The sequence below is a fragment of the Orcinus orca genome, chromosome 5 (assembly GCF_937001465.1).
Source record: "Orcinus orca chromosome 5, mOrcOrc1.1, whole genome shotgun sequence".
Lineage (NCBI taxonomy): Eukaryota > Metazoa > Chordata > Mammalia > Artiodactyla > Delphinidae > Orcinus > Orcinus orca.
The window spans coordinates 460,660-532,748 of NC_064563.1; positions in this window are offsets into that span (position 1 = coordinate 460,660).

The following is a 72,089-nucleotide window of genomic DNA, read 5'->3' on the forward strand; positions in this document are numbered from 1 at the left end:
ATAAGATATCACTAATACACGGAATGTAAACTTGGCTACACAGGAACTGGATTACAAAACAGAAGAGGGTCTCAAATTTAGAAAACCAACTTATGCTTGCTTAAGGGGAAAGGTGAGTTGGGGTGCTGCATAAACCCAGAGATTGAAATGAGCACAGATAAACTTCCTTAAGCCAAATATATAATAGACAAGAGCTACTCCTTGCTCAACGAAATGGACTCAACACCCCATATTAAACGTCTAAGAATGTACCTGACTAGGAAGTATCTTAAAACCTATGGATTGCTATGTCTCCAAAAGAGAATCAAGCGTGTGTACAGGGGCATAAACGCAGCAGTGATAGGATTGGAGAGGTTCGGTGAGCAAATGAAGACCCTTTGAAGTCATATTGCATGGTACCCATTCCATGGTTCTCAACTCTCCAGGTTTAAGGGATTCTTCCTTCAGCTAAAACATGCATCTGGAACCCAGAGTATCATCAACCGTGTGATCGGGAGACGTGTTCCAATATGTCTCAGTTCTCATCCCCTGGTACTTGGGTGCAACATTCCAGATGCTTTACTAACACTCTCCCGACTTGGAGAGTCAGTGCCTTTAACCTCCTGTTTGGCCCAGTTTTCAATTTCTGCGAAAGATGAACAGGAATAGGGAGAATCAATGAGAGACTAGCTGGAGGTGTCTGGACGGGCAAATTTAACTCTCATTTCCCCCCAGGAGGAAGAATTAACCAAAGGCTCAGCGTGCCATGCCGGAGCCAGATTAGGGCCTGAAGAAATCCTGCGGTGTTGCGGCCAGCTCACAAGAAAGCGAGTTGAGGAAAGGAGCTCAGGGGCACTGTAATCACAAACCTGCAGAGTTATAAATGACAGCTATCGTCCAAAAATATACTGAAGTAAGGCTGCCAAGAGGAATTGAAAGTGGGGCATAATTGCAGGAATCCGATTTCAGGAGGTAGACTGGAATTGCATTTAAAGCATAGGAAAAGAGGCAGAACGTCGACAATGATGGACTTGGCCAAAACGGGCGTATGCATTTTCCCCTGAATATATTCAGGAAAAGACGCATACGCGCTTTTTGGCCAACAAAGCAAGCTTGCAAAGGAAATCTGCACTACAATGCAGTCTCACTAGACCCCGGTCAAAAGGGCCATCTGATAAACGTGTAAAATCCAGAAAGGCAGGACAGGACATGGAGAACTGGGAGCCTTGTTATGCTGATGGGCGGGATGTAAATTGCCAACAGCCACTAGGGAGAAGTGTATGGTGTTTCCTGAAACATCTAAAAAACAAAGCAACAGAGCCTAGGGCACTTCCAATTATGGTCCTATAGCTTAGGGAAATTAAAATCAAAAAGACACAGCCACCCCTAAGTTTGGGACGGCTCTGTTTACAAGAACCTCGTTTATGGTACAAGTTCAATATCGCAGAAAGCGAAAAATCGATAAAGAAGTTGTGGTACTTACGTACAAAGCAATATCACTCAGCAATGAAATCTATGTCATCAGGCCCGTAGCAGCATAATGAGTGGATTCAGGTATGATGATTCTAAGTGAAATAAGTCACACAGAAAAAGAAACATCATAAGATATCAGTAATACACGGAATGTAAACTTGGCTACACAGGAACCTGATTACAAAACAGAAGAGGGTCTCAAATTTAGAAAACCAACTTATGCTTGCTTAAGGGGAAAGGTGAGTTGGGGTGCTGCATAAAACCAGTGATTGAAATGAGCACAGATAAATATCCTTAAGACAAATACGTAACAGACAAGAGCTACTCCTTGCTCAACGAAATGGACTCAACACCCCATATTAAATGCCTTAGAATGTACCTGACTAGAAAGTATCTTAAAACCTATGGATTGCTATGTCTCTGAAAGAGAATCAAGCGTGTGTACAGGGGCATAAACGCAGCAGTTATAGGATTGGAGAGGTTCGGTGAGCAAATGAAGACCCTTTGAAGTCATATTGCATGGTACCCATTCCACGGGTCTCAACTCTCCAGGTTTAAGGGATTCTTCCTTCAGCTAAAACATGCATGTGGAACCCAGAGTATGATCAGCCGTGTGATCGGGACACGTGTTCAAATATATCTCAGTTTTCCTCCCCTGGTACTCGGGTGCAACATTCCAGATGCTTTACTAACACTCTCCCAACTTGGAGAGTCAGTGCCTTTAACCTCCTATTTGGGCCAGTTTGCAATTTCTGCGGAAGATGAACAGGAATAGGGAGAACCAATGAGAGACTAGCTGGAGGTGTCTGGACGGGCAAATTTAACTCTCATTTCCCACCATGAAGAGGAATTAACCAAAGGTTCAGCGTGCCGTGCCAGAACCAGATTAGGGCCTGAAGCAATCCTGCGGTGTTGCGGCCAGCTCACAAGAAAGCGAGTTGAAGAAAGGAGCTCAGGGGCACTGTAATTCACAAACCTGCAGAGTTATAAATGACAGCTATTGTCCAAAAATATACTGAAGTAAGGCTGCCAAGAGGACTTGAAAGCGGCGCAGAATTGCACGAAACCGATTTCAGGAGGTAGACTGGAATTGCATTTAAAGCATAGGAAAAGAGGCAGAACGTCGACAATGATGCACTTGGCCAAAAAGGGCGTATGCGTTTTTTCCTGAATATATTCAGGAAAAAACGCATACGCCCTTTTTGGCCAACCAAGCAAGCTTGCAAAGGAAATCTGCACTACAATGAAGTCTCACTTCCCCCCGGTCAAAAGGGCCATCTGAAAAAAGTGTAAAATCCAGAAAGTCAGGACAGGCCATGGAGCACTGGGAGCCTTGTTATGCTGATGGGTGGGATGTAAATTGCCAACAGCCACTTGGGAGAAGTGTATGGTGTTTCCTGAAACATCTAAAAAACAAAGCAACAGAGCCTAGGGCACTTCCACTTATGGTCCTATAGCTTAGGAAAATTAAAATCAAAAAGACACAGCCACCCCAAAATTTGGGACGGCTCTGTTTACAAGAACCTCATTTACGGTACAAGTTCAATATCACAGAAAGTGAAAAATGGATAAAGAATTTGGTACTTACGTACAATGCAATATCACTCAGCAAAGAAATCTATGCCATCAGGCACGTAGCAGCATAATGAGTGGATTCAGGTATGATGATTCTAACTGAAATAAGTCACACAGAAAAAGAAACATCATAAGATATTACTAATACACGGAATGTAAACTTGGCTACACAGGAACTGGATTACAAAACAGAACAGTGTCTCAAATTTAGAAAACCAACTTATGCTTGCTTAAGGGGAAAGGTGAGTTGGGGTGCTGCATAAAACCAGAGATTGAAATGAGCACAGATAAAGTTCCTTAAGCCAAATATGGAATAGAAAAGAGCTACTCCTTGCTCAACGAAATGGACTCAACACCCCATATTAAACGCCTAAGGATGTAACTGACTAGTAAGTATCTTAAAACCTATCCATTGCTATGTCTCTGAAAGAGAATCAAGCGTGAGTACAGGGGCATAAACGCAGCAGTGATAGGATTGGAGAAGTTTCGTGACCAAATGAAGACCCTTTGAAGTCATATTGCATGGTACCCATTCCACGGGTCTCAACTCTCCAGGTTTAAGGGATTCTACTTTCAGCTAAACATGCATGTGGAACCCAGACTATGATCAACCGTGTGATCGTGAGTCATGTTCAAATATGTCTCAGTTCTCATCCCCTGGTACTCGGGTGCAACATTCCAGACGCTTTACTAAAACTCTCCCAACTTGGAGAGTCAGTGCCTTTAACCTCCTGTTTGGCCCAGTTTGCAAATTCCGCGGAAGATGAACACGAGTAGGGAGAACCAATGAGAGACTAGCTGGAGGTGTCTGGACGGGCAAATTTAACTCTCATTTCCCACCAGGAAGAGGAATTAACCAAAGGCTCAGCGTGCCATGCCAGAACAAGATTAGGGCCTGAAGCAATCCTGCGGTATTGCGGCCAGCTCACAAGAAAACGAGTTGAAGAAAGGAGCTCCTGGGCACTGTAATTCACAAACCTGCAGAGTTATAAATGACAGCAATCATCCAAAAATATACTGAAGAATGGCTGCCAAGAGGATTTGAAAGCGGGGCAGAATTGCAGGAAACCGATCAGGAGGTAGACTGGCATTGCATTTAAAGCATAGGAAAAGAGGCAGAACGTCGACAATGATGCACTTGGTCAAAAAGGGTGTATGCGTTTTTTCCTGAATATATTCAGGAAAAAACGCATACGCCCTTTTTGGCCAACCAAGCAAGCTTGCAAAGGAAATCTGCACTACAATGAAGTCTCACTTCCCCCAGGTCAAAAGGGCTATCTGAAAAAAGTGTAGAATCCAGAAAGGCAGGACAGGCCATGGAGAACTGGGAGCCTTGTTATGCTGATGGGCGGCATGTATATTGCCAACAGCCACTCTGGAGAAGTGTATGGTGTTTCCTGAAACATATAAAAAAAAAGCAACAGAGCGTAGGGCACTTCCACTTATGGTCCTATAGCTTAGGGAAATTAAAATCAAAAAGACACAGCCACCCCAAAGTTTGGGACGGCTCTGTTTACAAGAACCTCGTTTTCGGTACATGTTCAATATCGCAGAAAGCGAAAAATGGATAAAGAAGTTGTGGTACTTACGTACAATGCAATATCACTCAGCAATGAAATCTATGTCATCAGGCCCGTAGCAGCATAATGAGTGGATTCAGGTATGATGATTCTAACTGAAATAAGTCACACAGAAAAAGAAACATCATAAGATATCACTAATACAGGGAATGTAAACTTGGCTACACAGGAACTGAATTACAAAACGGAACAGGGTCTCAAATTTAGAAAATCAACTTATGCTTGCTTAGGGGAAAGGTGAGTTGGGGTACTGCATAAAACCAGAGATTGAAATGAGCACAGATAAAGTTCGTTAAGCCAAACATGTAATAGACAAGAGCTACTGCTTGCTCAACGAAATGGACTCAACACCCCATATTAAACACCTAAGAATGTAGCTGACTAGTAAGTATCTTAAAACCTATGGATTGCTATGTCTCCAAAAGAGAATCAAGCATGTGTACAGGGGCATAAATGCAGCCGTGATAGGATTTGATGGGTTCGGTGAGCAAATGAAGACCCTTTGAAGTCATATTGCATGGAACCCATTCCACGGGTCTCAACACTCCAGGTTTAAGGGTTTCTTCCTTCAGCTAAAACATGCTTGCGGAACCCACAGTATGATCAACCGTATGATCGGGAGACGTGTTCCAATATGTCTCAGTTTTCCTCCCCTGGTACTCGGGTGCAACATTCCCAACACTTTACTAACACTCTCCCGAGTTGGAGAGTCAGTGCCTTTAACCTGCTGTTTGGCCCAGTTTGAAATTTCTGCGGAAGATGAACAGGAATAAGGACAACCGATGAGAGACTAGCTGGAGGTGTCTGGACGGGCAAATTTAACTCTCATTTCCCACCAGGAAGAGGAATTAACCAAAGGCTCAGCGTGCCATGCCAGAACAAGATTAGGGCCTGAAGCAATCCTGCGGTATTGCGGCCAGCTCACAAGAAAACGAGTTGAAGAAAGGAGCTCAGGGGCACTGTAATTTACAAACCTGCAGAGTTATAAATGACAGCAATCATCCAAAAATATACTGAAGAATGGCTGCCAAGAGGATTTGAAAGCGGGGCAGAATTGCAGGAAACCGATCAGGAGGTAGACTGGCATTGCATTTAAAGCATAGGAAAAGAGGCAGAACGTCGACAATGATGCACTTGGTGAAAAAGGGCGTATGCGTTTTTTCCTGAATATATTCAGGAAAAAACGCATACGCCCTTTTTGGCCAACCAAGCAAGCTTGCAAAGGAAATCTGCACTACAATGAAGTCTCACTTCCCCCAGGTCAAAAGGGCTATCTGAAAAAAGTGTAGAATCCAGAAAGGCAGGACAGGCCATGGAGTACTGGGAGCCTTGTTATGCTGATGGGCGGGATGTAAATTGCCAACAGCCACTCTGGAGAAGTGTATGGTGTTTCCTGAAACATATAAAAAAAAGCAACAGAGCGTAGGGCACTTCCACTTATGGTCCTATAGCTTAGGGAAATTAAAATCAAAAAGACACAGCCACCCCAAAGTTTGGGACGGCTCTGTTTACAAGAACCTCGTTTACGGTACAAGTTCAATTTTGCAGAAAGTGAAAAATGGATAAAGAAGTTGTGGTACTTATGTACAATGCAGTATCACTCAGCAATGAAATCTATGTCATCAGGCCCGTAGCAGCATAAGGAGTGGATTCAGGTATGATGATTCTAACTGAAATAAGTCACACAGAAAAAGAAACATCATAAGATATCACTAATACACGGAATGTAAACTTGGCTACACAGGAACTGGATTACAAAACAGAACAAGGTCTCAAATTTAGAAAACCAACTTATGCTTGCTTAAGGGGAAAGGTGAGTTGGGGTGCTGCATAAAACCAGAGATTGGAATGAGCACAGATAAAGTTCCTTAAGCCAAATATGGAATAGACAAGAGCTACTCCTTGCTCAACGAAATGGACTCAACACCCCATATTAAACGCCTAAGAATGTACCAGACTAGTAAGTATCTTAAAACCTATGTATTGCTATCTCTCCGAAAGAGACTCAAGCGTGTTTACAGGGGCATAAACGCAGCAGTGATAGGATTGGAGAGGTTCGGTGAGCAAATGAAGACCCTTTGAAGTCATATTGCATGGTACCCATTCCACGGGTCTCAACTCTCCAGGTTTAAGGGATTCTTCCTTCAGCTAAAACATGCATGTGGAACCCAGAGTATGATCAACCGTGTGATCGGGAGACGTGTTCCAATATGTCTCAGTTCTCGTCCCCTGGTACTCGGGTGCAACATTCCAGACGCTTTACTAACACTCTCCCGACTTGGAGAGTCAGTGCCTTTAACCTCCTGTTTGGCCCAGTTTGCAAATTCTGCGGAAGATGAACAGGAATAGGGAGAACCAATGAGAGACTAGCTGGAGGTGTCTGGACGGGCAAATTTAACTCTCATTTCCCACCAGGAAGAGGAATTAACCGAAGGCTCAGCGTGCCATGCCGGAATCAGATTAGGGCCTGAAGCAATCCTGCGGTGTTGCGGTCAGCTCACAAGAAAGCGAGTTGAAGAAAGGAGCTCAGGGCCACTGTAATTCACAAACCAGCAGAGTTATAAATGACAGCTATCGTCCAAAAATATACTGAAGTAAGCCTGCCAAGAGGACTTGAAAGTGGGGCAGAATTGCAGGAAAGCGATTTCTGGAGGTAGACTGGAATTGCATTTAAAGCATAGGAAAAGAGGCAGAACGTCCACAATGATGTACTTGGCCAAAAAGACGTATGCGTTTTTTCCTGAATATATTCAGGAAAAAACGCATACGCCCTTTTTGGCCAACCAAGCAAGCTTGCAAAGGAAATCTGCACTACAATGAAGTCTCAGTTCCCCCTGGTCAAAAGGGCCATCTGAAAAAAGTGTAAAATCCAGAAAGGCAGGACAGGCCATGGAGAACTGGGAGCCTTGTTATGCTGATGGGCGGGATGTAAATTGCCAACAGCCAGTCGGGAGAAGTGTATGGTGTTTCCTGAAACATCTAAAAAACAAAGCAACAGAGCCTAGGGCACTTCCACTTATAGTCCTATAGCTTAGGGAAATTAAAATCAAAAAGACACAGCCACCCCAAAATTTGGGATGGCTCTGTTTACAGGAACCTCTTCTGCAGCACAAGTTAAATATGCCAGAGAGCAAATAATGGATAAAGAAGTTGCCGTAATTACGAACAACAGAATACCTCTCAGCAATGAAAACTATGTCACCAAGCCCGTGCGAGCATAATGAGTGGATTGAGGCATGGTGATTCTAAGTGAAAAATGTCACACAGAAAAAGAAACATCATAAGGTACCACTAATACATGGAATGAGAACTTGGCTACACATGAACTGAATTACAAAACAGAACAGGGTCTCATGTTTAGAAAACCAACTTATGCTTGCTTAAGGGGGAACGTGAGTTGGGGTGCTGCATAAAACCAGAGTTTGAAATTAGCACAGATACCGTTCCATAAGCTAAATATGTAATAGACAAGACCTAACCCTTACTCAAGGAAATGGACTGAACAATGAGGTATCACCTCACACCTGGTACAATGGGCATCATCACAAATTCTATAAACAAAAAATGCTGGAAAGGGTGTGGAGAAAAGGAACCCTCTTCCACTATTGTTGGGAATATAAATTGATACAGTCACTATGGAGAACAATATGGAGTTTCTTAAGAAACTAACAGTAGAATTACCATATGATACAGCAATCCCTGTTCTGGACATATACCCAGACAAAACCATAAATCAAAAAGAGACATTCACTGCAATGTTCATTGCCTCACTCTTTACAATATCGAGGTAATGGAAGCAACCTAAATGCCCACAGACAGACGAATGCATAAAGCTGTGGTACATATATAAAATGGAATATTACTAAGCCATTAAAAGGAATGAAATTGGGTCATTTGTAGAGACGTCGATGGATCTAGAGAGTGTCATACAGAGTGAAGTAAGTCAGAAAGAGAAAAACAAATCTTGTATATTCATGCATATATGTGGAACCTAGAAAAACTGTACAGGTTAACCATTTTGCAAGGCATAAATAGAGCAACAGATGTAGACAACAAACGTATGGACAACAAGGGGGGAAAGCTGTTGGGGGGGTGGTGGTGGGAGGAGTTGAGAGACTGGGATTGGCATGTATACATTTATATGTATAAAATAGATAACCAATAAGAACCTGCTGTATAAAAATATAAAATAAAATTCAAAATTAAAAAGAAATAAAATTTAAAAAATAAAACAGAAAAAACAATTATTCCCTTCACATACATGTATTTATATGAATAAATTATTTCCATGCTTATATCTGTAAATACAAAATAGAGGAATAAAATCTACCTTGAACCAAAAACGAAAAAGAGAAAAAAAACACAGAACCCACCAGTTCCACAGAGGAAAACCGTATCAGGGCACTTGCTCCAGTTGTAAACAATTCTGAAGTTGGTCAGTGGTGGGGAATCGTCTCCCATTCAGCCAGCAGCCCCCACGCAACAAGCGTCCTCATTGCAAAGCTGGGGCACCGTGCCGAGGCATCTGTGAGTAAACGTGAGCTGAGCCCCAGGCCAGTTGCTGCTGAACTATTCCCACCCGTCCCAGGTAAAACACCTGAATATATACAAGGACTTGAAAGCCTAGAGGAAGGGCCATAGAGCCACACGAGTGACAGCATGCTGGCCGACTTGGTGCCTGCAGGCCAGCCAGGATGGTCCTGGCCCTGGGTGCTCTTCTGGAAGATTTCCATTTCCCTGCCTGAGATACCCGTCCTGTCCCTGCCCCCACTGCTTTTTTCCTTTCTCACCTCTGCCCAGGGAGAAATTCCAGCAGCAGGTATAGGTGACACATCCTCTTCTTTAGCAGGTGGCAGCCTGGCAACTGCTGCAGAAAGTCCAGCAGAGCCCCACTCACACTGGGCCACCCACAAAGCCGTGGCCTCTCACTCCCTCCCACCAGCCCAGCCCCGAGACTGCTGACAGGGCAGAGAAAATGGCGTCAGGCATGGCTGCAGGGGCTCTTGCTGCCTGGAGTGGTATTTATATTGATCTCAACCCAGGCACACCTGGGGAGGGCTGGCCGGCACGGTAAGGCTGCCCAGGTCAGCCAATCATCACCCCTCAGGGGCTCACAGTTGCAGAAAATGGAACTTGCTGAACCGGCCAGGTCCAAGGAACAGGTGTGGGCTCCTGAGAGTCAGGATAGACAAGGGGCTGCAGCTTTGGCTTGTTTTCTAATCATTTTATCTGGCCCATGAGTGGGAGACAACTTCAAGAAAACCCTCTCCTAATGAGAGGAACCCAGGAGTCAGGGAGAGGAGGGGTGGGTGGTGGTTGGAGACAGAGGCCTGGTGCCCCGGGTGCAGTGGAAGTCTCTGGAAGACCAGGTGGAGGGAGGCCGCACAGAGTGATGCCCAGGGTCACAGACCTGTCGCAGCTGCTGTTTGTTAGTTCAAGTCCTGCTCTGAGGTGTTCTGTGTCAGCTCTGAGCGACAGGTGAGCTGGGGATGCTCTGCAATGAGGGCTATGTGCACGGTTCCTGTGTGCCCAGCCCTGCCACGGTACCTGCAAGGGTAGCTCTGTATCCTGGGAGGGGCCTGACCACGAGAGCCCCGTGAGCTGGGGTGGGGGTGGGGTACCTGCCCAGGTGAGCTCAATATTCTGGGATTGGTCTGACCACGGGAGCCCCATGGGCGCTGGGGACCTGGTAAAGGATGTCAGGACAGTCAGTGAAGCCACCGAGGATATACCTCCAACTGCTCCTAATTCTTACACCCTGCTGGTCATTCTACCAACCACCAGGACATGGTATTCTGTATTAGTCTTCAATGATGCCTTCTTTTGTATTCCATTAGTCCCAGAGTCACAAGAAATTTTGGCTTGTGAGTGGCAGGACTCAACATACAACTAAAACAATACTTCTGGGCCGTCTTGCCCCAAGGGTGCAAAAATTCCCACACCATCTTTGGGGAAAGCTTAGCTAAAGACCTAAAAGTTCTACCTCTGGAAAAGGAAACTCTCCTTCAGTACGCAGACGACATTCTGATCGCCAGCCCTACTAAGGAGGCCTCTGAACTACCAAGCCAATAAAGGATAGAAGTTGTCCAAGAAAAAGCTCAAATATCACAGACTGCGGTGACCTGCCTGGGCTTCATTCTCACAGAATGTCGGAGAAGCCCATCCCAGGAAAGGAAAGAAACCATTTTCAGCCTTACCCCTTTCTAAAACTAGAAGACAGCTTAGGGGTTCCTGGGGAGGCCAGGGTTTGCTGCTTCTGGATCCCTAACTACAGTCTACTAGCTGGGCCTCTATATGAAACACTGAAAGGAAAAGTTGATGATCCTTTTGAATAGAATCCAGAAGTGGCCTTTCAAGAATGGAAAGAGCAGTCAATTCAGACCCTTGCCCTGGAACTCCCTAATTTAGCTAAACCCTTTGACCTTTACATTCCCGGTGAAAGGTGAATCGCCATTGGAGAATTAGTGCAAAAACTGGGACCACTTGAAATGGAACAATGCAAGAATGCCATCCAGGTAGGATAAACTATGGTCACCAAGGGGCTTGGCCCACTGCCACATCTGGCCAAGATACTGGCGGTATCTAAAAACCTGGAAATCAGCAGCCCCAAAGGCCACCTCCCTCCTAAGGGAAAAGGACCCCACGTGGTGATCCTAACCACCAACCATGCTCTGAAGTTGCAGGGTTCGCTCTGTGGGCACACCAACCTCGAGTGAGGAGGCCTTCCAACTCCAACATCCAGAGAGATAAACGGGAGCAACAGGGCACCATGACGACTCATGTGAACATCACTTGACCTGGAGTTTCTCTCATAAAACAACAAGAGTGTGTCCCAAAAGAGTAGACTACTGCTTGCAGGACTTACTGCACCCAGAGGGGAGCTAATAATCTTGGCGGGGGAACCGTATATCACACTGTCACCATAGAAAAGCCTACAGACACCGTGATGATGGTGGCCAATGAGACTGGCTGGACTCCTGTTTACTTCAAAAGGCTGTTGAGGTGGGCTGCCCTGGTGGCACAGTGGTTGAGAGTCTGCCTGCCAATGCAGGGGACGCGGGTTCGAGCCTTGGTCTGGGAGGATCCTCCATGCCGCGGAGCAACTAGGCCCGTGAGCCACAACTGCTGAGCCTGCGCGTCTGGAGCCTGTGCTCCACAACAAGAGAGGCCGCGATAGTGAGAGGCCTGCGCACCGCGATGAGGAGTGGCCCCCGCTTGCCGCAAATAGGGAAAGCCCTCACACAGAAATGACCTAGCATAGCCAACAAATAAATAAATACAAAAAAACCCCCAAAATGGTCCTTTAATTTACTGTTCAAAAAAAAAAAAGGCTGTTGACTCAGTGGCCATCATGGTCCTTGATCAGCACTGACCCTGGACTGTCTGGGAGTTGAGCGGGCAGGGCTCTGACACCTGGTGCTGTTTGTACGTTAATTCAGGGGCCTAATTGAAGAAAGCGCAGACTACTGGTCAGAGCATCTAGGCTGGCAGAAACGCTCAGCCTAAGGTGGCCGAACAAATGTGGGGCGGGGTGACACCGGTCCCCACAGCGTCTCTGCACATCTCTTTCCTGGACCCTTAAAGGTCATTAGAATCTATAACATTTCCAATGCTGGTGCTCAGGTGGACGAGCAGGGAGGCAGGGGGCCTGGGGACAATCAACGTCATCTGGAGGCTGCTGGGAAGAAGCTCTGACCCTCGCCCCCGGGTATGAGGGCTCCCAACTCAGCACTCAGCAGTTACAGAAGAAGGGTCTGCACCCTCAGCACTCCAAGAATGAGGAACGGGACAAAAGGCAGAGGAGGGGTTTGTCCCCAGCAAAGCCCATTAAAAATCCCTGGGAGATAAAAATAGAATCTGGGCAATAAAGTCAAGTCTAACCGTTTTTATCCTTTGTGCTTTGTCTAATTTCATGTGCTCCTAGGGTCCCGCATGCAGAGGTTCCACACCCGGCACTTCAGACCAGATTTCCTAGTGCAGAATGGCTGGGACGACACCTCAGCTCCTGGGGCCCAGTGCAGACTCCGCGATATAGAGCCTGAGCTGCAGCCAACCCGGCCCTCGAGAGCTCCGCCCCCTCCCTCCCACTGACTCTGACAGGATCTCTACACAGCAGCCCAGCCCACAGCCCACGGGGTAGTGCATGCTCTCACCTCTCCATTCTCTGATCAAAATATAAAGTTACCTTTGCTTGTGAACCAAACTCAGTCTCGATCTGTTGGCCCCAATGACACTGGGCAGGGGGACACTTGTTGGGGTCCACTCTGGAGGATCAGTAACAGAAATTGAGACTATTGTAACCTCAATGAACAGATGTGTGAGCCAAACTGTAGTTAACATAGAACAGTGTATAAGGCTCGGGTAAAATAAGATGTTTCTAACACTTCCATTTGATATTTCCATCACTTTATTATAAGCAAGTTCAGTGAAAAGGTTTGTCTTATTTGTCAGGTCAATATTAGAGAAACGAAGTGATTTCTTTCCAAGGATGTACATCTAATAATCTTGGTTAAAGCTTCAATCTTGTTTTAAATGCTTTTCCATTGAAAATGATACCTCTCTTTCAGCTCCCCCATTTCTGAGAAGTATAAAATCTTATAATTTATTATTACCAAAGGGGAAAGGTGGGAGGAGGGATAAATTAACAGTTTGGGATTAACACATACACACTGCCATGTATAAAATAGATCATCAACAAGGAACTACTGTATAGCACAGGGAACTACACTCAACATTTTGCAATAAGCTATAAGGGGAAATAATCTGAAAAAGAATAGATATTTTTATTGACATCATCTATCAATGACAGTTAAAGTGTAACCTAAGGGAAGCTGGTGGTGAGTGCTTCTGACCCTGAAGACTTCAATCATCTAAAGTTTGGACTCTGCCTACTTCCCAAGGCCCTTAATGAACATATGTGTAGCCGTAGCTTAAAAAATTCTCCAGTTTGGGTTTCGGGGAGACACTGATTTTGAAAAAGCCCTGGTGTTCTCCTTACATGAATGGGACTCTTCCTACTGCTAAAACATGTCTGTCACACCCAGAGGATGATATACCGTCTGATCGGGAAGAGTTTGGAAAAAGCATCTCATCTCCTCATCTCCTGGTGCTCGGGTTCACCCCTCCAGCGTCTTTACTAACAGTCTCCCCACTTGGAGATGTCAGCACTGTCAACATCCTGTTGTGTACAGTTTGGAATTTGTCCAGAGGATGAAGCAGAAGGATGAGGAACAATGAGAGACAAGTCCTAGGTGTTCAGACAGGCACATGTCACTCTAATTTCCAATCAGGAAGATGAACTGACCAAAGGCTAGGATTGCCCATGGAAACAGTATAGGGCTTGAGGAAATCCCGCTGCTTTGTGGCCAGTTCCCATAAACACAAGTTGAACAATGGAACTCAGGGGCAGTAAAATTCATGAAACTGCAGAGTTGAAAATATCCATCACTGAAAAATGTCTTGAGGAAAGTCAGAGAAAAGGACTTGTAAGCAAGGGAGAATGGCAGGAAAGGGATTTGAGGAGGTAGAAAGGACTCGCCATTAAGCACAAGAAAAGGAGCTGAACATTGCCAACATTGCAGTTGGCCAAAAAGGGTGTATGCGTTTTTTTCTGTATATATTCAAGAAAAGGGCATACACTTTTTTAGCCAACCAAACAGGTGGGCACTGGAAGTCAATACTACAAAAGATATCACTTCGCATCAGTCAGAAGAGCCATCCTCATAAAGCGTAAACAACAGAAATGCAGGACAGGGCAAGGAGAAGAGGGAGCCCTGTGAGACTTATAGTGGAAATGTATATTGCCAACGGCCATTCTGGAGAAGTGTATTGTGTTTACTAAAGCATCTAAAAAATGAGCTACAGAGCATAGGGCACTTGCACTCATGGGCGTATATCTTGGGAAAAACAAAAATTGAGAGGACACAGGCACCCCAATGTTTACCCCCTCTCTGTTTAAAAGATCCTCGACTAGGATATAACTTAAATGTCTCTGGAGGGAAAAAATGGATAGAGATGTGGTACTTAGGTAGAGTGGAATATTATTCAGCCTGGAAATCAATGAAATATGGCCAGTTGTAACAACTCCGGAGGAGTTACGTATGATCTTTCTAAGTGACATAATTCAAAAAGAAAAAGACACATATCATAAGATATCACTTAAAGGTGGAATCCAAAATGGCTACACATGAAATAAATTACAAAACAAAAACATAGTCAAATATGTAGAAAAGACGCATAAGGCTGCTAAACGGGAAAGGTGGGGAGGGGTGAGGCATCATCCAGGAGGTTGAAATTAGCAAAGATACCATTCCAAATACCAAACTGATAATCAACAAGGCCTACACGGTAGCTAAAAGAACTGCACTCAGCACACTCAAGTCACCGGAAAAGAATATATACGACTGGTAAGAATCTGAAAAAGAATTTACTGATGTCTCTCTGTACGTGAATCAAGTGGATGTACAGCAGCAAGAAACAGAGCTTTGAAAATCAGCTGTAACCAATATAGTAATAAATTGAAAAAAATAAACGACAGAGAGACAGAGAAAACCTCTTACAACTTTTCCTCAGGGACGGTGATGCAACATGGATTGAACACATCTAGACCCACAGCAGGATGAGACATAAGGCTGCAAACTGTTTGCACTAAGAGAAATGTGAGGTTGGGTGAGGAAATGCACACCCTTTAAAGTAATACTACCTGGTACCCATTCAATGGGTCCCAAATCTGCAGGTTCAAGGGATCTACCTACAGCTAAAACATGCATGGAAAACCCAGAGGACTGTACACCATGTGATCGGGAGATGTGTCTAAAATGCAGCTCATTTATCCTCTCCTGGTGCACCTGTTCACCATTCCAGCCACGTTACTTAGAATCTCCCCACTTGGAGAATCAGCACATTTCAACTCCTGTTTCACACATTTTGCAAATTGTGAGGAGGATGAATGGGAAGAGGGGGAACCAATGAGAGAATAGTTGTAGGGGTTTGGACGGGCACATATCACTCTAATTTCCCATTAAGAATAAGAATTGAAAAAAGGCTCAGCCCGCCTCGCCGGAGCCAAAATAGGGCCTGAAGCAATCCTGCGGGTTTGAGGCCAGCTCACAAAAGAGCAACTTAAAAAATGGAGCTCAGGGTCACTGCAATTCACAAACCTGCAGAGTTATAAATGAAAACTAACGTCCAAAAATATGTTGAGGTAAGGCAAAGAAGAGGATCTGAATGCAAGACAGAATTGCAAGAAACAGATTTCAAGAGATAGATTGGACTCGTCTTTAAAGCACATGAAAAGCGGCAGAATTTCGACAATGATGCAGTTGGCCCAAAAGGGCGTATGCGTTTTTTCCTGATTATATCCAGGAAAAAACGCATACGCACTTTATGGGCAACGAAGCAAGCAAGCAATGCAAATGTGCACAACAAAGAAGTCTCATTTCCCACCGGTCAAAAGGGCCATCCTAAAAATTTGTAAAAACCAGAAATGCAGGACAGGCCATGGAGAACAGGGAGCCTTTATACGCTGATGGGCAGTGTGTGAACTGCCGAGAGCCACTCTGGAGTAGTGTATGGTGGTTCCTAAATCATCTAAAAAACAGAGCTACAGAGCATAGGACACTTCCAATCATGGGAGTATATCTAGGGAAGTCTAAAAATCAACAAGACACAAGCACACCACAGTTTAGGGCTACTCTGTTTACAAGAACCTCAACTTCAGTACACCTTAAATATCCCAGGAAAGAGAACAATGGATAAAGAAGATGTGGTACTTATGTACAATGGAATATCTCTTCACCATGAAATCAAGGTAATAAGGCTAGTAGAAGGATAAAGAGTGGATTTAGGTCCGATAATACTACTTGAAATAAGTCAAACAGAAAAAGAAACATATCATAAGATATCACTTATAGAGGGAGGGTAAATATGGCTGCACAAGAAATGAATTACAGAACAGAACAGTGTCTCACATTTAGAAAACACACTTATGTCAGCTTAAGGGGAAAGGAGAGGTGGGGTGATGCATAAAACCAGAGTTTGAAATTAGCACAGATACCGTTCAATAAACCAAATAGATATGAGACAAGATCTACACCTTGCTCAATGAACTGGCCTCAACACACCCTATACACCGCAGAGAAATATATCTGAGTAATAAGAATCTTAAAACCCATGTATTGATATATCTCCATAAGGGAATCAAGTGTGTGCAGAGCGGCACAAACACAGCAGTGAAAATGAGCTAAACCCCATTATAGAAATAAATTTTAAAAACAAAACGCAGAAACAATGAAAGAGAGAAAAATTCTTACAAAATTTGCTCAGGGGCTGTGATGCAACCTGGATTGACCACATATAAACCCACAGCTGGATAAGACATAAGGCTGGACACTTGGGGCTGAGAGGATTGGTGAGCTTTGGTGAGCAACTGCCAAAAGTTTAATGCAATACTTCATGCTACTCATTCCAAGGGTCCCAAAACTCCAGGTTGAAGGGAATCTTCCTACAGCTAAACCATGCTTGGGAAACCCAGCGACTGGTATACCATATGATCGGGAAAGGTTTCTAAAACACACATCATTTTTCCTCTACTGGGGCTCCAGATCGACATTCCAGCCGCTTTACTAACAATATCCCCACATGGAGAGTCAATGCCTTTAAGTTCTGGTATCGCACAGTCTGCAGTTAGTGCGGAGGATGAATGGGAATAGGGGGAACCAGTGAGAAACTAGCTGTAACAGTGTCAATGGGCACATGTCACTCTAATTTCACATCAGTAAGAAGAATAAACCAAAGGCACAGCAAGGTGCCCCAGAAGAAGAATAGGGCCTGAAGGAATCCTGTGGTTATGAGGCAAGATAACAAAAATAAGAGCTGAAAAATGGAGCTAAGGGCCACTGCAATTCAAAAACCTGCAGAGTTATAAAGGCCAACTATTTTCAAAAAATATATTGAGATAAGGCTATGAAGAGGCATTGAAAGCAAGGCACAATTGCAGGAAACCGATTTCAAGAGGTAGACTGGAATTGCATTTAAAGCATAGGAAAAGAGGCAGAAGGTCGACAATGATGCACTTGGCCAAAAAGGGCGTATGCGTTTTTTCCTGAATATATTCAGGAAAAAACGCATACGCCCTTTTTGGCCAACCAAGCAAGCTTGCAAAGGAAATCTGCACTACAATGAAGTCTCACTTCCCCCCGTAAAAAGGGCCATCTGAAAAAAGTGTAAAATCCAGAAAGGCAGGACAGGCCATGGAGAACTGGGAGCCTTGTTATGCTGATGGGCGGGATGTAAATTGCCAACAGCCACTCAGGAGAAGTGTATGGTGTTTCCTGAAACATCTAAAAAACAAAGCAACAGAGCCTAGGGCACTTCCACTTATGGTCCTATAGCTTAGGGAAATTAAAATCAAAAAGACACAGCCACCCCAAAGTTTGGGATGGCTCTGTTTACAAGAAACTCGTTTACGGTACAAGTTCAATATCGCATAAAGCGAAAAATGGATAAAGAAGTTGTGGTACTTACGTACAATGCAATATCACTCAGCAATGACATCTATGTCATCAGGCCCATAGCAGCATAATGAGTGGATTCAGGTATGATGATTCTAACTGAAATAAGTCACACAGAAAAAGAAACATCATAAGATATCACTAATACACGGAATGTAAACTTGGCTACACAGGAACTGAATTTCAAAACAGAACATGGTCCCAAATTTAGAAAATCAACTTATGCTTGCTTAAGGGGAAAGGTGAGTTGGGGTGCTGCATAAAACCAGAGATTGAAATGAGCACAGATAAAGTTCCTTAAGCCAAATATGTAATAGACACGAGCTACTCCTTGCTCAACGAAATGGATTCAAAACCCCATATTAAACGCCTAAGAATGTACCTGACTAGTAATATCTTAAAATCTATGGATTGCTATGTCTCCGAAAGAGAGTCAAGCATGTGTAGAGGGGCATAAACGCAGCAGTGATAGGATTGGAGAGGTTCGGTGAGCAAATGAAGACCCTTTGAAGTCATATTGAATGGTACCCATTCCACGGGTCTCAACTCTCCAGGTTTAAGGGATTCTTCCTTCAGCTAAAACATGCATGTGGAACCCAGAGTATGATCAACCGTGTGACCGGGAGACTTGTTCAAATATGTCTCAGTTTTCCTCCCCTGGTACTCGGGTGCAACATTCCAGATGCTTTACTAACACTCTCCCGACTTGGAGAGTCAGTGCCTTTAACCTCCTGTTTGGCCCAGTTTGCAATTTCTGCGGAAGATGAACAGGAATAGGGAGAACCAATGAGAGACTAGCTGGAGGTGTCTGGACGGGAAAATTTAACTCTCATTTCCCACCAGGAAGAGGAATTAACCAAAGGCTCAGCGTGCCGTGCCTGAACCAGATTAGGGCCTGAAGCAATCCTGCGGTGTTGCGGCCAGCTCACAAGAAAGCGAGTTGAAGAAAGGAGCTCATGGGCACTGTAATTCACAAACCTGCAGAGTTATAAATGACAGCTATCGTCCGAAAATATACTGAAGTAAGGCTGCCAAGCGGACTTGAAAGCGGGGCAGAATTGCAGGAAAGCGATTTCAGGAGGTAGACTGGAATTGCATTTAAAACATAGGAAAAGAGGCAGAACGTTGACAATGATGCACTTGGCCAAAAAGGGCGTATGCGTTTTTTCCTGAATATATTCAGGAAAAAGTGCATGCGACCTTTTTGGCCAACCAAGCAAGCTTGCAAAGGAAATCTTCACTACAATGAAGTCTCACTTCCCCCCAGTCAAAACGGCCATCTGAAAAAAGTGTAAAATCCAGAAAGGCAGGACAGGCCATAGAGAACTGGGAGCCTTGTTATGCTGATGGGCGGGATGTAACTTGCCAACAGCCACTCGGGAGAAGTGTATGGTGTTTCCTGGAACATCTAAAACAAAGCAACAGAGCCTAGGGCACTTCCACTTATGGTCCTGCAGCCTAGGGAAATTAAAATCAAAAAGACACAGCCACCCCAAAGTTTGGGACGGCTCTGTTTACAAGAACCTCGTTTACGGTACAAGTTCAATATCACAGAAAGTGAAAAATGGATAAAGAAGTTGTGGTACTTACGTACAATGCAATATCACTCAGCAATGAAATCTATGTCATCAGGCCCGTAGCAGCATAGAGTGGATTCAGGTATGATGATTCTAACTGAAATAAGTCACACAGAATAAGAAACATCATAAGATATCACTAATACACGGAATGTAAACTTGGCTACACAGGAACTGGATTACAAAACAGAACAGAGTCTCAAATTTAGAAAACCAACTTATGCTTGCTTCAGGGGAAAGGTGAGTTGGGGTGCTGCATAAAACCAGAGATTGAAATGAGCACAGATAAAGTTCCTTAAGCCAAATATGTAATAGACAAGAGCTACTCCTTGCTCAACAAAATGGACTCAAAACCCGATATTAAACGCCTAATAATGTACCTGACTAGTAAGTATCTTATAACCTATGGATTGCTATGTCTCTGAAAGTGAATCAATCGTGAGTACAGGGGCAAAAACGCAGCAGTGATAGGATTGGAGAGTTTTGGTGAGCAAATGAAGACCCTTTGAAGTCATATTGCATGGTACCCATTCCACAGGTCTCAACTCTCCAGGTTTAAGGGATTCTTCCTTCAGCTAAAACATGCATGTGGAACCCAGAGTATGATCAACCGTGTGATCGGGAGACGTGTTGAAATATGTCTCAGTTCTCGTCCCCTGGTACTCGGGTGCAACATTCCAGATGCTTTACTAACACTCTCCCGACTTGGAGAGTCATTGCCTTTAACCTCCTGTTTGGCCCAGTTTGCAAATTCCGCGGAAGATGAACAGGAATAGGGAGAACCAATGAGAGACTAGCTGGAGGTGTCTGGAGGGGAAAATTTAACTCTCATTTCCAACCAGGAAGAGGAATTAACCAAAGGCTCAGCGTGCCATGCCGGAACCAGATTAGGGCCTGAAGCAATCCTGCGGTGTTGCGGCCAGCTCACAAGAAAGCGAGTTGAAGAAAGGAGCTCAGGGGCACTGTAATTCACAAACCTGCAGAGTTATAAATGACAGCTATCATCCAAAAATATACTGAAGTAAGGCTGCCAAGAGGACTTGAAAGCCGGGCAGAATTGCAGGAAACCGATTTCAGGAGGTAGACAGGAATTGCATTTAAAGCATAGGAAAAGAGGCAGAAGGTCGACAATGATGCACTTGGCCAAAAAGGGCGTATGCGTTTTTTCCTGAATATATTCAGGAAAAAACGCATACGCCCTTTTTGGCCAACCAAGCAAGCTTGCAAAGGAAATCTGCACTACAATGAAGTCTCACTTCCCCCCTGTCAAAAGGGCCATCTGAAAAAAGTGTAAAATCCAGAAAGGCAGGACAGGCCATGGAGAACTGGGAGCCTTGTTATGCTGATGGGCGGGATGTAAATTGCCAACAGCCACTCGGGAGAAGTGTATGGTGTTTCCTGAAACATCTAAAAAACAAAGCAACAGAGCCTAGGGCACTTCCACTTATGGTCCTATAGCTTAGGGAAATTAAAATCAAAAAGACACAGCCACCCCAAAGTTTGGGATGGCTCTGTTTACAAGAAACTCGTTTACGGTACAAGTTCAATATCGCATAAAACGAAAAATGGATAAAGAAGTTGTGGTACTTACGTACAATGCAATATCACTCAGCAATGACATCTATGTCATCAGGCCCACAGCAGCATAATGAGTGGATTCAGGTATGATGATTCTAACTGAAATAAGTCACACAGAAAAAGAAACATCATAAGATATCACTAATACACGGAATGTAAACTTGGCTACACAGGAACTGGATTACAAAACAGAAGAGAGTCTCAAATTTAGAAAACCAACTTATGCTTGCTTAAGGGGAAAGGTGAGTTGGGGTGCTGCATAAAACCAGAGATTGAAATGAGCACAGATAAAGTTCCTTAAGCCAAATATGTAATAGACAAGAGCTACTCCTCGCTCAACGAAATGGACTCAACACCCCATATTAAACGCCTAATAATGTACCTGATTAGTAAGTATCTTAAAACCTATGGATTGCTATGTCTCTGAAAGTGAATCAATCGTGAGTACAGGGGCAAAAACGCAGCAGTGATAGGATTGGAGAGTTTTGGTGAGCAAATGAAGACCCTTTGAAGTCATATTGCATGGTACCCATTCCACGGGTCTCAACTCTCCAGGTTTAAGGGATTCTTCCTTCAGCTAAAACATGCATGTGGAACCCAGAGTATGATCAACCGTGTGATCGGGAGACGTGTTGAAATATGTCTCAGTTCTCGTCCCCTGGTACTCGGGTGCAACATTCCAGATGCTTTACTAACACTCTCCCGACTTGGAGAGTCAGTGCCTTTAACCTCCTGTTTGGCCCAGTTTGCAATTTCTGCGGAAGATGAACAGGAATAGGGAGAACCAATGAGAGACTAGCTGGAGGTGTCTGGACGGGCAAATTTAACTCTCATTTCCCACCAGAAAGAGGAATTAACCAAAGGCTCAGCGTGCCGTGCCTGAACCAGATTAGGGCCTGAAGCAATCCTGTGGTGTTGCGGCCAGCTCACAAGAAAGCGAGTTGAAGAAAGGAGCTCAGGGGCACTGTAATTCACAAACCTGCAGAGTTATAAATGACAGCTATCGTCCAAAACTATACTGAAGCAAGGCTGCCAACAGGACTTGAAAGCGGGGCAGAATTGCAGGAAACCGATTTCAGGAGGTAGACTGGAATTGCATTTAAAACATAGGAAAAAGGCAGAACGTTGACAATGATGCACTTGGCCAAAAAGGGCGTATGCGTTTTTTCCTGAATATATTCAGGAAAAAGTGCATACGCCCTTTTTGGCCAACCAAGCAATCTTGCAAAGGAAATCTTCACTACAATGAAGTCTCACTTCCCCCCAGTCAAAAGGGCCATCTGAAAAAAGTGTAAAATCCAGAAAGGCAGGACAGGCCATAGAGAACTGGGAGCCTTGTTATGCTGATGGGCGGGATGTAACTTGCCAACAGCCACTCGGGAGAAGTGTATGGTGTTTCCTGGAACATCTAAAACAAAGCAACAGAGCCTAGGGCACTTCCACTTATGGTCCTGCAGCTTAGGGAAATTAAAATCAAAAAGACACAGCCACCCCAATGTTTGGGACGGCTCTGTTTACAAGAACCTCGTTTACGGTACAAGTTCAATATCACAGAAAGTGAAAAATGGATAAAGAAGTTGTGGTACTTACGTACAATGCAATATCACTCAGCAATGAAATCTATGTCATCAGGCCCGTAGCAGCATAGAGTGGATTCAGGTATGATGATTCTACCTGAAATAAGTCACACAGAATAAGAAACATCATAAGATATCACTAATACACGGAATGTAAACTTGGCTACACAGGAACTGGATTACAAAATAGAACAGAGTCTCAAATTTAGAAAACCAACTTATGCTTGCTTAAGGGGAAAGGTGAGTTGGGGTGCTGCATAAAACCAGAGATTGAAATGAGCACAGATAAAGTTCCTTAAGCCAAATATGTAATAGACAAGAGCTACTCCTTGCTCAACGAAATGGACTCAAAACCCCATATTAAACGCCTAATAATGTACCTGACTAGTAAGTATCTTAAAACCTATGGATTGCTATGTCTCTGAAAGTGAATCAATCGTGAGTACAGGGGCAAAAACGCAGCAGTGATAGGATTGGAGAGTTTTGGTGAGCAAATGAAGACCCTTTGAAGTCATATTACATGGTACCCATTCCACGGGTCTCAACTCTCCAGGTTTAAGGGATTCTTCCTTCAGCTAAAACATGCATGTGGAACCCAGAGTATGATCAACCGTGTGATCGGGAGACGTGTTGAAATATGTCTCAGTTCTCGTCCCCTGGTACTCGGGTGCAACATTCCAGACACTTTATTAACACTCTCCCGACTTGGAGAGTCAGTGCCTTTAACCTCCTGTTTGGCCCAGTTTGCAATTTCTGTGGAAGATGAACAGGAATAGGGAGAACCAACGAGAGACTAGCTGGAGGTGTCTGGACGGGCAAATTTAACTCTCATTTCCCACCATGAAGAGGAATTAACCAAAGGTTCAGCGTGCCGTGCCAGAACCAGATTAGGGCCTGAAGCAATCCTGCGGTGTTGCGGCCAGCTCACAAGAAAGCGAGTTGAAGAAAGGAGCTCAGGGGCACTGTAATTCACAAACCTGCAGAGTTATAAATGACAGCTATTGTCCAAAAATATACTGAAGTAAGGCTGCCAAGAGGACTTGAAAGCGGCGCAGAATTGCACGAAACCGATTTCAGGAGGTAGACTGGAATTGCATTTAAAGCATAGGAAAAGAGGCAGAACGTCGACAATGATGCACTTGGCCAAAAAGGGCGTATGCGTTTTTTCCTGAATATATTCAGGAAAAAACGCATACGCCCTTTTTGGCCAACCAAGCAAGCTTGCAAAGGAAATCTGCACTACAATGAAGTCTCACTTCCCCCCGGTCAAAAGGGCCATCTGAAAAAAGTGTAAAATCCAGAAAGTCAGGACAGGCCATGGAGCACTGGGAGCCTTGTTATGCTGATGGGTGGGATGTAAATTGCCAACAGCCACTTGGGAGAAGTGTATGGTGTTTCCTGAAACATCTAAAAAACAAAGCAACAGAGCCTAGGGCACTTCCACTTATGGTCCTATAGCTTAGGAAAATTAAAATCAAAAAGACACAGCCACCCCAAAATTTGGGACGGCTCTGTTTACAAGAACCTCATTTACGGTACAAGTTCAATATCACAGAAAGTGAAAAATGGATAAAGAATTTGGTACTTACGTACAATGCAATATCACTCAGCAAAGAAATCTATGTCATCAGGCCCGTAGCAGCATAGAGTGGATTCAGGTATGATGATTCTAACTGAAATAAGTCACACAGAAAAAGAAACATCATAAGATATCACTAATACACGGAATGTAAACTTGGCTACACAGGAACTGGATTACAAAATAGAACAGAGTCTCAAATTTAGAAAACCAACTTATGCTTGCTTAAGGGGAAAGGTGAGTTGGGGTGCTGCATAAAACCAGAGATTGAAATGAGCACAGATAAAGTTCCTTAAGCCAAATATGTAATAGACAAGAGCTACTCCTTGCTCAACGAAATGGACTCAAAACCCCATATTAAACGCCTAATAATGTACCTGACTAGTAAGTATCTTAAAACCTATGGATTGCTATGTCTCTGAAAGTGAATCAATCGTGAGTACAGGGGCAAAAACGCAGCAGTGATAGGATTGGAGAGTTTTGGTGAGCAAATGAAGACCCTTTGAAGTCATATTACATGGTACCCATTCCACGGGTCTCAACTCTCCAGGTTTAAGGGATTCTTCCTTCAGCTAAAACATGCATGTGGAACCCAGAGTATGATCAACCGTGTGATCGGGAGACGTGTTGAAATATGTCTCAGTTCTCGTCCCCTGGTACTCGGGTGCAACATTCCAGACACTTTATTAACACTCTCCCGACTTGGAGAGTCAGTGCCTTTAACCTCCTGTTTGGCCCAGTTTGCAATTTCTGTGGAAGATGAACAGGAATAGGGAGAACCAACGAGAGACTAGCTGGAGGTGTCTGGACGGGCAAATTTAACTCTCATTTCCCACCATGAAGAGGAATTAACCAAAGGTTCAGCGTGCCGTGCCAGAACCAGATTAGGGCCTGAAGCAATCCTGCGGTGTTGCGGCCAGCTCACAAGAAAGCGAGTTGAAGAAAGGAGCTCAGGGGCACTGTAATTCACAAACCTGCAGAGTTATAAATGACAGCTATTGTCCAAAAATATACTGAAGTAAGGCTGCCAAGAGGACTTGAAAGCGGCGCAGAATTGCACGAAACCGATTTCAGGAGGTAGACTGGAATTGCATTTAAAGCATAGGAAAAGAGGCAGAACGTCGACAATGATGCACTTGGCCAAAAAGGGCGTATGCGTTTTTTCCTGAATATATTCAGGAAAAAACGCATACGCCCTTTTTGGCCAACCAAGCAAGCTTGCAAAGGAAATCTGCACTACAATGAAGTCTCACTTCCCCCCGGTCAAAAGGGCCATCTGAAAAAAGTGTAAAATCCAGAAAGTCAGGACAGGCCATGGAGCACTGGGAGCCTTGTTATGCTGATGGGTGGGATGTAAATTGCCAACAGCCACTTGGGAGAAGTGTATGGTGTTTCCTGAAACATCTAAAAAACAAAGCAACAGAGCCTAGGGCACTTCCACTTATGGTCCTATAGCTTAGGAAAATTAAAATCAAAAAGACACAGCCACCCCAAAATTTGGGACGGCTCTGTTTACAAGAACCTCATTTACGGTACAAGTTCAATATCACAGAAAGTGAAAAATGGATAAAGAATTTGGTACTTACGTACAATGCAATATCACTCAGCAAAGAAATCTATGCCATCAGGCACGTAGCAGCATAATGAGTGGATTCAGGTATGATGATTCTAACTGAAATAAGTCACACAGAAAAAGAAACATCATAAGATATTACTAATACACGGAATGTAAACTTGGCTACACAGGAACTGGATTACAAAACAGAACAGTGTCTCAAATTTAGAAAACCAACTTATGCTTGCTTAAGGGGAAAGGTGAGTTGGGGTGCTGCATAAAACCAGAGATTGAAATGAGCACAGATAAAGTTCCTTAAGCCAAATATGGAATAGAAAAGAGCTACTCCTTGCTCAACGAAATGGACTCAACACCCCATATTAAACGCCTAAGGATGTAACTGACTAGTAAGTATCTTAAAACCTATCCATTGCTATGTCTCTGAAAGAGAATCAAGCGTGAGTACAGGGGCATAAACGCAGCAGTGATAGGATTGGAGAAGTTTCGTGACCAAATAAAGACCCTTTGAAGTCATATTGCATGGTACCCATTCCACGGGTCTCAACTCTCCAGGTTTAAGGGATTCTACTTTCAGCTAAACATGCATGTGGAACCCAGACTATGATCAACCGTGTGATCGTGAGTCATGTTCAAATATGTCTCAGTTCTCATCCCCTGGTACTCGGGTGCAACATTCCAGACGCTTTACTAAAACTCTCCCAACTTGGAGAGTCAGTGCCTTTAACCTCCTGTTTGGCCCAGTTTGCAAATTCCGCGGAAGATGAACACGAGTAGGGAGAACCAATGAGAGACTAGCTGGAGGTGTCTGGACGGGCAAATTTAACTCTCATTTCCCACCAGGAAGAGGAATTAACCAAAGGCTCAGCGTGCCATGCCAGAACAAGATTAGGGCCTGAAGCAATCCTGCGGTATTGCGGCCAGCTCACAAGAAAACGAGTTGAAGAAAGGAGCTCCTGGGCACTGTAATTCACAAACCTGCAGAGTTATAAATGACAGCAATCATCCAAAAATATACTGAAGAATGGCTGCCAAGAGGATTTGAAAGCGGGGCAGAATTGCAGGAAACCGATCAGGAGGTAGACTGGCATTGCATTTAAAGCATAGGAAAAGAGGCAGAACGTCGACAATGATGCACTTGGTCAAAAAGGGTGTATGCGTTTTTTCCTGAATATATTCAGGAAAAAACGCATACGCCCTTTTTGGCCAACCAAGCAAGCTTGCAAAGGAAATCTGCACTACAATGAAGTCTCACTTCCCCCAGGTCAAAAGGGCTATCTGAAAAAAGTGTAGAATCCAGAAAGGCAGGACAGGCCATGGAGAACTGGGAGCCTTGTTATGCTGATGGGCGGCATGTATATTGCCAACAGCCACTCTGGAGAAGTGTATGGTGTTTCCTGAAACATATAAAAAAAAAGCAACAGAGCGTAGGGCACTTCCACTTATGGTCCTATAGCTTAGGGAAATTAAAATCAAAAAGACACAGCCACCCCAAAGTTTGGGACGGCTCTGTTTACAAGAACCTCGTTTTCGGTACATGTTCAATATCGCAGAAAGCGAAAAATGGATAAAGAAGTTGTGGTACTTACGTACAATGCAATATCACTCAGCAATGAAATCTATGTCATCAGGCCCGTAGCAGCATAATGAGTGGATTCAGGTATGATGATTCTAACTGAAATAAGTCACACAGAAAAAGAAACATCATAAGATATCACTAATACAGGGAATGTAAACTTGGCTACACAGGAACTGAATTACAAAACGGAACAGGGTCTCAAATTTAGAAAATCAACTTATGCTTGCTTAGGGGAAAGGTGAGTTGGGGTACTGCATAAAACCAGAGATTGAAATGAGCACAGATAAAGTTCGTTAAGCCAAACATGTAATAGACAAGAGCTACTGCTTGCTCAACGAAATGGACTCAACACCCCATATTAAACACCTAAGAATGTAGCTGACTAGTAAGTATCTTAAAACCTATGGATTGCTATGTCTCCAAAAGAGAATCAAGCATGTGTACAGGGGCATAAATGCAGCCGTGATAGGATTTGATGGGTTCGGTGAGCAAATGAAGACCCTTTGAAGTCATATTGCATGGAACCCATTCCACGGGTCTCAACACTCCAGGTTTAAGGGTTTCTTCCTTCAGCTAAAACATGCTTGCGGAACCCACAGTATGATCAACCGTATGATCGGGAGACGTGTTCCAATATGTCTCAGTTTTCCTCCCCTGGTACTCGGGTGCAACATTCCCAACACTTTACTAACACTCTCCCGAGTTGGAGAGTCAGTGCCTTTAACCTGCTGTTTGGCCCAGTTTGAAATTTCTGCGGAAGATGAACAGGAATAAGGACAACCGATGAGAGACTAGCTGGAGGTGTCTGGACGGGCAAATTTAACTCTCATTTCCCACCAGGAAGAGGAATTAACCAAAGGCTCAGCGTGCCATGCCAGAACAAGATTAGGGCCTGAAGCAATCCTGCGGTATTGCGGCCAGCTCACAAGAAAACGAGTTGAAGAAAGGAGCTCAGGGGCACTGTAATTTACAAACCTGCAGAGTTATAAATGACAGCAATCATCCAAAAATATACTGAAGAATGGCTGCCAAGAGGATTTGAAAGCGGGGCAGAATTGCAGGAAACCGATCAGGAGGTAGACTGGCATTGCATTTAAAGCATAGGAAAAGAGGCAGAACGTCGACAATGATGCACTTGGTGAAAAAGGGCGTATGCGTTTTTTCCTGAATATATTCAGGAAAAAACGCATACGCCCTTTTTGGCCAACCAAGCAACCTTGCAAAGGAAATCTGCACTACAATGAAGTCTCACTTCCCCCAGGTCAAAAGGGCTATCTGAAAAAAGTGTAGAATCCAGAAAGGCAGGACAGGCCATGGAGTACTGGGAGCCTTGTTATGCTGATGGGCGGGATGTAAATTGCCAACAGCCACTCTGGAGAAGTGTATGGTGTTTCCTGAAACATATAAAAAAAAGCAACAGAGCGTAGGGCACTTCCACTTATGGTCCTATAGCTTAGGGAAATTAAAATCAAAAAGACACAGCCACCCCAAAGTTTGGGACGGCTCTGTTTACAAGAACCTCGTTTACGGTACAAGTTCAATTTTGCAGAAAGTGAAAAATGGATAAAGAAGTTGTGGTACTTATGTACAATGCAGTATCACTCAGCAATGAAATCTATGTCATCAGGCCCGTAGCAGCATAAGGAGTGGATTCAGGTATGATGATTCTAACTGAAATAAGTCACACAGAAAAAGAAACATCATAAGATATCACTAATACACGGAATGTAAACTTGGCTACACAGGAACTGGATTACAAAACAGAACAAGGTCTCAAATTTAGAAAACCAACTTATGCTTGCTTAAGGGGAAAGGTGAGTTGGGGTGCTGCATAAAACCAGAGATTGGAATGAGCACAGATAAAGTTCCTTAAGCCAAATATGGAATAGACAAGAGCTACTCCTTGCTCAACGAAATGGACTCAACACCCCATATTAAACGCCTAAGAATGTACCAGACTAGTAAGTATCTTAAAACCTATGTATTGCTATCTCTCCGAAAGAGACTCAAGCGTGTTTACAGGGGCATAAACGCAGCAGTGATAGGATTGGAGAGGTTCGGTGAGCAAATGAAGACCCTTTGAAGTCATATTGCATGGTACCCATTCCACGGGTCTCAACTCTCCAGGTTTAAGGGATTCTTCCTTCAGCTAAAACATGCATGTGGAACCCAGAGTATGATCAACCGTGTGATCGGGAGACGTGTTCCAATATGTCTCAGTTCTCGTCCCCTGGTACTCGGGTGCAACATTCCAGACGCTTTACTAACACTCTCCCGACTTGGAGAGTCAGTGCCTTTAACCTCCTGTTTGGCCCAGTTTGCAAATTCTGCGGAAGATGAACAGGAATAGGGAGAACCAATGAGAGACTAGCTGGAGGTGTCTGGACGGGCAAATTTAACTCTCATTTCCCACCAGGAAGAGGAATTAACCGAAGGCTCAGCGTGCCATGCCGGAATCAGATTAGGGCCTGAAGCAATCCTGCGGTGTTGCGGTCAGCTCACAAGAAAGCGAGTTGAAGAAAGGAGCTCAGGGCCACTGTAATTCACAAACCAGCAGAGTTATAAATGACAGCTATCGTCCAAAAATATACTGAAGTAAGCCTGCCAAGAGGACTTGAAAGTGGGGCAGAATTGCAGGAAAGCGATTTCTGGAGGTAGACTGGAATTGCATTTAAAGCATAGGAAAAGAGGCAGAACGTCCACAATGATGTACTTGGCCAAAAAGACGTATGCGTTTTTTCCTGAATATATTCAGGAAAAAACGCATACGCCCTTTTTGGCCAACCAAGCAAGCTTGCAAAGGAAATCTGCACTACAATGAAGTCTCAGTTCCCCCTGGTCAAAAGGGCCATCTGAAAAAAGTGTAAAATCCAGAAAGGCAGGACAGGCCATGGAGAACTGGGAGCCTTGTTATGCTGATGGGCGGGATGTAAATTGCCAACAGCCAGTCGGGAGAAGTGTATGGTGTTTCCTGAAACATCTAAAAAACAAAGCAACAGAGCCTAGGGCACTTCCACTTATAGTCCTATAGCTTAGGGAAATTAAAATCAAAAAGACACAGCCACCCCAAAATTTGGGATGGCTCTGTTTACAGGAACCTCTTCTGCAGCACAAGTTAAATATGCCAGAGAGCAAATAATGGATAAAGAAGTTGCCGTAATTACGAACAACAGAATACCTCTCAGCAATGAAAACTATGTCACCAAGCCCGTGCGAGCATAATGAGTGGATTGAGGCATGGTGATTCTAAGTGAAAAATGTCACACAGAAAAAGAAACATCATAAGGTACCACTAATACATGGAATGAGAACTTGGCTACACATGAACTGAATTACAAAACAGAACAGGGTCTCATGTTTAGAAAACCAACTTATGCTTGCTTAAGGGGGAACGTGAGTTGGGGTGCTGCATAAAACCAGAGTTTGAAATTAGCACAGATACCGTTCCATAAGCTAAATATGTAATAGACAAGACCTAACCCTTACTCAAGGAAATGGACTGAACAATGAGGTATCACCTCACACCTGGTACAATGGGCATCATCACAAATTCTATAAACAAAAAATGCTGGAAAGGGTGTGGAGAAAAGGAACCCTCTTCCACTATTGTTGGGAATATAAATTGATACAGTCACTATGGAGAACAATATGGAGTTTCTTAAGAAACTAACAGTAGAATTACCATATGATACAGCAATCCCTGTTCTGGACATATACCCAGACAAAACCATAAATCAAAAAGAGACATTCACCGCAATGTTCATTGCCTCACTCTTTACAATATCGAGGTAATGGAAGCAACCTAAATGCCCACAGACAGACGAATGCATAAAGCTGTGGTACATATATAAAATGGAATATTACTAAGCCATTAAAAGGAATGAAATTGGGTCATTTGTAGAGACGTCGATGGATCTAGAGAGTGTCATACAGAGTGAAGTAAGTCAGAAAGAGAAAAACAAATCTTGTATATTCATGCATATATGTGGAACCTAGAAAAACTGTACAGGTTAACCATTTTGCAAGGCATAAATAGAGCAACAGATGTAGACAACAAACGTATGGACAACAAGGGGGGAAAGCTGTTGGGGGGGTGGTGGTGGGAGGAGTTGAGAGACTGGGATTGGCATGTATACATTTATATGTATAAAATAGATAACCAATAAGAACCTGCTGTATAAAAATATAAAATAAAATTCAAAATTAAAAAGAAATAAAATTTAAAAAATAAAACAGAAAAAACAATTATTCCCTTCACATACATGTATTTATATGAATAAATTATTTCCATGCTTATATCTGTAAATACAAAATAGAGGAATAAAATCTACCTTGAACCAAAAACGAAAAAGAGAAAAAAAACACAGAACCCACCAGTTCCACAGAGGAAAACCGTATCAGGGCACTTGCTCCAGTTGTAAACAATTCTGAAGTTGGTCAGTGGTGGGGAATCGTCTCCCATTCAGCCAGCAGCCCCCACGCAACAAGCGTCCTCATTGCAAAGCTGGGGCACCGTGCCGAGGCATCTGTGAGTAAACGTGAGCTGAGCCCCAGGCCAGTTGCTGCTGAACTATTCCCACCCGTCCCAGGTAAAACACCTGAATATATACAAGGACTTGAAAGCCTAGAGGAAGGGCCATAGAGCCACACGAGTGACAGCATGCTGGCCGACTTGGTGCCTGCAGGCCAGCCAGGATGGTCCTGGCCCTGGGTGCTCTTCTGGAAGATTTCCATTTCCCTGCCTGAGATACCCGTCCTGTCCCTGCCCCCACTGCTTTTTTCCTTTCTCACCTCTGCCCAGGGAGAAATTCCAGCAGCAGGTATAGGTGACACATCCTCTTCTTTAGCAGGTGGCAGCCTGGCAACTGCTGCAGAAAGTCCAGCAGAGCCCCACTCACACTGGGCCACCCACAAAGCCGTGGCCTCTCACTCCCTCCCACCAGCCCAGCCCCGAGACTGCTGACAGGGCAGAGAAAATGGCGTCAGGCATGGCTGCAGGGGCTCTTGCTGCCTGGAGTGGTATTTATATTGATCTCAACCCAGGCACACCTGGGGAGGGCTGGCCGGCACGGTAAGGCTGCCCAGGTCAGCCAATCATCACCCCTCAGGGGCTCACAGTTGCAGAAAATGGAACTTGCTGAACCGGCCAGGTCCAAGGAACAGGTGTGGGCTCCTGAGAGTCAGGATAGACAAGGGGCTGCAGCTTTGGCTTGTTTTCTAATCATTTTATCTGGCCCATGAGTGGGAGACAACTTCAAGAAAACCCTCTCCTAATGAGAGGAACCCAGGAGTCAGGGAGAGGAGGGGTGGGTGGTGGTTGGAGACAGAGGCCTGGTGCCCCGGGTGCAGTGGAAGTCTCTGGAAGACCAGGTGGAGGGAGGCCGCACAGAGTGATGCCCAGGGTCACAGACCTGTCGCAGCTGCTGTTTGTTAGTTCAAGTCCTGCTCTGAGGTGTTCTGTGTCAGCTCTGAGCGACAGGTGAGCTGGGGATGCTCTGCAATGAGGGCTATGTGCACGGTTCCTGTGTGCCCAGCCCTGCCACGGTACCTGCAAGGGTAGCTCTGTATCCTGGGAGGGGCCTGACCACGAGAGCCCCGTGAGCTGGGGTGGGGGTGGGGTACCTGCCCAGGTGAGCTCAATATTCTGGGATTGGTCTGACCACGGGAGCCCCATGGGCGCTGGGGACCTGGTAAAGGATGTCAGGACAGTCAGTGAAGCCACCGAGGATATACCTCCAACTGCTCCTAATTCTTACACCCTGCTGGTCATTCTACCAACCACCAGGACATGGTATTCTGTATTAGTCTTCAATGATGCCTTCTTTTGTATTCCATTAGTCCCAGAGTCACAAGAAATTTTGGCTTGTGAGTGGCAGGACTCAACATACAACTAAAACAATACTTCTGGGCCGTCTTGCCCCAAGGGTGCAAAAATTCCCACACCATCTTTGGGGAAAGCTTAGCTAAAGACCTAAAAGTTCTACCTCTGGAAAAGGAAACTCTCCTTCAGTACGCAGACGACATTCTGATCGCCAGCCCTACTAAGGAGGCCTCTGAACTACCAAGCCAATAAAGGATAGAAGTTGTCCAAGAAAAAGCTCAAATATCACAGACTGCGGTGACCTGCCTGGGCTTCATTCTCACAGAATGTCGGAGAAGCCCATCCCAGGAAAGGAAAGAAACCATTTTCAGCCTTACCCCTTTCTAAAACTAGAAGACAGCTTAGGGGTTCCTGGGGAGGCCAGGGTTTGCTGCTTCTGGATCCCTAACTACAGTCTACTAGCTGGGCCTCTATATGAAACACTGAAAGGAAAAGTTGATGATCCTTTTGAATAGAATCCAGAAGTGGCCTTTCAAGAATGGAAAGAGCAGTCAATTCAGACCCTTGCCCTGGAACTCCCTAATTTAGCTAAACCCTTTGACCTTTACATTCCCGGTGAAAGGTGAATCGCCATTGGAGAATTAGTGCAAAAACTGGGACCACTTGAAATGGAACAATGCAAGAATGCCATCCAGGTAGGATAAACTACGGTCACCAAGGGGCTTGGCCCACTGCCACATCTGGCCAAGATACTGGCGGTATCTAAAAACCTGGAAATCAGCAGCCCCAAAGGCCACCTCCCTCCTAAGGGAAAAGGACCCCACGTGGTGATCCTAACCACCAACCATGCTCTGAAGTTGCAGGGTTCGCTCTGTGGGCACACCAACCTCGAGTGAGGAGGCCTTCCAACTCCAACATCCAGAGAGATAAACGGGAGCAACAGGGCACCATGACGACTCATGTGAACATCACTTGACCTGGAGTTTCTCTCATAAAACAACAAGAGTGTGTCCCAAAAGAGTAGACTACTGCTTGCAGGACTTACTGCACCCAGAGGGGAGCTAATAATCTTGGCGGGGGAACCGTATATCACACTGTCACCATAGAAAAGCCTACAGACACCGTGATGATGGTGGCCAATGAGACTGGCTGGACTCCTGTTTACTTCAAAAGGCTGTTGAGGTGGGCTGCCCTGGTGGCACAGTGGTTGAGAGTCTGCCTGCCAATGCAGGGGACGCGGGTTCGAGCCTTGGTCTGGGAGGATCCTCCATGCCGCGGAGCAACTAGGCCCGTGAGCCACAACTGCTGAGCCTGCGCGTCTGGAGCCTGTGCTCCACAACAAGAGAGGCCGCGATAGTGAGAGGCCTGCGCACCGCGATGAGGAGTGGCCCCCGCTTGCCGCAAATAGGGAAAGCCCTCACACAGAAATGACCTAGCATAGCCAACAAATAAATAAATACAAAAAAACCCCCAAAATGGTCCTTTAATTTACTGTTCAAAAAAAAAAAAGGCTGTTGACTCAGTGGCCATCATGGTCCTTGATCAGCACTGACCCTGGACTGTCTGGGAGTTGAGCGGGCAGGGCTCTGACACCTGGTGCTGTTTGTACGTTAATTCAGGGGCCTAATTGAAGAAAGCGCAGACTACTGGTCAGAGCATCTAGGCTGGCAGAAACGCTCAGCCTAAGGTGGCCGAACAAATGTGGGGCGGGGTGACACCGGTCCCCACAGCGTCTCTGCACATCTCTTTCCTGGACCCTTAAAGGTCATTAGAATCTATAACATTTCCAATGCTGGTGCTCAGGTGGACGAGCAGGGAGGCAGGGGGCCTGGGGACAATCAACGTCATCTGGAGGCTGCTGGGAAGAAGCTCTGACCCTCGCCCCCGGGTATGAGGGCTCCCAACTCAGCACTCAGCAGTTACAGAAGAAGGGTCTGCACCCTCAGCACTCCAAGAATGAGGAACGGGACAAAAGGCAGAGGAGGGGTTTGTCCCCAGCAAAGCCCATTAAAAATCCCTGGGAGATAAAAATAGAATCTGGGCAATAAAGTCAAGTCTAACCGTTTTTATCCTTTGTGCTTTGTCTAATTTCATGTGCTCCTAGGGTCCCGCATGCAGAGGTTCCACACCCGGCACTTCAGACCAGATTTCCTAGTGCAGAATGGCTGGGACGACACCTCAGCTCCTGGGGCCCAGTGCAGACTCCGCGATATAGAGCCTGAGCTGCAGCCAACCCGGCCCTCGAGAGCTCCGCCCCCTCCCTCCCACTGACTCTGACAGGATCTCTACACAGCAGCCCAGCCCACAGCCCACGGGGTAGTGCATGCTCTCACCTCTCCATTCTCTGATCAAAATATAAAGTTACCTTTGCTTGTGAACCAAACTCAGTCTCGATCTGTTGGCCCCAATGACACTGGGCAGGGGGACACTTGTTGGGGTCCACTCTGGAGGATCAGTAACAGAAATTGAGGCTATTGTAACCTCAATGAACAGATGTGTGAGCCAAACTGTAGTTAACATAGAACAGTGTATAAGGCTCGGGTAAAATAAGATGTTTCTAACACTTCCATTTGATATTTCCATCACTTTATTATAAGCAAGTTCAGTGAAAAGGTTTGTCTTATTTGTCAGGTCAATATTAGAGAAACGAAGTGATTTCTTTCCAAGGATGTACATCTAATAATCTTGGTTAAAGCTTCAATCTTGTTTTAAATGCTTTTCCATTGAAAATGATACCTCTCTTTCAGCTCCCCCATTTCTGAGAAGTATAAAATCTTATAATTTATTATTACCAAAGGGGAAAGGTGGGAGGAGGGATAAATTAACAGTTTGGGATTAACACATACACACTGCCATGTATAAAATAGATCATCAACAAGGAACTACTGTATAGCACAGGGAACTACACTCAACATTTTGCAATAAGCTATAAGGGGAAATAATCTGAAAAAGAATAGATATTTTTATTGACATCATCTATCAATGACAGTTAAAGTGTAACCTAAGGGAAGCTGGTGGTGAGTGCTTCTGACCCTGAAGACTTCAATCATCTAAAGTTTGGACTCTGCCTACTTCCCAAGGCCCTTAATGAACATATGTGTAGCCGTAGCTTAAAAAATTCTCCAGTTTGGGTTTCGGGGAGACACTGATTTTGAAAAAGCCCTGGTGTTCTCCTTACATGAATGGGACTCTTCCTACTGCTAAAACATGTCTGTCACACCCAGAGGATGATATACCGTCTGATCGGGAAGAGTTTGGAAAAAGCATCTCATCTCCTCATCTCCTGGTGCTCGGGTTCACCCCTCCAGCGTCTTTACTAACAGTCTCCCCACTTGGAGATGTCAGCACTGTCAACATCCTGTTGTGTACAGTTTGGAATTTGTCCAGAGGATGAAGCAGAAGGATGAGGAACAATGAGAGACAAGTCCTAGGTGTTCAGACAGGCACATGTCACTCTAATTTCCAATCAGGAAGACGAACTGACCAAAGGCTAGGATTGCCCATGGAAACAGTATAGGGCTTGAGGAAATCCCGCTGCTTTGTGGCCAGTTCCCATAAACACAAGTTGAACAATGGAACTCAGGGGCAGTAAAATTCATGAAACTGCAGAGTTGAAAATATCCATCACTGAAAAATGTCTTGAGGAAAGTCAGAGAAAAGGACTTGTAAGCAAGGGAGAATGGCAGGAAAGGGATTTGAGGAGGTAGAAAGGACTCGCCATTAAGCACAAGAAAAGGAGCTGAACATTGCCAACATTGCAGTTGGCCAAAAAGGGTGTATGCGTTTTTTTCTGTATATATTCAAGAAAAGGGCATACACTTTTTTAGCCAACCAAACAGGTGGGCACTGGAAGTCAATACTACAAAAGATATCACTTCGCATCAGTCAGAAGAGCCATCCTCATAAAGCGTAAACAACAGAAATGCAGGACAGGGCAAGGAGAAGAGGGAGCCCTGTGAGACTTATAGTGGAAATGTATATTGCCAACGGCCATTCTGGAGAAGTGTATTGTGTTTACTAAAGCATCTAAAAAATGAGCTACAGAGCATAGGGCACTTGCACTCATGGGCGTATATCTTGGGAAAAACAAAAATTGAGAGGACACAGGCACCCCAATGTTTACCCCCTCTCTGTTTAAAAGATCCTCGACTAGGATATAACTTAAATGTCTCTGGAGGGAAAAAATGGATAGAGATGTGGTACTTAGGTAGAGTGGAATATTATTCAGCCTGGAAATCAATGAAATATGGCCAGTTGTAACAACTCCGGAGGAGTTACGTATGATCTTTCTAAGTGACATAATTCAAAAAGAAAAAGACACATATCATAAGATATCACTTAAAGGTGGAATCCAAAATGGCTACACATGAAATAAATTACAAAACAAAAACATAGTCAAATATGTAGAAAAGACGCATAAGGCTGCTAAACGGGAAAGGTGGGGAGGGGTGAGGCATCATCCAGGAGGTTGAAATTAGCAAAGATACCATTCCAAATACCAAACTGATAATCAACAAGGCCTACACGGTAGCTAAAAGAACTGCACTCAGCACACTCAAGTCACCGGAAAAGAATATATACGACTGGTAAGAATCTGAAAAAGAATTTACTGATGTCTCTCTGTACGTGAATCAAGTGGATGTACAGCAGCAAGAAACAGAGCTTTGAAAATCAGCTGTAACCAATATAGTAATAAATTGAAAAAAATAAACGACAGAGAGACAGAGAAAACCTCTTACAACTTTTCCTCAGGGACGGTGATGCAACATGGATTGAACACATCTAGACCCACAGCAGGATGAGACATAAGGCTGCAAACTGTTTGCACTAAGAGAAATGTGAGGTTGGGTGAGGAAATGCACACCCTTTAAAGTAATACTACCTGGTACCCATTCAATGGGTCCCAAATCTGCAGGTTCAAGGGATCTACCTACAGCTAAAACATGCATGGAAAACCCAGAGGACTGTACACCATGTGATCGGGAGATGTGTCTAAAATGCAGCTCATTTATCCTCTCCTGGTGCACCTGTTCACCATTCCAGCCACGTTACTTAGAATCTCCCCACTTGGAGAATCAGCACATTTCAACTTCTGTTTCACACATTTTGCAAATTGTGAGGAGGATGAATGGGAAGAGGGGGAACCAATGAGAGAATAGTTGTAGGGGTTTGGACGGGCACATATCACTCTAATTTCCCATTAAGAATAAGAATTGAAAAAAGGCTCAGCCCGCCTCGCCGGAGCCAAAATAGGGCCTGAAGCAATCCTGCGGGTTTGAGGCCAGCTCACAAAAGAGCAACTTAAAAAATGGAGCTCAGGGTCACTGCAATTCACAAACCTGCAGAGTTATAAATGAAAACTAACGTCCAAAAATATGTTGAGGTAAGGCAAAGAAGAGGATCTGAATGCAAGACAGAATTGCAAGAAACAGATTTCAAGAGATAGATTGGACTCGTCTTTAAAGCACATGAAAAGCGGCAGAATTTCGACAATGATGCAGTTGGCCCAAAAGGGCGTATGCGTTTTTTCCTGATTATATCCAGGAAAAAACGCATACGCACTTTATGGGCAACGAAGCAAGCAAGCAATGCAAATGTGCACAACAAAGAAGTCTCATTTCCCACCGGTCAAAAGGGCCATCCTAAAAATTTGTAAAAACCAGAAATGCAGGACAGGCCATGGAGAACAGGGAGCCTTTATACGCTGATGGGCAGTGTGTGAACTGCCGAGAGCCACTCTGGAGTAGTGTATGGTGGTTCCTAAATCATCTAAAAAACAGAGCTACAGAGCATAGGACACTTCCAATCATGGGAGTATATCTAGGGAAGTCTAAAAATCAACAAGACACAAGCACACCACAGTTTAGGGCTACTCTGTTTACAAGAACCTCAACTTCAGTACACCTTAAATATCCCAGGAAAGAGAACAATGGATAAAGAAGATGTGGTACTTATGTACAATGGAATATCTCTTCACCATGAAATCAAGGTAATAAGGCTAGTAGAAGGATAAAGAGTGGATTTAGGTCCGATAATACTACTTGAAATAAGTCAAACAGAAAAAGAAACATATCATAAGATATCACTTATAGAGGGAGGGTAAATATGGCTGCACAAGAAATGAATTACAGAACAGAACAGTGTCTCACATTTAGAAAACACACTTATGTCAGCTTAAGGGGAAAGGAGAGGTGGGGTGATGCATAAAACCAGAGTTTGAAATTAGCACAGATACCGTTCAATAAACCAAATAGATATGAGACAAGATCTACACCTTGCTCAATGAACTGGCCTCAACACACCCTATACACCGCAGAGAAATATATCTGAGTAATAAGAATCTTAAAACCCATGTATTGATATATCTCCATAAGGGAATCAAGTGTGTGCAGAGCGGCACAAACACAGCAGTGAAAATGAGCTAAACCCCATTATAGAAATAAATTTTAAAAACAAAACGCAGAAACAATGAAAGAGAGAAAAATTCTTACAAAATTTGCTCAGGGGCTGTGATGCAACCTGGATTGACCACATATAAACCCACAGCTGGATAAGACATAAGGCTGGACACTTGGGGCTGAGAGGATTGGTGAGCTTTGGTGAGCAACTGCCAAAAGTTTAATGCAATACTTCATGCTACTCATTCCAAGGGTCCCAAAACTCCAGGTTGAAGGGAATCTTCCTACAGCTAAACCATGCTTGGGAAACCCAGCGACTGGTATACCATATGATCGGGAAAGGTTTCTAAAACACACATCATTTTTCCTCTACTGGGGCTCCAGATCGACATTCCAGCCGCTTTACTAACAATATCCCCACATGGAGAGTCAATGCCTTTAAGTTCTGGTATCGCACAGTCTGCAGTTAGTGCGGAGGATGAATGGGAATAGGGGGAACCAGTGAGAAACTAGCTGTAACAGTGTCAATGGGCACATGTCACTCTAATTTCACATCAGTAAGAAGAATAAACCAAAGGCACAGCAAGGTGCCCCAGAAGAAGAATAGGGCCTGAAGGAATCCTGTGGTTATGAGGCAAGATAACAAAAATAAGAGCTGAAAAATGGAGCTAAGGGCCACTGCAATTCAAAAACCTGCAGAGTTATAAAGGCCAACTATTTTCAAAAAATATATTGAGATAAGGCTATGAAGAGGCATTGAAAGCAAGGCACAATTGCAGGAAACCGATTTCAAGAGGTAGACTGGAATTGCATTTAAAGCATAGGAAAAGAGGCAGAAGGTCGACAATGATGCACTTGGCCAAAAAGGGCGTATGTGTTTTTTCCTGAATATATTCAGGAAAAAACGCATACGCCCTTTTTGGCCAACCAAGCAAGCTTGCAAAGGAAATCTGCACTACAATGAAGTCTCACTTCCCCCCCGTCAAAAGGGCCATCTGAAAAAAGTGTAAAATCCAGAAAGGCAGGACAGGCCATGGAGAACTGGGAGCCTTGTTATGCTGATGGGCGGGATGTAACTTGCCAACAGCCACTCGGGAGAAGTGTATGGTGTTTCCTGAAACATCTAAAAAACAAAGCAACAGAGCCTAGGGCACTTCCACTTATGGTCCTGCAGCTTAGGGAAATTAAAATCAAAAAGACACAGCCACCCCAAAGTTTGGGATGGCTCTGTTTACAAGAAACTCGTTTACGGTACAAGTTCAATATCGCATAAAGCGAAAAATGGATAAAGAAGTTGTGGTACTTACGTACAATGCAATATCACTCAGCAATGACATCTATGTCATCAGGCCCATAGCAGCATAATGAGTGGATTCAGGTATGATGATTCTAACTGAAATAAGTCACACAGAAAAAGAAACATCATAAGATATCACTAATACACGGAATGTAAACTTGGCTACACAGGAACTGAATTTCAAAACAGAACATGGTCCCAAATTTAGAAAATCAACTTATGCTTGCTTAAGGGGAAAGGTGAGTTGAGGTGCTGCATAAAACCAGAGATTGAAATGAGCACAGATAAAGTTCCTTAAGCCAAATATGTAATAGACAAGAGCTACTGCTTGCTCAACGAAATGGACTCAAAACCCCATATTAAACGCCTAATAATGTACCTGACTAGTAAGTATCTTAAAACCTATGGATTGCTATGTCTCTGAAAGTGAATCAATCGTGAGTACAGGGGCAAAAACGCAGCAGTGATAGGATTGGAGAGTTTTGGTGAGCAAATGAAGACCCTTTGAAGTCATATTGCATGGTACCCATTCCACGGGTCTCAACTCTCCAGGTTTAAGGGATTCTTCCTTCAGCTAAAACATGCATGTGGAACCCAGAGTATGATCAACCGTGTGATCGGGAGACGTGTTGAAATATGTCTCAGTTCTCGTCCCCTGGTACTCGGGTGCAACATTCCAGATGCTTTACTAACACTCTCCCGACTTGGAGAGTCAGTGCCTTTAACCTCCTGTTTGGCCCAGTTTGCAAATTCCGCGGAAGATGAACAGGAATAGGGAGAACCAATGAGAGACTAGCTGGAGGTGTCTGGACGGGAAAATTTAACTCTCATTTCCCACCAGGAAGAGGAATTAACCAAAGGCTCAGCGTGCCATGCCGGAACCAGATTAGGGCCTGAAGCAATCGTGCGGTGTTGCGGCCAGCTCACAAGAAAGCGAGTTGAAGAAAGGAGCTCAGGGGCACTGTAATTCACAAACCTGCAGAGTTATAAATGACAGCTATCATCCAAAAATATACTGAAGTAAGGCTGCCAAGAGGACTTGAAAGCCGGGCAGAATTGCAGGAAACCGATTTCAGGAGGTAGACTGGAATTGCATTTAAAGCATAGGAAAAGAGGCAGAAGGTCGACAATGATGCACTTGGCCAAAAAGGGCGTATGCGTTTTTTCCTGAATATATTCAGGAAAAAACGCATACGCCCTTTTTGGCCAACCAAGCAAGCTTGCAAAGGAAATCTGCACTACAATGAAGTCTCACTTCCCCCCCGTCAAAAGGGCCATCTGAAAAAAGTGTAAAATCCAGAAAGGCAGGACAGGCCATGGAGAACTGGGAGCCTTGTTATGCTGATGGGCGGGATGTAAATTGCCAACAGCCACTCGGGAGAAGTGTATGGTGTTTCCTGAAACATCTAAAAAACAAAGCAACAGAGCCTAGGGCACTTCCACTTATGGTCCTGCAGCTTAGGGAAATTAAAATCAAAAAGACACAGCCACCCCAAAGTTTGGGATGGCTCTGTTTACAAGAAACTCGTTTACGGTACAAGTTCAATATCGCATAAAGCGAAAAATGGATAAAGAAGTTGTGGTACTTACGTACAATGCAATATCACTCAGCAATGACATCTATGTCATCAGGCCCATAGCAGCATAATGAGTGGATTCAGGTATGATGATTCTAACTGAAATAAGTCACACAGAAAAAGAAACATCATAAGATATCACTAATACACGGAATGTAAACTTGGCTACACAGGAACTGAATTTCAAAACAGAACATGGTCCCAAATTTAGAAAATCAACTTATGCTTGCTTAAGGGGAAAGGTGAGTTGGGGTGCTGCATAAAACCAGAGATTGAAATGAGCACAGATAAAGTTCCTTAAGCCAAATATGTAATAGACAAGAGCTACTCCTTGCTCAACGAAATGGACTCAAAACCCCATATTAAACGCCTAATAATGTACCTGACTAGTAAGTATCTTAAAACCTATGGATTGCTATGTCTCTGAAAGTGAATCAATCGTGAGTACAGGGGCAAAAACGCAGCAGTGATAGGATTGGAGAGTTTTGGTGAGCAAATGAAGACCCTTTGAAGTCATATTGCATGGTACCCATTCCACGGGTCTCAACTCTCCAGGTTTAAGGGATTCTTCCTTCAGCTAAAACATGCATGTGGAACCCAGAGTATGATCAACCGTGTGATCGGGAGACGTGTTGAAATATGTCTCAGTTCTCGTCCCCTGGTACTCGGGTGCAACATTCCAGATGCTTTACTAACACTCTCCCGACTTGGAGAGTCAGTGCCTTTAACCTCCTGTTTGGCCCAGTTTGCAAATTCCGCGGAAGATGAACAGGAATAGGGAGAACCAATGAGAGACTAGCTGGAGGTGTCTGGACGGGAAAATTTAACTCTCATTTCCCACCAGGAAGAGGAATTAACCAAAGGCTCAGCGTGCCATGCCGGAACCAGATTAGGGCCTGAAGCAATCCTGCGGTGTTGCGGCCAGCTCACAAGAAAGCGAGTTGAAGAAAGGAGCTCAGGGGCACTGTAATTCACAAACCTGCAGAGTTATAAATGACAGCTATCATCCAAAAATATACTGAAGTAAGGCTGCCAAGAGGACTTGAAAGCCGGGCAGAATTGCAGGAAACCGATTTCAGGAGGTAGACTGGAATTGCATTTAAAGCATAGGAAAAGAGGCAGAAGGTCGACAATGATGCACTTGGCCAAAAAGGGCGTATGTGTTTTTTCCTGAATATATTCAGGAAAAAACGCATACGCCCTTTTTGGCCAACCAAGCAAGCTTGCAAAGGAAATCTGCACTACAATGAAGTCTCACTTCCCCCCCGTCAAAAGGGCCATCTGAAAAAAGTGTAAAATCCAGAAAGGCAGGACAGGCCATGGAGAACTGGGAGCCTTGTTATGCTGATGGGCGGGATGTAACTTGCCAACAGCCACTCGGGAGAAGTGTATGGTGTTTCCTGAAACATCTAAAAAACAAAGCAACAGAGCCTAGGGCACTTCCACTTATGGTCCTGCAGCTTAGGGAAATTAAAATCAAAAAGACACAGCCACCCCAAAGTTTGGGATGGCTCTGTTTACAAGAAACTCGTTTACGGTACAAGTTCAATATCGCATAAAGCGAAAAATGGATAAAGAAGTTGTGGTACTTACGTACAATGCAATATCACTCAGCAATGACATCTATGTCATCAGGCCCATAGCAGCATAATGAGTGGATTCAGGTATGATGATTCTAACTGAAATAAGTCACACAGAAAAAGAAACATCATAAGATATCACTAATACACGGAATGTAAACTTGGCTACACAGGAACTGAATTTCAAAACAGAACATGGTCCCAAATTTAGAAAATCAACTTATGCTTGCTTAAGGGGAAAGGTGAGTTGAGGTGCTGCATAAAACCAGAGATTGAAATGAGCACAGATAAAGTTCCTTAAGCCAAATATGTAATAGACAAGAGCTACTGCTTGCTCAACGAAATGGACTCAAAACCCCATATTAAACGCCTAATAATGTACCTGACTAGTAAGTATCTTAAAACCTATGGATTGCTATGTCTCTGAAAGTGAATCAATCGTGAGTACAGGGGCAAAAACGCAGCAGTGATAGGATTGGAGAGTTTTGGTGAGCAAATGAAGACCCTTTGAAGTCATATTGCATGGTACCCATTCCACGGGTCTCAACTCTCCAGGTTTAAGGGATTCTTCCTTCAGCTAAAACATGCATGTGGAACCCAGAGTATGATCAACCGTGTGATCGGGAGACGTGTTGAAATATGTCTCAGTTCTCGTCCCCTGGTACTCGGGTGCAACATTCCAGATGCTTTACTAACACTCTCCCGACTTGGAGAGTCAGTGCCTTTAACCTCCTGTTTGGCCCAGTTTGCAAATTCCGCGGAAGATGAACAGGAATAGGGAGAACCAATGAGAGACTAGCTGGAGGTGTCTGGACGGGAATATTTAACTCTCATTTCCCACCAGGAAGAGGAATTAACCAAAGGCTCAGCGTGCCATGCCGGAACCAGATTAGGGCCTGAAGCAATCCTGCGGTGTTGCGGCCAGCTCACAAGAAAGCGAGTTGAAGAAAGGAGCTCAGGGGCACTGTAATTCACAAACCTGCAGAGTTATAAATGACAGCTATCATCCAAAAATATACTGAAGTAAGGCTGCCAAGAGGACTTGAAAGCCGGGCAGAATTGCAGGAAACCGATTTCAGGAGGTAGACTGGAATTGCATTTAAAGCATAGGAAAAGAGGCAGAAGGTCGACAATGATGCACTTGGCCAAAAAGGGCGTATGCGTTTTTTCCTGAATATATTCAGGAAAAAACGCATACGCCCTTTTTGGCCAACCAAGCAAGCTTGCAAAGGAAATCTGCACTACAATGAAGTCTCACTTCCCCCCCGTCAAAAGGGCCATCTGAAAAAAGTGTAAAATCCAGAAAGGCAGGACAGGCCATGGAGAACTGGGAGCCTTGTTATGCTGATGGGCGGGATGTAACTTGCCAACAGCCACTCGGGAGAAGTGTATGGTGTTTCCTGAAACATCTAAAAAACAAAGCAACAGAGCCTAGGGCACTTCCACTTATGGTCCTATAGCTTAGGGAAATTAAAATCAAAAAGACACAGCCACCCCAAAGTTTGGGATGGCTCTGTTTACAAGAAACTCGTTTACGGTACAAGTTCAATATCGCATAAAGCGAAAAATGGATAAAGAAGTTGTGGTACTTACGTACAATGCAATATCACTCAGCAATGACATCTATGTCATCAGGCCCATAGCAGCATAATGAGTGGATTCAGGTATGATGATTCTAACTGAAATAAGTCACACAGAAAAAGAAACATCATAAGATATCACTAATACACGGAATGTAAACTTGGCTACACAGGAACTGAATTTCAAAACAGAACATGGTCCCAAATTTAGAAAATCAACTTATGCTTGCTTAAGGGGAAAGGTGAGTTGGGGTGCTGCATAAAACCAGAGATTGAAATGAGCACAGATAAAGTTCCTTAAGCCAAATATGTAATAGACAAGAGCTACTCCTTGCTCAACGAAATGGACTCAAAACCCCATATTAAACGCCTAATAATGTACCTGACTAGTAAGTATCTTAAAACCTATGGATTGCTATGTCTCTGAAAGTGAATCAATCGTGAGTACAGGGGCAAAAACGCAGCAGTGATAGGATTGGAGAGTTTTGGTGAGCAAATGAAGACCCTTTGAAGTCATATTGCATGGTACCCATTCCACGGGTCTCAACTCTCCAGGTTTAAGGGATTCTTCCTTCAGCTAAAACATGCATGTGGAACCCAGAGTATGATCAACCGTGTGATCGGGAGACGTGTTGAAATATGTCTCAGTTCTCGTCCCCTGGTACTCGGGTGCAACATTCCAGATGCTTTACTAACACTCTCCCGACTTGGAGAGTCAGTGCCTTTAACCTCCTGTTTGGCCCAGTTTGCAAATTCCGCGGAAGATGAACAGGAATAGGGAGAACCAATGAGAGACTAGCTGGAGGTGTCTGGACGGGAAAATTTAACTCTCATTTCCCACCAGGAAGAGGAATTAACCAAAGGCTCAGCGTGCCATGCCGGAACCAGATTAGGGCCTGAAGCAATCCTGCGGTGTTGCGGCCAGCTCACAAGAAAGCGAGTTGAAGAAAGGAGCTCAGGGGCACTGTAATTCACAAACCTGCAGAGTTATAAATGACAGCTATCATTCAAAAATATACTGAAGTAAGGCTGCCAAGAGGACTTGAAAGCCGGGCAGAATTGCAGGAAACCGATTTCAGGAGGTAGACTGGAATTGCATTTAAAGCATAGGAAAGGAGGCAGAAGGTCGACAATGATGCACTTGGCCAAAAAGGGCGTATGCGTTTTTTCCTGAATATATTCAGGAAAAAACGCATACGCCCTTTTTGGCCAACCAAGCAAGCTTCCAAAGGAAATCTGCACTACAATGAAGTCTCACTTCCCCCCCGTCAAAAGGGCCATCTGAAAAAAGTGTAAAATCCAGAAAGGCAGGACAGGCCATGGAGAACTGGGAGCCTTGTTATGCTGATGGGCGGGATGTAAATTGCCAACAGCCACTAGGGAGAAGTGTATGGTGTTTCCTGAAACATCTAAAAAACAAAGCAACAGAGCCTAGGACACTTTCACTTATGGTCCTGCAGCTTAGGGAAATTAAAATCAAAAAGACACAGCCACCCCAAAGTTTGGGATGGCTCTGTTTACAAGAAACTCGTTTACGGTACAAGTTCAATATCGCATAAAGCGAAAAATGGATAAAGAAGTTGTGGTACTTACGTACAATGCAATATCACTCAGCAATGACATCTATGTCATCAGGCCCATAGCAGCATAATGAGTGGATTCAGCTATGATGATTCTAACTGAAATAAGTCACACAGAAAAAGAAACATCATAAGATATCACTAATACACGGAATGTAAACTTGGCTACACAGGAACTGAATTTCAAAACAGAACATGGTCCCAAATTTAGAAAATCAACTTATGCTTGCTTAAGGGGAAAGGTGAGTTGGGGTGCTGCATAAAACCAGAGATTGAAATGAGCACAGATAAAGTTCCTTAAGCCAAATATGTAATAGACAAGAGCTACTCCTTGCTCAACGAAATGGACTCAAAACCCCATATTAAACGCCTAATAATGTACCTGACTAGTAAGTATCTTAAAACCTATGGATTGCTATGTCTCTGAAAGTGAATCAATCGTGAGTACAGGGGCAAAAACGCAGCAGTGATAGGATTGGAGAGTTTTGGTGAGCAAATGAAGACCCTTTGAAGTCATATTGCATGGTACCCATTCCACGGGTCTCAACTCTCCAGGTTTAAGGGATTCTTCCTTCAGCTAAAACATGCATGAGGAACCCAGAGTATGATCAACCGTGTGATCAGGAGACGTGTTGAAATATGTCTCAGTTCTCGTCCCCTGGTACTCGGGTGCAACATTCCAGATGCTTTACTAACACTCTCCCGACTTGGAGAGTCAGTGCCTTTAACCTCCTGTTTGGCCCAGTTTGCAAATTCCGCGGAAGATGAACAGGAATAGGGAGAACCAATGAGAGACTAGCTGGAGGTGTCTGGACGGGAAAATTTAACTCTCATTTCCCACCAGGAAGAGGAATTAACCAAAGGCTCAGCGTGCCATGCCGGAACCAGATTAGGGCCTGAAGCAATCGTGCGGTGTTGCGGCCAGCTCACAAGAAAGCGAGTTGAAGAAAGGAGCTCAGGGGCACTGTAATTCACAAACCTGCAGAGTTATAAATGACAGCTATCATCCAAAAATATACTGAAGTAAGGCTGCCAAGAGGACTTCAAAGCCGGGCAGAATTGCAGGAAACCGATTTCAGGAGGTAGACTGGAATTGCATTTAAAGCATAGGAAAAGAGGCAGAAGGTCGACAATGATGCACTTGGCCAAAAAGGGCGTATGCGTTTTTTCCTGAATATATTCAGGAAAAAACGCATACGCCCTTTTTGGCCAACCAAGCAAGCTTGCAAAGGAAATCTGCACTACAATGAAGTCTCACTTCCCCCCCCCGTCAAAAGGGCCATCTGAAAAAAGTGTAAAATCCAGAAAGGCAGGACAGGCCATGGAGAACTGGGAGCCTTGTTATGCTGATGGGCGGGATGTAACTTGCCAACAGCCACTCGGGAGAAGTGTATGGTGTTTCCTGAAACATCTAAAAAATAAAGCAACAGAGCCTAGGGCACTTCCACTTATGGTCCTATAGCTTAGGGAAATTAAAATCAAAAAGACACAGCCACCCCAAAGTTTGGGATGGCTCTGTTTACAAGAAACTCATTTACGGTACAAGTTCAATATCGCATAAAGCGAAAAATGGATAAAGAAGTTGTGGTACTTACGTACAATGCAATATCACTCAGCAATGACATCTATGTCATCAGGCCCATAGCAGCATAATGAGTGGATTCAGGTATGATGATTCTAACTGAAATAAGTCACACAGAAAAAGAAACATCATAAGATATCACTAATACACGGAATGTAAACTTGGCTACACAGGAACTGGATTACAAAACAGAACAGAGTCTCAAATTTAGAAAACCAACTTATGCTTGCTTAACGGGAAAGGTGAGTTGGGGTGCTGCATAAAACCAGAGATTGAAATGAGCACAGATAAAGTTCCTTAAGCCAAATATGTAATAGACACGAGCTACTCCTTGCTCAACGAAATGGACTCAAAACCCCATATTAAACGCCTAATAATGTACCTGACTAGTAAGTATCTTAAAACCTATGGATTGCTATGTCTCTGAAAGTGAATCAATCGTGAGTACAGGGGCAAAAACGCAGCAGTGATAGGATTGGAGAGTTTTGGTGAGCAAATGAAGACCCTTTGAAGTCATATTGCATGGTACCCATTCCACGGGTCTCAACTCTCCAGGTTTAAGGGATTCTTCCTTCAGCTAAAACATGCATGTGGAACCCAGAGTATGATCAACCGTGTGATCGGGAGACGTGTTGAAATATGTCTCAGTTCTCGTCCCCTGGTACTCGGGTGCAACATTCCAGATGCTTTACTAACACTCTCCCGACTTGGAGAGTCAGTGCCTTTAACCTCCTGTTTGGCCCAGTTTGCAAATTCCGCGGAAGATGAACAGGAATAGGGAGAACCAATGAGAGACTAGCTGGAGGTGTCTGGACGGGAAAATTTAACTCTCATTTCCCACCAGGAAGAGGAATTAACCAAAGGCTCAGCGTGCCATGCCGGAACCAGATTAGGGCCTGAAGCAATCCTGCGGTGTTGCGGCCAGCTCACAAGAAAGCGAGTTGAAGAAAGGAGCTCAGGGGCACTGTAATTCACAAACCTGCAGAGTTATAAATGACAGCTATCATCCAAAAATATACTGAAGTAAGGCTGCCAAGAGGACTTCAAAGCCGGGCAGAATTGCAGGAAACCGATTTCAGGAGGTAGACTGGAATTGCATTTAAAGCATAGGAAAAGAGGCAGAAGGTCGACAATGATGCACTTGGCCAAAAAGGGCGTATGCGTTTTTTCCTGAATATATTCAGGAAAAAACGCATACGCCGTTTTTGGCCAACCAAGCAAGCTTGCAAAGGAAATCTGCTCTACAATGAAGTCTCACTTCCCCCCCGTCAAAAGGGCCATCTGAAAAAAGTGTAAAATCCAGAAAGGCAGGACAGGCCATGGAGAACTGGGAGCCTTGTTATGCTGATGGGCGGGATGTAACTTGCCAACAGCCACTCGGGAGAAGTGTATGGTGTTTCCTGAAACATCTAAAAAACAAAGCAACAGAGCCTAGGGCACTTCCACTTATGGTCCTATAGCTTAGGGAAATTAAAATCAAAAAGACACAGCCACCCCAAAGTTTGGGATGGCTCTGTTTACAAGAAACTCGTTTACGGTACAAGTTCAATATCGCATAAAGCGAAAAATGGATAAAGAAGTTGTGGTACTTACGTACAATGCAATATCACTCAGCAATGACATCTATGTCATCAGGCCCATAGCAGCATAATGAGTGGATTCAGGTATGATGATTCTAACTGAAATAAGTCACACAGAAAAAGAAACATCATAAGATATCACTAATACACGGAATGTAAACTTGGCTACACAGGAACTGAATTTCAAAACAGAACCTGGTCCCAAATTTAGAAAATCAACTTATGCTTGCTTAAGGGGAAAGGTGAGTTGGGGTGCTGCATAAAACCAGAGATTGAAATGAGCACAAATAAAGTTCCTTAAGCCAAATATGTCATAGACACGAGCTACTCCTTGCTCAACGAAATGGACTCAAAACCCCATATTAAACGCCTAAGAATGTACCTGACTAGTAATATCTTAAAATCTATGGATTACTATGTCTCCGAAAGAGAATCAAGCATGTGTAGAGGGGCATAAACGCAGCAGTGATAGGATTGGAGAGGTTCGGTGAGCAAACGAAGACCCTTTGAAGTCATATTGAATGGTACCCATTCCATGGGTCTCAACTCTCAAGGTTTAAGGGATTCTTCCTTCAGCTAAAACATGCATGTGGAACTCAGAGTATGATCAACCGTGTGACCGGGAGACTTGTTCAAATATGTCTCAGTTTTCCTCCCCTGGTACTCGGGTACAATATTCCAGATGCTTTACTAACACTCTCCCGACTTGGAGAGTCAGTGCGTTTAACCTCTTGTTTCGCCCAGTTTGCAATTTCTGCAGAAGATGAACAGGAATAGGGAGAACCAATGAGAGACTAGCTGGAGGTGTCTGGACGGGCAAATTTAACTCTCATTTCCCACCAGGAAGAGGAATTAACCAAAGGCTCAGCGTTCCGTGCCGGAACCAGATTAGGGCCTGAAGCAATCCTGCGGTGTTGCGGCCAGCTCACGAGAAAGCGAGTTGAAGAAAGGAGCTCAGGGGCACTGTAATTCACAAACCTGCAGAGTTATAAATGACAGCTATTGTCTAAAAATATACTGAAGTAAGGCTGCCAAGAGGACTTGAAAGCGGGGCAGAATTGCAGGAAACCGATTTCAGGAGGTAGACTGGAATTGCATTTAAAACATAGGAAAAGAGGCAGAACGTTGACAATGATGCACTTGGCCAAAAAGGGCGTATGCGTTTTTTCCTGAATATATTCAGGAAAAAGTGCATACGACCTTTTTGGCCAACCAAGCAAGCTTGCAAAGGAAATCTGCACTACAATGAAGTCTCACTTCCCCCCAGTCAAAAGGGCCATCTGAAAAAAGTGTAAAATCCAGAAAGGCAGGACAGGCCATAGAGAACTGGGAGCCTTGTTATGCTGATGGGCGGGATGTAACTTGCCAACAGCCACTCAGGAGAAGTGTATGGTGTTTCCTGGAACATCTAAAACAAAGCAACAGAGCCTAGGGCACTTCCACTTATGGTCCTGCAGCTTAGGGAAATTAAAATCAAAAAGACACAGCCACCCCAATGTTTGGGACGGCTCTGTTTACAAGAACCTCATTTACGGTACAAGTTCAATATCAGAGAAAGTGAAAAATGGATAAAGAAGTTGTGGTACTTACGTACAATGCAATATCACTCAGCAATGAAATTTATGTCATCAGGCCCGTAGCAGCATAGAGTGGATTCAGGTATGATGATTCTAACTGAAATAAGTCACACAGAAAAAGAAACATCATAAGATATCACTAATACACGGAATGTAAACTTGGCTACACAGGAACTGGATTACAAAACAGAACAGAGTCTCAAATTTAGAAAACCAACTTATGCTTGCTTAACGGGAAAGGTGAGTTGGGGTGCTGCATAAAACCAGAGATTGAAATGAGCACAGATAAAGTTCCTTAAGCCAAATATGTAATAGACACGAGCTACTCCTTGCTCAACGAAATGGACTCAAAACCCCATATTAAACGCCTAATAATGTACCTGACTAGTAAGTATCTTAAAACCTATGGATTGCTATGTCTCTGAAAGTGAATCAATCGTGAGTACAGGGGAAAAACGCAGCAGTGATAGGATTGGAGAGTTTTGGTGAGCAAATGAAGACCCTTTGAAGTCATATTGCATGGTACCCATTCCACGGGTCTCAACTCTCCAGGTTTAAGGGATTCTTCCTTCAGCTAAAACATGCATGTGGAACCCAGAGTATGATCAACCGTGTGATCGGGAGACGTGTTGAAATATGTCTCAGTTCTCGTCCCCTGGTACTCGGGTGCAACATTCCAGATGCTTTACTAACACTCTCCCGACTTGGAAAGTCAGTGCCTTTAACCTCCTGTTTGGCCCAGTTTGCAAATTCCGCGGAAGATGAACAGGAATAGGGAGAACCAATGAGAGACTAGCTGGAGGTGTCTGGACGGGAAAATTTAACTCTCATTTCCCACCAGGAAGAGGAATTAACCAAAGGCTCAGCGTGCCATGCCGGAACCAGATTAGGGCCTGAAGCAATCCTGCGGTGTTGCGGCCAGCTCACAAGAAAGCGAGTTGAAGAAAGGAGCTCAGGGGCACTGTAATTCACAAACCTGCAGAGTTATAAATGACAGCTATCATCCAAAAATATACTGAAGTAAGGCTGCCAAGAGGACTTGAAAGCCGGGCAGAATTGCAGGAAACCGATTTCAGGAGGTAGACTGGAATTGCATTTAAAGCATAGGAAAAGAGGCAGAAGGTCGACAATGATGCACTTGGCCAAAAAGGGCGTATGCGTTTTTTCCTGAATATATTCAGGAAAAAACGCATACGCCCTTTTTGGCCAACCAAGCAAGCTTGCAAAGGAAATCTGCACTACAATGAAGTCTCACTTCCCCCCCCGTCAAAAGGACCATCTGAAAAAAGTGTAAAATCCAGAAAGGCAGGACAGGCCATGGAGAACTGGGAGCCTTGTTATGCTGATGGGTGGGATGTAAATTGCCAACAGCCACTAGGGAGAAGTGTATGGTGTTTCCTGAAACATCTAAAAAACAAAGCAACAGAGCCTAGGGCACTTCCACTTATGGTCCTATAGCTTAGGGAAATTAAAATCAAAAAGACACAGCCACCCCAAAGTTTGGGATGGCTCTGTTTACAAGAAACTCGTTTACGGTACAAGTTCAATATCGCATAAAGCGAAAAATGGATAAAGAAGTTGTGGTACTTACGTACAATGCAATATCACTCAGCAATGACATCTATGTCATCAGGCCCATAGCAGCATAATGAGTGGATTCAGGTATGATGATTCTAACTGAAATAAGTCACACAGAAAAAGAAACATCATAAGATATCACTAATACACGGAATGTAAACTTGGCTACACAGGAACTGAATTTCAAAACAGAACATGGTCCCAAATTTAGAAAATCAACTTATGCTTGCTTAAGGGGAAAGGTGAGTTGGGGTGCTGCATAAAACCAGAGATTGAAATGAGCACAGATAAAGTTCCTTAAGCCAAATATGTAATAGACAAGAGCTACTCCTTGCTCAACGAAATGGACTCAAAACCCCATATTAAACGCCTAATAATGTACCTGACTAGTAAGTATCTTAAAACCTATGGATTGCTATGTCTCTGAAAGTGAATCAATCGTGAGTACAGGGGCAAAAACGCAGCAGTGATAGGATTGGAGAGTTTTGGTGAGCAAATGAAGACCCTTTGAAGTCATATTGCATGGTACCCATTCCACGGGTCTCAACTCTCCAGGTTTAAGGGATTCTTCCTTCAGCTAAAACATGCATGTGGAACCCAGAGTATGATCAACCGTGTGATCGGGAGACGTGTTGAAATATGTCTCAGTTCTCGTCCCCTGGTACTCGGGTGCAACATTCCAGATGCTTTACTAACACTCTCCCGACATGGAGAGTCAGTGCCTTTAACCTCCTGTTTGGCCCAGTTTGCAAATTCCGCGGAAGATGAACAGGAATAGGGAGAACCAATGAGAGACTAGCTGGAGGTGTCTGGACGGGAAAATTTAACTCTCATTTCCCACCAGGAATAGGAATTAACGAAAGGCTCAGCGTGCCATGCCGGAACCAGATTAGGGCCTGAAGCAATCCTGCGGTGTTGTGGCCAGCTCACAAGAAAGCGAGTTGAAGAAAGGAGCTCGGGGCACTGTAATTCACAAACCTGCAGAGTTATAAATGACAGCTATCGTCCAAAAATATACTGAAGTAAGGCTGCCAAGAGGACTTGAAAGCGGGGCAGAATTTCAGGAAGCCGATTTCAGGAGGTAGACTGGAATTGCATTTAAAGCATAGGAAAAGAGGCAGAAGGTCGACAATGATGCACTTGGCCAAAAAGGGCGTATGCGTTTTTTCCTGAATATATTCAGGAAAAAACGCATACGCCCTTTTTGGCCAACCAAGCAACTTGCAAAGGAAATCTGCACTACAATGAAGTCTCACTTCCCCCCCGTCAAAAGGGCCATCTGAAAAAAGTGTAAAATCCAGAAAGGCAGGACAGGCCATGGAGAACTGGGAGCCTTGTTATGCTGATGGGCGGGATGTAAATTGCCAACAACCACTAGGGTGAAGTGTATGGTGTTTCCTGAAACATCTAAAAAACAAAGCAACAGAGCCTAGGGCACTTCCACTTATGGTCCTATAGCTTAGGGAAATTAAAATCAAAAAGACACATCCACCCCAAAATTTGGGATGGCTCTGTTTACAGGAACCTCTTCTGCAGCACAAGTTAAATATGTCAGATAGCAAATAATGGATAAAGAAGTTGCGGTACTTACGTACAACAGAATACCTCTCAGCAATGAAAACTATGTCACCATGCCCGTACCAGCATAATGAGTGGATTGAGGCACGGTGATTCTAAGTGAAAAATGTCACACAGAAAAAAAACATCATAAGGTACCACTAATACATGGAATGAGAACTTGGCTACTCATGAACTGAATTACAAAACAGAACAGGGTCTCATGTTTAGAAAACCAACTTATGCTTGCTTAAGGGGGAACGTGAGTTGGGGTGCTGCATAAAACCTGAGTTTAAAATTAGCACAGATACCGTTCCATAAGCTAAATATGTAATAGACAAGACCGACCCTTTGCTCAAGGAAATGGACTCAACAATGAGATATCACCTCACACCTGGTAGAATGGGCATCATCAGAAAATCTACAAACAAAAAATGCTGGAAAGGGTGTGGAGAAAAGGAACCCTCTTCCACTATTGTTGGGAATATAAATTGATACAGTCACTATGGAGAACAATATGGAGTTTCTTAAGAAACTAACAGTAGAATTACCATATGATACAGCAATCCCAGTTCTGGACATATACCCAGACAAAACCATAAATCAAAAAGAGACATTCACCGCAATGTTCATTGCCTCACTCTTTACAATATCGAGGTAATGAAAGCAACCTAAATGCCCACAGACAGACGAATGCATAAAGCTGTGGTACATATATAAAATGGAATATTAGTAAGCCATGAAAAGGAATGAAATTGGGTCATTTGTAGAGACGTCGATGGATCTAGAGAGTGTCATACAGAGTGAAGTAAGTCAGAAAGAGAAAAACAAATCTTGTATATTCATGCATATATGTGGAACCTAGAAATACTGTACAGGTTAACCATTTTGCAAGGCATAAATAGAGCAACAGATGTAGACAACAAACGTATGGACAACAAGGGGGGAAAGCTGTTGGGGGGGTGGTGGTGGGAGGAGTTGAGAGACTGGGATTGGCATGTATACATTTATATGTATAAAATAGATAACCAATAAGAACCTGCTGTATAAAAATATAAAATAAAATTCAAAATTAAAAAGAAATAAAATTTAAAAAATAAAACAGAAAAAACAATTATTCCCTTCACATACATGTATTTATATGAATAAATTATTTCCATGCTTATATCTGTAAATACAAAATAGAGGAATAAAATCTACCTTGAACCAAAAACGAAAAAGAGAAAAAAATCACAGAACCCACCAGTTCCACAGAGGAAAACCGTATCAGGGCACTTGCTCCAGTTGTAAACAATTCTGAAGTTGGTCAGTGGTGGGGAATCGTCTCCCATTCAGCCAGCAGCCCCCACGCAACAAGCGTCCTCATTGCAAAGCTGGGGCACCGTGCCGAGGCATCTGTGAGTAAACGTGAGCTGAGCCCCAGGCCAGTTGCTGCTGAACTATTCCCACCCGTCCCAGGTAAAACACCTGAATATATACAAGGACTTGAAAGCCTAGAGGAAGGGCCATAGAGCCACACGAGTGACAGCATGCTGGCCGACTTGGTGCCTGCAGGCCAGCCAGGATGGTCCTGGCCCTGGGTGCTCTTCTGGAAGATTTCCATTTCCCTGCCTGAGATACCCGTCCTGTCCCTGCCCCCACTGCTTTTTTCCTTTCTCACCTCTGCCCAGGGAGAAATTCCAGCAGCAGGTATGGGTGACACATCCTCTTCTTTAGCAGGTGGCAGCCTGGCAACTGCTGCAGAAAGTCCAGCAGAGCCCCACTCACACTGGGCCACCCACAAAGCCGTGGCCTCTCACTCCCTCCCACCAGCCCAGCCCCGAGACTGCTGACAGGGCAGAGAAAATGGCGTCAGGCATGGCTGCAGGGGCTCTTGCTGCCTGGAGTGGTATTTATATTGATCTCAACCCAGGCACACCTGGGGAGGGCTGGCCGGCACGGTAAGGCTGCCCAGGTCAGCCAATCATCACCCCTCAGGGGCTCACAGTTGCAGAAAATGGAACTTGCTGAACCGGCCAGGTCCAAGGAACAGGTGTGGGCTCCTGAGAGTCAGGATAGACAAGGGGCTGCAGCTTTGGCTTGTTTTCTAATCATTTTATCTGGCCCATGAGTGGGAGACAACTTCAAGAAAACCCTCTCCTAATGAGAGGAACCCAGGAGTCAGGGAGAGGAGGGGTGGGTGGTGGTTGGAGACAGAGGCCTGGTGCCCCAGGTGCAGTGGAAGTCTCTTGAAGACCAGGTGGAGGGAGGCCGCACAGAGTGATGCCCAGGGTCACAGACCTGTCGCAGCTGCTGTTTGTTAGTTCCAGTCCTGCTCTGAGGTGCTCTGTGTCAGCTCTGAGCGACAGGTGAGCTGGGGGTGCTCTGCAATGAGGGCTATGTGCACGGTTCCTGTGTGCCCAGCCCTGCCACGGTACCTGCAAGGGTAGCTCTGTATCCTGGGAGGGGCCTGACCACGAGAGCCCCGTGGGCTGGGGTGGGGGTGGGGTACCTGCCCAGGTGAGCTCCATATTCTGGGATTGGTCTGACCACGAGAGCCCCATGGGCGCTGGGGACCTGGTAAAGTATGTCAGGACAGTCAGTGAAGCCACCGAGGATATACCTCCAACTGCTCCTAATTCCTACACCCTGCTGGTCATTCTACCAACCACCAGGACATGGTATTCTGTATTAGTCTTCAATGATGCCTTCTTTTGTATTCTATTAGTCCCAGAGTCACAAGAAATTTTGGCTTGTGAGTGGCAGGACTCAACATACAACTAAAACAATACTTCTGGGCCGTCTTGCCCCAAGGGTGCAAAAATTCCCACACCATCTTTGGGGAAAGCTTAGCTAAAGACCTAAAAGTTCTACCTCTGGAAAAGGAAACTCTCCTTCAGTACGCAGATGACATTCTGATCGCCAGCCCTACTAAGGAGGCCTCTGAACTACCAAGCCAATAAAGGATAGAAGTTGTCCAAGAAAAAGCTCAAATATCACAGACTGCGGTGACCTGCCTGGGCTTCATTCTCACAGAAGGTCGGAGAAGCCCATCCCAGGAAAGGAAAGAAACCATTTTCAGCCTTACCCCTTTCTAAAACTAGAAGACAGCTTAGGGGTTCCTGGGGAGGCCAGGGTTTGCTGCTTCTGGATCCCTAACTACAGTCTACTAGCTGGGCCTCTATATGAAACACTGAAAGGAAAAGTTGATGATCCTTTTGAATAGAATCCAGAAGTGGCCTTTCAAGAATGGAAAGAGCAGTCAATTCAGACCCTTGCCCTGGAACTCCCTAATTTAGCTAAACCCTTTGACCTTTACATTCCCGGTGAAAGGTGAATCGCCATTGGAGAATTAGTGCAAAAACTGGGACCACTTGAAATGGAACAATGCAAGAATGCCATCCAGGTAGGATAAACTACGGTCACCAAGGGGCTTGGCCCACTGCCACATCTGGCCAAGATACTGGCGGTATCTAAAAACCTGGAAATCAGCAGCCCCAAAGGCCACCTCCCTCCTAAGGGAAAAGGACCCCACATGGTGATCCTAACCACCAACCATGCTCTGAAGTTGCAGGGTTCGCTCTGTGGGCACACCAACCTCGAGTGAGGAGGCCTTCCAACTCCAACATCCAGAGAGATAACCGGGGGCAACAGGGCACCATGACGACTCATGTGAACATCACTTGACCTGGAGTTTCTCTCATAAAACAACAAGAGTGTGTCCCAAAAGAGTAGACTACTGCTTGCAGGACTTACTGCACCCAGAGGGGAGCTAATAATCTTGGCGGGGGAACCGTATATCACACTGTCACCATAGAAAAGCCTACAGACACCGTGATGATGGTGGCCAATGAGACTGGCTGGACTCCTGTTTACTTCAAAAGGCTGTTGAGGTGGGCTTCCCTGGTGGCGCAGTGGTTGAGAGTCTGCCTGCCAATGCAGGGGACGCGGGTTCGAGCCTTGGTCTGGGAGGATCCTCCATGCCGCGGAGCAACTAGGCCCGTGAGCCACGACTGCTGAGCCTGCGCGTCTGGAGCCTGTGCTCCACAACAAGAGAGGCCGCGATAGTGAGAGGCCTGCACACCGCGATGAGGAGTGGCCCCCGCTTGCCGCAAATAGGGAAAGCCCTCACACAGAAATGACCTAGCATAGCCAACAAATAAATAAATACAAAAAAACCCCCAAAATGGTCCTTTAATTTACTGTTCAAAAAGAAAAGGCTGTTGACTCAGTGGCCATCATGGTCCTTGATCAGCACTGACCCTGGACTGTCTGGGAGTTGAGCGGGCAGGGCTCTGACACCTGGTGCTGTTTGTACGTTAATTCAGGGGCCTAATTGAAGAAAACGCAGACTACTGGTCAGAGCATCTAGGCTGGCAGAAACGCTCAGCCTAAGGTGGCTGAACAAATGTGGGGCGGGGTGACACCGGTCCACACAGCGTCTCTGCACATCTCTTTCCTGGACCCTTAAAGGTCATTAGAATCTATAACACTTCCAATGCTGGTGCTCAGGTGGACGAGCAGGGAGGCAGGGGGCCTGGGGACAATCAACGTCATCTGGAGGCTGCTGGGGAGAAGCTCTGACCCTCGCCCCCGGGTATGAGGGCTCCCAACTCAGCACTCAGCAGTTACAAAAGAAGGGTCTGCACCCTCAGCACTCCAAGAATGAGGAACGGGACAAAAGGCAGAGGAGGGGTTTGTCCCCAGCAAAGCCCATTAAAAATCCCTGGGAGATAAAAATAGAATCTGGGCAATAAAGTCAAGTCTAACCGTTTTTATCCTTTGTGCTTTGTCTAATTTCATGTGCTCCTAGGGTCCCACATGCAGAGGTTCCACACCCGGCACTTCAGACCAGATTTCCTAGTGCAGAATGGCTGGGACGACACCTCAGCTCCTGGGGCCCAGTGCAGACTCCGCGATATAGAGCCTGAGCTGCAGCCAACCCGGCCCTCGAGAGCTCCGCCCCCTCCCTCCCACTGACTCTGACAGGATCTCTACACAACAGCCCAGCCCACAGCCCACGGGGTAGTGCATGCTCTCACCTCTCCATTCTCTGATCAAAATATAAAGTTTCCTTTGCTTGTGAACCAAACTCAGTCTCGATCTGTTGGCCCCAATGACACTGGGCAGGGGGACACTTGTTGGGGTCCACTCTGGAGGATCAGTAACAGAAATTGAGACTATTGTAACCTCAATGAACAGATGTGTGAGCCAAACTGTAGTTAACATAGAACAGTGTATAAGGCTCGGGTAAAATAAGATGTTTCTAACACTTCCATTTGATATTTCCATCACTTTATTATAAGCAAGTTCAGTGAAAAGGTTTGTCTTATTTGTCAGGTCAATATTAGAGAAACGAAGTGATTTCTTTCCAAGGATGTACATCTAATAATCTTGGTTAAAGCTTCAATCTTGTTTTAAATGCTTTTCCATTGAAAATGATACCTCTCTTTCAGCTCCCCCATTTCTGAGAAGTATAAAATCTTATAATTTATTATTACCAAAGGGGAAAGGTGGGAGGAGGGATAAATTAACAGTTTGGGATTAACACATACACACTGCTATGTATAAAATAGATCATCAACAAGGAACTACTGTATAGCACAGGGAACTACACTCAACATTTTGCAATAAGCTATAAGGGGAAATAATCTGGAAAAGAATAGATATTTTTATTGTCATTGTCATCTATCAATGACAGTTAAAGTGTAACCTAAGGGAAGCTGGTGGTGAGTGCTTCTGACCCTGAAGACTTCAATCATCTAAAGTTTGGACTCTGCCTACTTCCCCAGGCCCTTAATGAACATATGTGTAGCCGTAGCTTTAAAAATTCCCCAGTTTGGGTTTTGGGCAGACACTGATTTTGAAAAAGCCCTGGTGTTCTCCTTACATGAATGGGACTCTTCCTACTGCTAAAACATGTCTGTCACACCCAGAGGATGGTATACCGTCTGATCGGGAAGAGTTTGGAAAAGGCATCTCATCTCCTCATCTCCTGGTGCTCAGGTTCACCCCTCCAGCGTCTTTACTAACAGTCTCCCCACTTGGAGATGTCAGCACTGTCAACATCCTGTTGCGTACAGTTTGGAATTTGTCCAGAGGATGAAGCGGAAGGATGAGGAACAATGAGAGACAAGTCCTAGGTGTTCAGACAGGCACATGTCACTCTAATTTCCAATCAGGAAGACGAATTGACCAAAGGCTAGGGTTGCCCATGGAAACAGTATAGGGCTTGAGGAAATCCCGCTGCTTTGTGGCCAGTTCCCATAAACACAAGTTGAACAATGGAACTCAGGGGCAGTAAAATTCACGAAACTGCAGAGTTGAAAATATCCATCACTGAAAGATGTCTTGAGGAAAGTCAGAGAAAAGGACTTGTAAGCAAGGGAGAATGGCAGGAAAGGGATCTGAGGAGGTAGAAAGGACTCACCATTAAGCACGAGAAAAGGAGCTGAACATTGCCAACATTGCAGTTGGCCAAAAAGGGTGTATGCGTTTTTTTCTGTATATATTCAAGAAAAGGGCATACACTTTTTTAGCCAACCAAACAGGTGGGCACTGGAAGTCAATACTACAAAAGATATCACTTCGCATCAGTCAGAAGAGCCATCCTCATAAAGCGTAAACAACAGAAATGCAGGACAGGGCAAGGAGAAGAGGGAGCCCTGTGAGACTTATAGTGGAAATGTATATTGCCAACGGCCATTCTGGAGAAGTGTATTGTGTTTACTAAAGCATCTAAAAAATGAGCTACAGAGCATAGGGCACTTGCACTCATGGGCGTATATCTTGGGAAAAACAAAAATTGAGAGGACACAGGCACCCCAATGTTTACCCCCTCTCTGTTTAAAAGATCCTCGACTAGGATATAACTTAAATGTCTCTGGAGGGAAAAAATGGATAGAGATGTGGTACTTAGGTAGAGTGGAATATTATTCAGCCTGGAAATCAATGAAATATGGCCAGTTGTAACAACTCCGGAGGAGTTACGTATGATCTTTCTAAGTGACATAATTCAAAAAGAAAAAGACACATATCATAAGATATCACTTAAAGGTGGAATCCAAAATGGCTACACATGAAATAAATTACAAAACAAAAACATAGTCAAATATGTAGAAAACACGCATAAGGCTGCTAAACGGGAAAGGTGGGGAGGGGTGAGGCATCATCCAGGAGGTTGAAATTAGCAAAGATACCATTCCAAATACCAAACTGATAATCAACAAGGCCTACACGGTAGCTACAAGAACTGCACTCAGCACACTCAAGTCACCGGAAAAGAATATATACGACTGGTAAGAATCTGAAAAAGAATTTACTGATGTCTCTCTGTACGTGAATCAAGTGGATGTACAGCAGCAAGAAACAGAGCTTTGAAAATCAGCTGTAACCAATATAGTAATAAATTGAAAAAAATAAACGACAGAGAGACAGAGAAAACCTCTTACAACTTTTCCTCAGGGATGGTGATGCAACATGGATTGAACACATCTAGACCCACAGCAGGATGAGACATAAGGCTGGAAACTGTTTGCACTAAGAGAAATGTGAGGTTGGGTGAGGAAATGCACACCCTTTAAAGTAATACTACCTGGTACCCATTCAATGGGTCCCCAATCTGCAGGTTCAAGGGATCTTCCTACAGCTAAAACATGCATGGAAAACCCAGAGGACTGTACACCATGTGATCGGGAGATGTGTCTAAAATGCAGCTCATTTATCCTCTCCTGGTGCACCTGTTCACCATTCCAGCCACGTTACTTAGAATCTCCCCACTTGGAGAATCAGCACATTTCAACTTCTGTTTCACACATTTTGCAAATTGTGAGGAGGATGAATGGGAAGAGGGGGAACCAATGAGAGAATAGTTGTAGGGGTTTGGACGGGCACATATCACTCTAATTTCCCATTAAGAATAAGAATTGAAAAAAGGCTCAGCCCGCCTCGCCGGAGCCAAAATAGGGCCTGAAGCAATCCTGCGGGTTTGAGGCCAGCTCACAAAAGAGCAACTTAAAAAATGGAGCTCAGGGTCACTGCAATTCACAAACCTGCAGAGTTATAAATGAAAACTAACGTCCAAAAATATGTTGAGGTAAGGGAAAGAAGAGGATCTGAATGCAAGACAGAATTGCAAGAAACAGATTTCAAGAGATAGATTGGACTCGTCTTTAAAGCACATGAAAAGCGGCAGAATTTCGACAATGATGCAGTTGGCCCAAAAGGGCGTATGCGTTTTTTCCTGATTATATCCAGGAAAAAACGCATACGCACTTTATGGGCAACGAAGCAAGCAAGCAATGCAAATGTGCACAACAAAGAAGTCTCATTTCCCACCGGTCAAAAGGGCCATCCTAAAAATTTGTAAAAACCAGAAATGCAGGACAGGCCATGGAGAACAGGGAGCCTTTATACGCTGATGGGCAGTGTGTGAACTGCCAAGAGCCACTCTGGAGAAGTGTATGGTGGTTCCTAAATCATCTAAAAAACAGAGCTACAGAGCATAGGACACTTCCAATCATGGGAGTATATCTAGGGAAGTCTAAAAATCAACAAGACACAAGCACACCACAGTTTAGGGCTACTCTGTTTACAAGAACCTCAACTTCAGTACACCTTAAATATCCCAGGAAAGAGAACAATGGATAAAGAAGATGTGGTACTTATGTACAATGGAATATCTCTTCACCATGAAATCAAGGTAATAAGGCTAGTAGAAGGATAAAGAGTGGATTTAGGTCCGATAATACTACTTGAAATGAGTCAAACAGAAAAAGAAACATATCATAAGATATCACTTATAGAGGGAGGGTAAATATGGCTGCACAAGAAATGAATTACAGAACAGAACAGTGTCTCACATTTAGAAAACACACTTATGTCAGCTTAAGGGGAAAGGAGAGGTGGGGTGATGCATAAAACCAGAGTTTGAAATTAGCACAGATACCGTTCAATAAACCAAATAGATATGAGACAAGATCTACACCTTGCTCAATGAACTGGCCTCAACACACCCTATACACCGCAGAGAAATATATCTGAGTAATAAGAATCTTAAAACCCATGTATTGATATATCTCCATAAGGGAATCAAGTGTGTGCAGAGCGGCACAAACACAGCAGTGAAAATGAGCTAAACCCCATTATAGAAATAAATTTTAAAAACAAAACGCAGAAACAATGAAAGAGAGAAAAATTCTTACAAAATTTGCTCAGGGGCTGTGATGCAACCTGGATTGACCACATATAAACCCACAGCTGGATAAGACATAAGGCTGGACACTTGGGGCTGAGAGGATTGGTGAGCTTTGGTGAGCAACTGCCAAAAGTTTAATGCAATACTTCATGCTACTCATTCCAAGGGTCCCAAAACTCCAGGTTGAAGGGAATCTTCCTACAGCTAAACCATGCTTGGGAAACCCAGCGACTGGTATACCATATGATCGGGAAAGGATTCTAAAACACACATCATTTTTCCTCTACTGGGGCTCCAGATCGACATTCCAGCCGCTTTACTAACAATATCCCCACATGGAGAGTCAATGCCTTTAAGTTCTGGTATCGCACAGTCTGCAGTTAGTGCGGAGGATGAATGGGAATAGGGGGAACCAAGGAGAAACTAGCTGTAACAGTGTCAATGGGCACATGTCACTCTAATTTCACATCAGTAAGAAGAATAAACCAAAGGCACAGCAAGGTGCCCCAGAAGAAGAATAGGGCCTGAAGGAATCCTGTGGTTATGAGGCAAGATAACAAAAATAAGAGCTGAAAAATGGAGCTAAGGGCCACTGCAATTCAAAAACCTGCAGAGTTATAAAGGCCAACTATTTTCAAAAAATATATTGAGATAAGGCTATGAAGAGGCATTGAAAGCAAGGCACAATTGCAGGAAACCGATTTCAGGAGGTAGACTGGAATTACATTTAAAGCATAGGAAAAGAGGCAGAAGGTCGACAATGATGCACTTGGCCAAAAAGGGCGTATGCGTTTTTTCCTGAATATATTCAGAAAAAAACGCATACGCCCTTTTTGGCCAACCAAGCAAGCTTGCAAAGGAAATCTGCACTACAATGAAGTCTCACTTCCCCCCGGTCAAAAGGGCCATCTGAAAAAAGTGTAAAATCCAGAAAGGCAGGACAGGCCATGGAGAACTGGGAGCCTTGTTATGCTGATGGGCGGGATGTAAATTGCCAACAGCCACTCGGGAGAAGTGTATGGTGTTTCCTGAAACATCTAAGAAAGAAAGCAACAGAGCCTAGGGTACTTCCACTTATGGTCCTGTAGCTTAGGGAAATTAAAATCAAAAAGACACAGCCACCCCAAAGTTTGGGACGGCTCTGTTTACAAGAACCTCGTTTACGGTACAAGTTCAATATCGCAGAAAGCGAAAAATGGATAAAGAAGTTGTGGTACTTACGTACAATGCAATATCACTCAGCAATGACATCTATGTCATCAGCACCGCAGCAGCATAATGAGTGGATTCAGGTATGATGATTCTAACTGAAATAAGTCACACAGAAAAAGAAACATCATAAGATATCACTAATCCACGGAATGTAAACTTGGCGACACAGGAACTGGATTACAAAACAGAACAGGGTCTCAAATTTAGAAAACCAACATATGCTTGCTTAAGGGGAAAGGTGAGTTGGGGTGCTGCATAAAACCAGAGTTTGAAATGAACACAGATAAAGTTCCTTAAGCCAAATATGTAATAGACAAGAGCCACTCCTTGCTCAACGAAATGGACTCAACACCCCATATTAAACGCCTAAGAATGTACCTGACTAGTAAATATCTTAAAACCTATGGATTGCTATGTCTCCGAAAGAGAATCAGGCATGTGTGCAGGGGCGTAAATGCAGCAGTGATAGGATTGGAGAGGTTTGGTGAGCAAATGAAGACCCTTTGAAGTCATATTGCATGGTACCCATTCCACGGGTCTCAATTCTCCAGGTTTAAGGGATTCTTCCTTCAGCTAAAACATGCTTGTGGAACCCAGAGTATGATCAACCGTGTGATCGGGAGACGTGTTCCAATATGTCTCAGTTCTCGTCCCCTGGTACTCAGGTGCAAAATTCCAGACGCTTTAGTAACGCTCTGCCGACTTGGAGAGTCAGTGCCTTTAACCTCCTGTTTGGCCCAGTTTGCAATTTCTGCGGAAGATGAACAGGAATAGGGAGAACCAATGAGAGACTAGCTGGAGGTGTCTGGACGGGCAAATTTAACTCATATTTCACACGAGGAAGAGGATTAGCCAAAGGCTCAGCGTGCCGTGCCGGACCCAGATTAGGGCATGAAGCAATCCTGCGGTGTTGCGGGCAGCTCACAAGAAAGCGAGTTGAAGAAAGGAGCTCAAGAACACTGTAATTCACAAACCTGCAGAGTTATAAATGACAGCTATCATCCAAAAATATACTGAAGCAGGGCTGCCAAGCGGACTTGAAAGCGGGCCAAAATTGCAGGAAACCGATTTCAGGAGGTAGACTGGAATTGCATTTAAAGCATAGGAAAAGAGGCAGAACGTCGACAATGATGCACTTGGCCAAAAAGGGCGTATGCTTTTTTTCCTGAATATATTCAGGAAAAAACGCATACGCACTTTTTGGCCAACCAAGCAAGCTTGCAAAGGAAATCTGCACTAAAATGAAGTCTCACTTCCCCCCGGTCAAAAGGGTCATCTGAAAAAAGTGTAAAATCCAGAAAGGCAGGACAGGCCATGGAGAACTGGGAGCCTTGTTATGCTGATGGGCGGGATGTAAATTGCCAACAGCCACTCGGGAGAAGTGTATGGTGTTTCCTGAAACATCTAAAAAACAAAGTAACAGAGCCTAGGGCACTTCCACTTATGGTCCTATAGCTTAGGGAAATTAAAATCAAAAAGACACAGCCACCCCAAAGTTTGGGATGGCTCTGTTTACAAGAACCTCGTTTACGGTACAAGTTCAATATCGCAGATAGCAAAATATGGATAAAGAAGTTGTGGTACTTACGTACAATGCAATATCACTCAGCAATGAAATCTATGTCATCAGGCCCGTAGCAGCATAATGAGTGGATTCAGGTATGATGACTCTAACTGAAATAAGTCACACAGAAACAGAAACATCATAAGATATCACTAATACATGGAATGTAAACTTGGCTACGCAGGAACTGGATTACAAAAAACAGAGGGTCTCAAATTTAGAAAACCAACTTATGCTTGCTTAAGGGGAAAGGTGAGTTGGGGTGCTGCATAAAACCAGAGATTGAAATGAACACAGATAAAGTTCCTTAAGCCAAATATGTAATAGACAAGAGCTACTCCTTGCTCAATGAAATGGACTCAAAACCCCATATTAAACGCCTAAGAATGTGCCTGACTAGTAAGTATCTTAAAACCTATGGATTGCTATGTCTCTGAAAGAGAATCAAGCGTGTGTACAGGGGCATAAACGCAGCAGTGATAGGTTTGGAGAGGTTCGGTGAGCAAATGAAGACCCTTTGAAGTCATATTGCATGGTACCCATTCCACGGGTCTCAATTCTCCAGGTTTAAGGGATTCTTCCTTCAGCTAAAGCATGCATGTGGAACCCAGAGTATGATCAACCGTGTGATCGGAAGACGTGTTCCAATATGTCTCAGTTCTCGTCCCCTGGTACTCGGGTGCAACATTCCAGACGCTTTACTAACACTCTCCCGACTTGGAGAGTCAGTGCCTTTAACCTCCTGTTTGGCCCAGTTTGCAAATTCCGCGGAAGATGAACAGGAATAGGGAGAACCAATGAGAGACTAGCTGGAGGTGCCTGGACGGGAAAATTTAACTCTCATTTCCCACCAGGAAGAGGAATTAACCAAAGGCTCAGCGTGCCATGCCGGAACCAGATTAGGGCCTGAAGCAATCCTGCGGTGTTGCAGCCAGCTCACAAGAAAGCGAGTTGAAGAAAGGAGCTCAGGGGCACTGTAATTCACAAACCTGCAGAGTTATAAATGACAGCTATCATCCAAAAATATACTGAAGTAAGGCTGCCAAGAGGACTTGAAAGCCGGGCAGAATTGCAGGAAACCGATTTCAGGAGGTAGACTGGAATTGCATTTAAAGCATAGGAAAAGAGGCAGAAGGTCGACAATGATGCACTTGGCCGAAAAGGGCGTATGCGTTTTTTCCTGAATATATTCAGGAAAAAACGCATACGCCCTTTTTGGCCAACCAAGCAAGCTTGCAAAGGAAATCTGCACTACAATGAAGTCTCACTTCCCCCCCGTCAAAAGGGCCATCTGAAAAAAGTGTAAAATCCAGAAAGGCAGGACAGGCCATGGAGAACTGGGAGCCTTGTTATGCTGATGGGCGGGATGTAAATTGCCAACAGCCACTCGGGAGAAGTGTATGGTGTTTCCTGAAACATCTAAAAAACAAAGCAACAGAGCCTAGGGCACTTCCACTTATGGTCCTGCAGCTTAGGGAAATTAAAATCAAAAAGACACAGCCACCCCAAAGTTTGGGATGGCTCTGTTTACAAGAAACTCGTTTACGGTACAAGTTCAATATCGCATAAAGCGAAAAATGGATAAAGAAGTTGTGGTACTTACGTACAATGCAATATCACTCAGCAATGACATCTATGTCATCAGGCCCATAGCAGCATAATGAGTGGATTCAGGTATGATGATTCTAACTGAAATAAGTCACACAGAAAAAGAAACATCATAAGATATCACTAATACACGGAATGTAAACTTGGCTACACAGGAACTGAATTTCAAAACAGAACATGGTCCCAAATTTAGAAAATCAACTCATGCTTGCTTAAGGGGAAAGGTGAGTTGGGGTGCTGCATAAAACCAGAGATTGAAATGAGCACAGATAAAGTTCCTTAAGCCAAATATGTAATAGACAAGAGCTACTCCTTGCTCAACGAAATGGACTCAAAACCCCATATTAAACGCCTAATAATGTACCTGACTAGTAAGTATCTTAAAACCTATGGATTGCTATGTCTCTGAAAGTGAATCAATCGTGAGTACAGGGGCAAAAACGCAGCAGTGATAGGATTGGAGAGTTTTGGTGAGCAAATGAAGACCCTTTGAAGTCATATTGCATGGTACCCATTCCACGGGTCTCAACTCTCCAGGTTTAAGGGATTCTTCCTTCAGCTAAAACATGCATGTGGAACCCAGAGTATGATCAACCGTGTGATCGGGAGACGTGTTGAAATATGTCTCAGTTCTCGTCCCCTGGTACTCGGGTGCAACATTCCAGATGCTTTACTAACACTCTCCCGACTTGGAGAGTCAGTGCCTTTAACCTCCTGTTTGGCCCAGTTTGCAAATTCCGCGGAAGATGAACAGGAATAGGGAGAACCAATGAGAGACTAGCTGGAGGTGTCTGGACGGGAAAATTTAACTCTCATTTCCCACCAGGAAGAGGAATTAACCAAAGGCTCAGCGTGCCATGCCGGAACCAGATTAGGGCCTGAAGCAATCCTGCGGTGTTGCGGCCAGCTCACAAGAAAGCGAGTTGAAGAAAGGAGCTCAGGGGCACTGTAATTCACAAACCTGCAGAGTTATAAATGACAGCTATCATCCAAAAATATACTGAAGTAAGGCTGCCAAGAGGACTTGAAAGCCGGGCAGAATTGCAGGAAACCGATTTCAGGAGGTAGACTGGAATTGCATTTAAAGCATAGGAAAAGAGGCAGAAGGTCGACAATGATGCACTTGGCCAAAAAGGGCGTATGTGTTTTTTCCTGAATATATTCAGGAAAAAACGCATACGCCCTTTTTGGCCAACCAAGCAAGCTTGCAAAGGAAATCTGCACTACAATGAAGTCTCACTTCCCCCCCGTCAAAAGGGCCATCTGAAAAAAGTGTAAAATCCAGAAAGGCAGGACAGGCCATGGAGAACTGGGAGCCTTGTTATGCTGATGGGCGGGATGTAACTTGCCAACAGCCACTCGGGAGAAGTGTATGGTGTTTCCTGAAACATCTAAAAAACAAAGCAACAGAGCCTAGGGCACTTCCACTTATGGTCCTATAGCTTAGGGAAATTAAAATCAAAAAGACACAGCCACCCCAAAGTTTGGGATGGCTCTGTTTACAAGAAACTCGTTTACGGTACAAGTTCAATATCGCATAAAGCGAAAAATGGATAAAGAAGTTGTGGTACTTACGTACAATGCAATATCACTCAGCAATGACATCTATGTCATCAGGCCCATAGCAGCATAATGAGTGGATTCAGGTATGATGATTCTAACTGAAATAAGTCACACAGAAAAAGAAACATCATAAGATATCACTAATACACGGAATGTAAACTTGGCTACACAGGAACTGAATTTCAAAACAGAACATGGTCCCAAATTTAGAAAATCAACTTATGCTTGCTTAAGGGGAAAGGTGAGTTGGGGTGCTGCATAAAACCAGAGATTGAAATGAGCACAGATAAAGTTCCTTAAGCCAAATATGTAATAGACAAGAGCTACTCCTTGCTCAACGAAATGGACTCAAAACCCCATATTAAACGCCTAATAATGTACCTGACTAGTAAGTATCTTAAAACCTATGGATTGCTATGTCTCTGAAAGTGAATCAATCGTGAGTACAGGGGCAAAAACGCAGCAGTGATAGGATTGGAGAGTTTTGGTGAGCAAATGAAGACCCTTTGAAGTCATATTGCATGGTACCCATTCCACGGGTCTCAACTCTCCAGGTTTAAGGGATTCTTCCTTCAGCTAAAACATGCATGTGGAACCCAGAGTATGATCAACCGTGTGATCGGGAGACGTGTTGAAATATGTCTCAGTTCTCGTCCCCTGGTACTCGGGTGCAACATTCCAGATGCTTTACTAACACTCTCCCGACTTGGAGAGTCAGTGCCTTTAACCTCCTGTTTGGCCCAGTTTGCAAATTCCGCGGAAGATGAACAGGAATAGGGAGAACCAATGAGAGGCTAGCTGGAGGTGTCTGGACGGGAAAATTTAACTCTCATTTCCCACCAGGAAGAGGAATTAACCAAAGGCTCAGCGTGCCATGCCGGAACCAGATTAGGGCCTGAAGCAATCGTGCGGTGTTGCGGCCAGCTCACAAGAAAGCGAGTTGAAGAAAGGAGCTCAGGGGCACTGTAATTCACAAACCTGCAGAGTTATAAATGACAGCTATCATCCAAAAATATACTGAAGTAAGGCTGCCAAGAGGACTTGAAAGCCGGGCAGAATTGCAGGAAACCGATTTCAGGAGGTAGACTGGAATTGCATTTAAAGCATAGGAAAAGAGGCAGAAGGTCGACAATGATGCACTTGGCCAAAAAGGGCGTATGCGTTTTTTCCTGAATATATTCAGGAAAAAACGCATACGCCCTTTTTGGCCAACCAAGCAAGCTTGCAAAGGAAATCTGCACTACAATGAAGTCTCACTTCCCCCCCGTCAAAAGGGCCATCTGAAAAAAGTGTAAAATCCAGAAAGGCAGGACAGGCCATGGAGAACTGGGAGCCTTGTTATGCTGATGGGCGGGATGTAAATTGCCAACAGCCACTCGGGAGAAGTGTATGGTGTTTCCTGAAACATCTAAAAAACAAAGCAACAGAGCCTAGGGCACTTCCACTTATGGTCCTGCAGCTTAGGGAAATTAAAATCAAAAAGACACAGCCACCCCAAAGTTTGGGATGGCTCTGTTTACAAGAAACTCGTTTACGGTACAAGTTCAATATCGCATAAAGCGAAAAATGGATAAAGAAGTTGTGGTACTTACGTACAATGCAATATCACTCAGCAATGACATCTATGTCATCAGGCCCATAGCAGCATAATGAGTGGATTCAGGTATGATGATTCTAAC